Genomic DNA, 72,089 nt, shown 5'->3' with positions numbered 1-72,089 from the left:
GTGTTTTTAGGTACACACAGTGTAATATCCCATTTTTTAGTGGTGTCAAAAACAGTGGTTTTTTAGACCATAATTTTGACATGTGGAGTCATATTTTACTATTTAATTCAGGTTTATAGATTTACATTAAGGTCATACTAAATTTTTGTGAAGTAATTTTAAGGTTTAATTAGCTAATTGAATAAAAGGATTAAATTGTGAAAGGTGCAAACCTTAGTAACTAATGAATTAAATTGATTTGATAGCATAATTATAAATTGAATGGGGACTTATTAAGTAATTAGTCCATTAAATATGTAAATGGACGGTTAGTGGCCTTACAAAAATGAAAATTGCAAGATAAGGAGTGAGGGCAAATTGATAATTTAATAAATGAAATTGAAGTAAAATAATAAAACAACTTGAATCATCATCTTCCTCAAGGGGTGAGCTAAAATTAGAAGAGGAAGAATACCTTTTTATGAAGCTTAGGGTTTGGCCAAGTATTTGATGCATGCATGTGAGTAATTTTTATATCATTTCTTGTAATTTTTAAATTTTTGGGATCATTACAACTAGGTCCAGCTAACCCATAGCTTCGTTTTTGAAATTTTTAAAGATTTTAGATGTTACCATTGATGAGTTCTTGATGTTCATGATGTTATATAATAAATTTGAGCTATTAGTTGTTGATTACGAGTATTTTATAAAATGGTTTTTGTTAGTTCATAGAGGATTTTTGTGAATTTAGAATAAATGTTGGCTGAATAGCTTGAGTATTTGGCAAATCCTACTAAATTTAGAAATTTTACGTTTAGGGATTAAATTGTGAAAAATGTAAAAGTTTAAGGAAAATGTGTAATTAATGAAAAGTTAAGGGTGATATGTATTGAATTGAAAGTGAATTTAATAGATTGTATTTAATTACTATATAGATCAAAATTTGAATCAAAAGGACAATAATCGAGGAAAAGGAAAAATTGTAGAGTAGTCTATGTGTTTAAATCGAAAGTGCTTTAAAGGTAAGTTCATAGTTATTTGTTATTTATTGTATTTCGCTTGTAACTTATATGGTTATGATCTCCTTGTATGTACATGTGAGTATAATTATTAGGAATGCAAGCATCTTATATATATACATGAAATTGAGAAATGGTTATTAGCAGTGTTTCTAGGACATGAAATGAATTGTATGATATTGTAATGAGTTCTAATATGAATAAGAAAATGTTGAAGTACTTTCATTTCACCTTTGTGCCCCTGTAAACACTTTGGTGTCCCTATTTGCACATTTGTGCCCCTAAATGCACTCCGGTGCCCCTGATAGCACATTCGTGGGACTGCACTTCGCTGCCCCTAATTGCACACTCATGCTCCTGACTGCACTTCCGTGCTATAACCTCACAAAATCGGCCTAGACGTTATGACTAGATTGAGAAGGCTACATTAGCCACTGAAATGGCTAAGCTAACTTACGTTAATTCTGAAAATCTTAAATAAACTCATTTTAGACAAAACTATAGTTGTATTTTGAGTTAGCTTAAAAGCATTCATTCATTAAGTCCAGTATACTTAGGATTCATTTTCTTGTTGATAGTGTTGTTTTAGAAAAACTATTTGCTTGTCGCTTTTCCTTAAAAAAAAACTCGATGTTAAACTAATGCAGTGGGAAAATCATTTTTTTAAGTCATTTTCGAAACTTAGTTGCCTTATCGATTTCTTTTTCAAAAATGATTCCTTTGCAATGCAGCGGAAACTAGGGAACAATATAAAATTTTACTTAAGCTTGATATCATGCATTATCCGGTTATTTTGCTTGAGCAATCCATACATGCAAGAATCCCCAAAAGAAAAGTTACCAAGCCATAAACCATAAATAATTAAAAATTACAAACCAAAATCAGTAAAGACTTAATAATACTTATTAAGAAAAATAATCTGAGGTCCAAGGTGATTCTCCGAATGCCGAGTCCGGTACTAATTTCAAGGTTTACCTGAAAAGTTAAACACTATTAGGGGGTGAGCTTATGAAAAGCTAAGTGTGAGTCGAACAATTATTTAAACAAACATAAATATCGAATACAGTGAAACATATTAGCTTTAGTACAAGAAAACAGAACCATCATAGGAATTTCATATCATTACATAGCCATTATCAAATTGATGTCAAACGATGTATGAGCATAGGTCATCATTCATTCGAGTAACAATCATTAATTTTGATATCATTTAATACAACACAATACAACACATATCATAAATCAATAATATTCAAATATGTCGTGCACATGATGCAATGCAAAAAGGTTCCTACCCATACCATCCGCTACACACCATGAGTTCCCCAGAATCCGTCATCCGAACACCAAAACATTATGGGCTTAAGCCCGTTGTGGTTAAAACCACCGATAGCAATATGTAGAAAATTCTGCCAGTAAAAATGCAGAAAAGTTGCCAGTAAAAATGCGATAAATCGTCATTCCCCACGGTACTCCAGGTGCAGTGCATAGACTATAGATAATGAAGACTTAATATGCCGCTGGTACTCCATGGAACTCCTCCGTCAACCACAAAATCCCAACCCAATGCATAAGTAATATGTCACACAGTCTCATACATAATCATATCTCAATACTTTTCACATTCATTTGACATGCTCAGTATGTCCTCAATAATCTCATACTTTCAGTAAATGGAAACAGTGTTCTAAACTTTCAAATTACCATTGTGTTGGTATCAATCAATATCATTTAATTTTGACATACTTTACGATTTTTCATTGTGCATGAATAGCACCCTTTTCATTACACAATATAATAGATATCTCATTCATTTAAATCATACATAAGCTTAATATCTCAACACATTATATCATTTAGTCAAACATTCTCATATCTCATAACTCAAATATGCAATTACAAACTCAGTCAAACATTCATACTAGCAAACTAGCAATTTTGCCAACATGTCAATCTTTTAAGGCTCGAAACATACCTGGTTCAGCCACTCACAAAATAAAAAATTGGATATTAAACCAATCCAATCAGCAAGCTAATTTATCAAATATAACATGATATTTAACATTTTCAAACAATTTTATGAGTTTAGGACCCACACCTTATTTTTCGCTTCCTCGCAACTCACTAGCGAATCTTCCTATTTTCCTTAACAGTTCCTTAAATGAACCTAAACCAAAATTAAATATAAATTCAATAAATTTACTATTAAGCCAGCCCCAAAACACCCACTTATGAGTTCAAACCAATCGTTGAAATTATAACTATTTTATGAATCCAAACTAGTTAGATTCCTTGCACTGTATCAATGCGAACTGTACGTACAATTGTTCTTCGCCTTTATGGATGATTTGGGGCATTTGGTTCAGCACCTAATTAAATAATATATTGTAACATTAGTAGCTAAGAAATGATTAAATTTCTTCATTTAAGAAATTCATAACCTTTACCCAACAACTACATCAAAATAAGAAACTAGTTATCCTTAATTGCACTTACGTTTCACGATTTGTGGGATTCGATTGGTAATTGATCAAGAACGTCTCACCCTAATTAACATATGATTATAGGCTGATTAAGAGGGTTCAAGAACACGATTTAATGTTGGAAAAATATGGGCAAGACCCAAGAAACAAAATAGCCCCCTTTCTTGCACATAGGCGTATGCACCACCACCCATTAAAATCTAGAAAAATACCTTTGAAATAATTTAAAATCCCCCAAATTCCAGATCTTGAAATTTTGGTTTTTAATTGACAATATTAATGAAGAAATTGAAGAGAAAAGAGATCTTACGCAAGCTAGTTGAGAGAAACAGTAATGACACTGTCTTGGCAATGTTTGAGATTGATCTTGGGGTTCAAGATTTTAGATTTGGGGATGATTTAGATGAGGATAAATGGAAGCAAAATAATAAAAAAATATGGTACAAAATCTTGACGCAAAAATAAAAAGAAAGAGATTGTAAAATGGGAGGTGTAGGCGACGACATTAATGGAGGAAAGGAAAAAAAATAAAATCAAAGAGAATGAGAGGAGGAGATGGAAGGCTAGGGAAATAAGGAGGAGGATTAAAGGTTAATTATTTGTGAAAAATTAACATATTTACCTAGGGTTATAAGGCTTGGGTGGCACGCACATTAAAAACAAGGGATTTTTGCCAAAAATTAAATTATTTCGTAAGGGAAGGGATTCGAACTTGGGACCTTATTTAATTTCCATGCTTTATCATATTTCTTTTAACCAATATGAATTTTCCTCATTGTTGAAATAATTTTGTAATATTTATTTTAAAAACAAGGCATATCGCATACTAGGGTTTAAGGAAAAATTTGTAAAATAGTAAAAATGGTGAGAAAGAAGGGATTTGAACTTGGGTTTCAAGGAACGTTTCACTAACACTTATCCAAAAAACCAATACCTCATTTATTTCCTAAAAATGCATAGATATCTTAAAAATTAAGGCATGGCCACTCTCTCTCGATTTACAAACCTGATTTTACTAATATTCAATTTTTGGGATGTTACACGTGCCCCTAATTGCACACTCATGCTCCTGATTGCAATTTGGTGCCCCTATTTTGCATCTATGATGCCCTTGAAAATGAATTAGGCTTGAGTATGTGAACCAAGTAATGCTAAACTTGATTAAATGATATGAAGAATTACATGGAGTTGACATATTCATGTTATGATGAGTTATTGAAAACTTATAGACAAAGCAATTAAAAATTTTAGTTATCATGTTATAATATTTAAATGATTCCTTTACTAAAATCAAGTCAAGTAGAATTTACACTATGATCTTACTAAGCCGATTAAGTTTAATGATTTTACTCATGTTATTTTATAGTTAACGGTTGTTGACGGCTCAAAGGATCGACATCAAAGCTCACACTATCCATTTACTCTTGGTAGCTTATATATCTCTTTTTGGGTTGTGGCATGTATATAGGTTTTGTTGTAAGAAGGTTAACATAAGAAGTTTGGATGATATGAAAAGTTAATTTAGTATTTGTGAATATGTTATGTGATGTTGAATGGTAAACATTATTAGTATGATTAGAAGATAATAGTATGGATGGTTATGAATGTTGATTGAGTTATGTTAATGGTCAAAGTATTGGAGTACTGTTGGGTTATAATTGAGGGACCTATGAATGGTACATTGGTTAGAAGTCTAGGTTACTAATTTTGATATGTTTTAAGTGTAGAATTTTGGTTGTTTTGGTCATGGGATGGTTTGTGCTATATGTGTACCTTATTAGGAAAGTTTTGGCTTGATTTCTTATTGTTTAATGAGTCAATTTGGAAGCACACAGGCTGTCGCATGGCTGTGTGCCACACACGGTTACCCCACACAGTCGTGTGTATTCTGTTAGTTTTAGCACAAGTTTCACACGGTCTGAGACACGGGCTGTGACACAGCCGTGCGAACCAATTTAGTGAGTTACACGGGCTAGCACATGGCCTACGACACGGCTGTGTGAGCCAAGTTAGAGAGTTACATGGTCTATGACACGGGCTGGGACACACCCGTAGTCCCTACTTCAAATGCTTACACGGTCTGATCTGTGTCACACGGCCTGACCACACGGTCATGTGACCCCTTTTTTTTCAAATTTTCAATTTTATCCAAAAACTTATGTTTTGATACAATTTGATCCCAGAATACCTTCAATCAAATTTTAGGGCCTTGTAAACCTAAATTAAGGCCCATGTGAATAATTATTAAATGAATTATTATATGTTTATATTTTAAATGAATATATGATTTGAATTAAGATAATTTGATTCATCTGTTTCTATAACACTTTCATCTTTAATCCGATAATGAAGTCGGGATACAGGTGTTACACACGGCCTGTGACACGGTCTGCAACACGATCGTGTGCCCTACAATGGTTCTATGACATGATCGTGTGCTCTATTTAATTTTGTGATTTTAGGTCCTAACGGTCTCAGAGAGTTACACAGCCTGATGACACGACCTTGTGACCCTGAGTTACACGGGCATAAGTTATAACACCCTGCTCCTCACGAGATGAGTCCTGTTACATGATCGTGTAACCCGTATTTTCAGTTTTTACCCTATTTTCATATTTTGATTGAATTTAGTTATTGGTTATTTCTCAATCACTTTTAATGCTTTGTAGGCTCAAATTAAGTCTCATTTTAATTTGAATGACATGTTTATTGAATGATATTAATGATTGATTTAAAAGTAAAATTTTGAATTGAAATAATATATGTTTGTTCTATTAATTGTTGTAACTTCCTGTAACCCTAATCTAGTGATGGAGACAGGTAAGGGGTGTTACAACATATTTTATAGGATATACACATAATAGCAAGGCATATAGGTTTATGGAAATTGAGCCAAATGATTCAATTTTAATTAATACTATTATTGAATCGAGAGATGCTATTTTTGATGAAAACAAATCTAATTCTATTTCAAGACAATTACAACCACATCAATTAATTCATTCTTCAAATGAGAATGAGATTTTATTAGAGCAAATTGATAATAATGATGAATCTTGTTAAGAATTAAGAAGTAAAATGATTAAAAAGGTCAAAAATTTTAAACCAGATTTTTTTATGTTCCTTGTAGAAGGAAAAGGTGAAAGTATAGGCAATAAGATACCTTATTGTTATAATACGAAATCTGGTCCTATTACATTTGAAAAGGCAATGAAATTTCAAGACTCTACTTTTTGGAAAGAAGGAATAAATGATGAGATGAATTCAATATGAGAAATCAAACCTGAATCTTAGTTGATCTTCCATCAAGTTCAAAACCAATAGGTTGTAAATGGATCTTCAAAAAGAAAATGAAGGTTGATGAAACCATTGATAAATTTAAAGTAAGGTTGGTAGCCAAAGGTTTTACACAAAAAACAAGGTATTGATTACTTTGATACCTATGCTCCAATAGCAAGAATTTCTACAATTAGACTCTTAATATCACCTACCTCAATGTATAATTTAGTTGTTCATAAAATTGATGTTAAAACTACATTTTTAAATGGTGAATTGGAAGAGGAAGTGTACATGGAACAACCAGAATGATTTGTTGTTCCAGGATAGGAGCATAAGGTATGTAAGCTTGTTAAATCTCTATATAGACTTAAACAAGCACCAAAGCTATAACACCCCTAACCTATCTCTATATAGACTTATGGAACATTACCGAAAAATCAGAAATATTAAAACATCATAACATTCAATAACTTAAATAGATCATAAACCATTCAAACATACATCTAGTCCCTAAATCGACCGCTCGATGCCCTAGAATTAGCTTGGAAGCAATTCGAGACTAATTTGAAATAAAATGGAAAGTTTAGGAAAAAGTTGCAAAATTTGAAAACATGGGTCACATGGCTATGTAACTTTCGAACAAAGGACATACGGCTGTGTCTCAGCCCATGTCCTCACTTGTGTAACTCACTAAGTAGGGTCAAACGGCCATGACACACGCCCGTGTGCCATGTCGTGTAACTCTATGAGAAGCCCCATATGCCGTGTGTCAGGCCGTGTAACTCACTGACTTGAACCCTAAGAAAATCCTTAGAAGAAACACGACCGTGTCGCTAGGCCGTTTGAACCCAAAATTCACCTAAAATCAAGCCATTTCATACCCTAATCATGCATAAACATTCAATTCAATTGTGCACACTTTCAAGGTACCTAAACACCATCCAAGCACACATAAAGTTACCATTTCAAAGACCCTAATTCAACTAACCAATATGTCATTCAAGGGCACCACAATTTTATCCAAACAACACTTACTTAAACATGTCAATAATGTCACATTTTATGCATACAAACCTAATCCAAATAGATACTAAAACATGTCACAATAGGTCATTCTCAAGACAACATCAACATACCAAATATGACCATAATAACAAGCATATTAAAGTATCCAAAATAACATATCTTGGTAAGGCCTCAAAATGTACCAAACCAACATAGCTTTCAAAAGCTTATACATGCCAAACAACACCAACACATTCATCAAAACACCATTACAATCCACCTTATAGGTGGATGCATATACTTTTAGCGAATACTTTCGCAGATCTAGACACCATCAAACTCACACTCAAACGATATATTGGTTCCATACTACACAGACCCATACTGATAACATACTACATAGACCATTCAAATGAATTCCACATCATTTTATTTTAGAACCCATGAACTCAAAATAACCCTGACTTGAACTCAAAATAATCTTAGAAGAAGATACTACAACTCAGATATAGTGGATTCCACATAACTCAGATTCAACCTTCACATAAAACAGATGAGCTTATAATAATAATTTCTTAAGTCTCTCATAACTACGAATACACCAATTTCCAATATTTATAGGTCACCATGGTGGATACCCTTCTTAACATGTAAATACACGTCTCTTTTCATGAAAACCCTTAAGATTTATTCAACTATATCACATATTTTATTCACCCTGACCATATCAATTCCATATCTTAGCCATACTTTTTACAGAAATAATAGAATTTGTCCATAATTTACCATAAAAACTGGTATTCAAATCTTACCAGAAATACATGATAGATCATGCCACGAGAGCTAAATAGAACATGCTATAAAGGCATCATACAAAAATCTTGTGTTTACTATCCTAACGAACTTCACAGAATTTCATGTATCATGATCTACCATTTCAATTTACGCATTAGAAAAGGCTACATCATGACATGGGTCTTAACCACATGGTCTTACCCACATTCATGTATAGTGTTCTGCCGTTCTCAGTCCGTCTTACTAGACGCTACACCTTAAATGGTTCCAAATCATACCAAGCTACCATGGGCCTCTACCCCTTTCTACCTTCATAATTTTCACAAGCCTTCAAGCTATTAGCTCAAAACCTTGCCACCCATTGTTTTTCCTCTTCGCCGTCAGCCTAAATCCTGAAATTTCTTCCTTGTCGCAAGGCCCTAGTATTACCGCAGCATGACCTTTTCTAGAGCAACTCATTCATCACCGCATCCTATCATCGTAGCAAGCTTTATGCCACCACAAGTCGTCACTGCCACAAGTCAATTGCCATCGTAACACCTTGCTCATATACTTTGTCGATTTATTTATCCAATATTTTTCCAAAATATTGCTTATTTTCTAGAAAAATGTCTACATCTTGCAAAAGAACTAGATCTTCTAAGACTTCTACCCATTGTGATCTAAGATGAAGAAGTGAAAGAAAGGTTTTATTCAATATTCAAGAATAAACCTATGATGCTGGAAAGTGGTTTCAACTTGAGAAGAAATGATAAGATGGTTGTGCCTTTACCTATTCGAAAGATGATTGATGCCCTCAATTGGAATTATTTTTGTGATGCACGATCATTGCCAAAAACATAGTTAGTTCGAGAGTTCTATGTCAATTTGACTAAGCCAAATGCTACTGAATTTTTTGTTCGTAAGATAACTTCTAAATACATTAATGATTTGTTTAACCTACCGGATGTTGAAGAAGATGATTACTTTGCCATGATGGCAAATATAAATTGGGATTTCTTCAACAAGTGCTTAATGTTGTGACAAACCAGGATCCCAATGGATTATAAAGAAGTATGGTAGTCATTATTGCTGAAGGGAATACTTAAAGTCTTTAACTAAGGTATGGTTTTACTTTGTTCGATATAGTTTCATGTCTATCTCACACAGTTCCACTATCTCGATGGAGCGAATTCTTTTGTTGTATGCAATTATGACAAAATGGTCCATCAATGTTGGAAATATTATCCTTAAAGAGATCCATGATTGTGCTAGAAAGAAGATCGGAAGTGGTTACTTCCCATCCTTGTTAACTTCACTTTGATTAAGGGCCCAAGTTAAGATAAAAGCAAACTTGAAGGGTCCATATGTTCAAGGTTGCACTACAGCTCATGATCTTAAAAGGTTAGTGGAGAATGTCATGAACTAAACCCAATTGAACCAAGTGAGTCAAGAAAACCAGAAATTGATGAGTCGTCGAACAAATCTGAAACTGAAGCTAACTCAGTTATTGAAATGGAAGAGGTAGAATCAGAGGAAGAATAAGATGGGATTAAACTGATAACGGAACCGAAAACTTCTGAACCAAGAGATGAGCCAAATGCCGATGAGCCAGTTGAACCAAGTATTGATCCAGAGTTGACTAATCCAATACCCACTTCTTCAAGCGCTGTAAAGAAGTCAGAATTATTAACTAGGATGGATATGATGAAATTTATGCATAACCAACATCAGGCTTATTGGAAATATGCAAAAGTTAGAGATGATTCTATAAGAAATAGTTTTAAAAGCATATCTAACTGTTTTGTTCATAAGTTCTTAGATTATATCTTCGATTCATGGAAGGAAGATGATAAAGAAAGCGAGGACAAAGCATCAAGGAGGAAGACGAGAAGAATAAGTCAAATAAATAAAAAGGGGCGAATTCTTTTCTTTAGTTTTTATTTCTTTTTAGGTGTTTATTTTTATTTATTAGTTAGTATTTTGCTTTCGCATAATAAAATAGCAAGCATGAATAAAATAAGTTCAATGCCTCTCCATAGGAAAATAAAGTGGTGGTAATGTGAATAAGCATGTCAGGATTGGATTGTGAGAAAGACTTCTTTATGACTCACCTCTCTTTTCTTGCATCCCTACCTGGTATTCAATTTTCATTCATTACTTTGTTTTTTCAATGAAGACATTGCTTCTTTTTAAAGGGGCTAAGGCATTTCACATGAATTTTTGGTAAGGTAAATTTAGCATGAATTTTAAAGTATGTTTCAGTCTTTTTGCTTAAGTATGTTGAAATAAATGAATATTTAAAAATAATTTTTATTCATGAGTTTTTTCAAATACAAGCATGATTTTTTTTATTTTATCTAAGTTATTTGTATGTTATCTTGAGTGATGGAATGCTTGTATGATCTTAGTATTATATAGTATTTCCCATGAAAATTTGATTTCATTATAAATAGACATGTATGAAGGTTTAAGCCTTTAGAATTGACGTAGTAACTTTCTTGAGGTAAAATCCTAGGAGGTATAGGATTCTAATATGATATAGGCACACTTCTTTAGATCGTTTGAGCCTTTCAAGCCAACCTTATGAAATTTATCCCTTGAAACTTAATTTTGAGCTTAATGGTCTGTTTATTGCATAATACCTACATTATAAGCCACATTAACATCTTTTTGAATTTTATTTTATTCTATTGCTCCTATCTTGACCAAAAATTTTTTCTTGGTGATCAAAGTTTGAGGAGAATTATGAAAAGATTTACATGCTTTTCACATATTTAAAAAAAGAAGAAGAAGAAAAGAAAATGAATAAAGAGCAAAGTTTGCTCAAAGTTTGGAAAATAAATAAAAAGTTAAGCATGAGTTCGAAATAAGTTTGGGGGTGTTCCAAAGATCCAATTATATAAAGGTTGTGAGACAAAAGGATCCAAGACAAAGCTAGAGTTAAGATGTTTCAAACCTAAAAGTCACTTTTCTTTATCCCTACCTTTAGCCTAGCCCCATTACAACTTAATAAAAGACCTATTGATTAGACGATTATACCGACTACACTAGTAGAGAGGAATTACTGAGTTCAACATATGAAGACACTAATTAAACCTTGGGATTGCTATGTTTAGTTTATAAAGAAAGCATGTTGATTGGTGAATATGATGTATGACTTTGACAATGCATGCAAACAATGATTCATGTTGACATTATGATGTACTTAATATAAAGTTATAAATACTATTTTCATTTGAGCTACTTGTCAATAAAGATATTTTTAGCATGACTTAATTGATGCATGATTACGTGCAAAGATTGATGCTACTTTATCATTTTGCAAAATTGCCTTAGCAATAGTTGTGCTATGCATGAACATTACTCGGGACAGCAATGGTTTAAGTTTGGGGGTGTGTAAACTCGAAATTATATAGGGTTTTTCTATATGTTTTTACCTCATTTTACCTAATTATTATGTTTATCTCCAGTAATTATTATTGAAATAAGTGAATTTTACTTAATTAGTCATTTTAGACATGAAATAAGAAAGTATGTGAAATTATGTTTAATTACATGATTTTCAGGCATATTTTATATTAATTCATGTTAATTTATTCATGTGTATATTTTTCACTGTATAGGTAGGCTATGGAGACATGATGTAAATAAATAAAAGGTGGTCATGCACAATTTATCCATGTGGACGGCAAGACCATGCAATTTGGGCATAGGGATTGACTACTTGACCTAGTAAAGAAAGGTGATAAAAAGATGGAGATGTTTGCTAAGTTTTGGACTGAAGAATTGTCTGACTAGGGGAATTAAAAGCCCAGTTTTGGCACTTGATATTGGCTGCCCAAAAAGTGTTTTGGGGAAATTTAAATGAAGGTCCCTCAAGTTTGAAAATAATCAAATTTAGCCCAACGACTTATTTGTTGAAACCATCCACTACATAGCTATCTTTAGCTTGAAATTCAAATTCAAAATAGAAGACCTGGTCATCCCTTTTCCTTGATACATGGTCGGTCACATGAGAAAGGGAAGGAAGGTAATTTTAAACTATTTTTAGTAAACTCAAACCCTACGACTCACAAATAAATACCTTGCCATCCCTCACACATCCCTCATCCCTCATTCATCATTCCTCATTTTCTCTACATTTCTCTCACTTTAGTTCTCTCAAATCCTTCTCCCTTTTTCTCTTGCATAGCCATCCATCCCCTCTCCATCTTTAGCCTCAAAAGCTTTATCAAAAGCACTCCTTAGTTGGCTAACTTCTAAACCCTTAGCAAAAGAAGCTTTCATCATAACGAATGAGCGCATCAGTTATAATAATTCAGAAGGCTACTGAATTGAGCAGAGTAAAGCACTCAGTTAGAATAGATCCGAAAGGTTGCTGAACTGAGTCAATTAGAATAGATCCAAAAAGCTGTTGAACTGAATAAAGTTTACTCTCTCCTCTTGTTATTTATTTTAAACATGTTTGCTTTGAGTTTTATGCTTTTGACATCAACTATGAAGTTTTAAATCCTAATTGTTGGGATAATTATATTTAGTTGATGAGATTTATTTAATCCATGTTAACATGTTTTGTGCCTCAGTTGATTATATTTTCAATTAATATCACGTTGCATTTCATTCATACGTGATTGAGTACACTCAGATTAGCTGAGCGGTCCTAACCACAGGACGACTAGTAGACGCATATTTGAAAAGTGTAATGCTTAATTTAGGTCATTAAAACCGACTAAGTTAAGGTTCATAATATATTTAGTTAGCTCTATTATCTTGCATGGTTTTTAGATTTATGTAATTAAATTGTTGCAAACGTAAATGTCCCTTTGACCTTGCATAAATGCTAAGAAACCCTTAGTTTAATATGATCAGTAAAATGCATATTTAACTAAGTAAAAGATTTGAGAGGACTTAATTTGGTTTTCAAACCCATAAGAGATCGATTTGTCATGGAAATAATTCTAAACATGTTAGCATGATGAAACTAAATTGAATTAATTAATATAATTATCCGAGCTCATTTAAAGTTGATTGTTTTTTATTGCTAAAGCCCTCATCCATATGTTTAGGTAAAACTGCATTTAGATTAGAAATTGCATAGGGATCACTCCTTGCATTTAATTTAATTAAATCATCACCATCCAAATTTATTAAGTTTTTTCTATATCAAATTGTTAATTATAATTTTGAAATTGAATTGATTAATCTTATCTAGTCTCTGTGGAGACGATAACTCATATTACTTACTTATTACTTGAACGACTACTTACACTTGCATAAACACGTTACAATTCGTTACAAGCTTACAAGCATATGCCTTGAGACATAGAACCCTTGTCTCGGGAAAAGAATAACAAAATATGATCGTTGGAGCATACTATGTCGAGACACAATAGATATGTCTCAAGACATTTAGAGGTATGTCTTGAGACAAATACACGATTGCCTAGAAACATGGCTCCCTAAACCAACCCTTAGCTTTGATGTTTTCTTGTCTCGAGACAAACATGCTTTTGTCTTGAGAAAAGGTTCCCCTGAAGCACACCCTTAGCTTCGATGTTGATCAGTCTTGAGACTAATATCCTTATGTCTCAAAACATAGCCTGTTGTGTAACGACCTGAAATTTAATGGTGTCAAAAATTATGATTTTGGGACCTCATTTTTGTAAACCAAGTCTGTAAATATTAAATATCAATATTTAATTTCGTCCTCTATGGAAGAAAAACTTTAAAAATCTTTTTTTATATTTTACATCAATTACAAGTAAGTCCCTAGCCATTTTTCTTTGATTTTTATGGTTTTTTTATCGTGGGAACTTGATTTAGCTAGCCCATGTATCAATTTTCAAAACTGTTAAAGTTTTTGAAAGTTTTGATAGTTGAGAAATGGATGAATTTGGTGTGAATTTGATACAAATTAAGCTTAGATTAAGAAAAAGGATTAAATTTTAAAGCTTAATTGTTAGTTTCATACATTAGGGACCAAATTGATTAAAATGTAAAATTTTTATAAAATTTTAGTAGGAATAGAAAATAGGAGGTCCCTAATGAGTAAATGTGAAATCAAATTTCAATTCGAAGCCTTAGATTAAAAGTTATGTTTGTCCCCTGTTTAGATACTAAATTGAATACATTTAAAATTTTGATTGGCTTTGTATTTGAATGTGATTTGATATAGAATTTGATATTATGTCATTTTGTACCTTTTTTGGCAGACTTTCATGACTGGACTTGTAACATCCCACCTAGAGGAGCCTTGGTAATTGAGTACTATTCCATATATAAGAAGGATACGGAAAGAATAGAAGTGTATAAGTGTTAGAATTAGACTATCTATAAGAATTGGCGAAGTGCACCCGTGACCCCTTTGGAATTGGCAAACACTGGTTTAGCACATAGTGACCAAAGAGTAAGCCTAATAATGAAAGATTTGCCCTAGAAGCCTCTATTGGCGTGTATACTTTAGGCGAACTCTGTAATAAGAAAATGAACCCTATGATAATGAAGCTTATGTTAGCAATAAGTGCGTCTAGTAACATTGCCCTTGCGCCGGTTAAGATATAAGAAAAAGATAGTTTGGAGGTAACCAAATTGGAACTAAGATAGTTAAAAACCAAAGAAAAGTACTCGATTAGTTATTGGAATTCGTAAGATTTGGATAAGACTACCAAATGACCGATGTGACATTTGTTGAGTCTTAATAAAGTTTAGGGACGGGTTAAAGGGCTTATCAAGGAAGGTAGGAAAACTCCTTAGAGCTAAGTAAAAGCCTCAAGGATTAGGCAAGGTCGTCGTAAGGTGACGCCTGAATGGCGAACTATGAAGTCTATGAGTAAATAAGGTGTTGTTCGCCCCACTAATATTCTTATCGTATATGTGGGTACATAACCAGCACAAAGATATAGAAATACTATATGAAGTATCGTTGGGAAAAGACGCCTTGAAAAGCGTTAAGGGGACTCAAGTAAATGAGGTTACCGCCAAAGAGGCATGATGTGCCAAAGCGTGATCATTTAAGCCATCAACTACGCCTTAATGAAGGATGGGTTAAGACCCAAAAGTATGTTAGGTCAAGGTAAGTGTGCCTGCACATGTTACTTTTACAGCTTTCGTGCATCTACATGGTAAGTCACAAGGATTAAGACATTTTTCAAACATCTAACAAGACAAGGAAAAATATCTAGTTAACCATGTAAGTGGTGGGCACGATTCACTTACTTCCTAAGGAAGTATTATTTGCCTATATAAGGAATAGATGAGGGGAAAATTCCTCTCATCCTTTAGGATGAGGTTGGAATGTAGGTTAAATCCTGGGATGCCCCTATTAAGGTAAGAATCGTGACCTTGCATGTTATGTTGCTAAAGAGAAGATTTATTTAGCTTGATGAAGCAAGTATGGTGAGGTTCTGCTATGTAATTTTGATGTTCAAAGTTAAAAGGAAATGAGTTAAATGAACAGATCTTGATGAGTTTCTTGTGGTTTAACGTTTAGGGGCTGCTGATCTATTTGAGGGAAGTCCAGGTCTAACGTTGAAACAAATAAAGGTGAGGCTTCTGTGAAGATTTTGTAAGGTTTTTGTGAGTCTCTAAATTGACTCTTTCATGTTTGCATGTTCATTTCCTCGGTGCTAAAAGATTGATCTGGGAAACAAAATGAAAGCTTTGTATGTACGATAAACTTGTATGTGTGGCTTGAGGCCTAAATGACAATGTGCCTCTGCCATTAAAAGATAGTATGAAAATGATGAATATGCAAGAAAGCATGAGCTAAATGATAAGTCTCTATCTTGTTGAAAAGTATGTACATGCATGAGTATGTTTAAAGTACGGTTGTCCTTGCGTAATGAGTTTTAGTCGTATGTCTAGAAACATAAATGCATTTGCATGTTGAATTCTATTGCAATGAGTCAATCAAGCATAAGTCCACATAAAAAGTCTTCTTGCATGTGAGTTCGTTAAGACAGTAAACACAAATTTTGATATGGAAGTCCATGGCCATGGCAAAAGGACCACATAATGTAAGACCTAGTCTGGGACTATGGCATCATGTGGGGAAAAAGATAAAGGAAGGTTGGGTGAGTACCAGGCGATAATGAGCAAACCTCAAGGCATTGATTTTAGGCAAATCCCTATCATCGAAAATGAAATTTACTGAAATGTAGAAGCCTTTGTGGCTGTTCTCGGATATATGAAAGCCTTTGTGGCTATTCTCTATTACATGTGAGCCCTAGTAGTAGAACCTACTATATGTGAAAGCCTTTATGGTTGTTCTCTGTTATTCGTGAGCCTTTACGGTGATATCTGTTATATGAAGTCTTAATGGCCAAATCTATGAATGTGCCTTTTTGGCGAAGTGTGTAAAATTGGATAACCTTATGGCGAAGTCTGTTATATAAGGATGCCTTTGTTGCTATCTATTTGTATAAACACCTCTATGGCTATTTTATGTATGTGTTCGGATGCCTCAGTGGCTATCTATCTACTGTGCAATGATGCCTCTATGGTTATCTATGACAAGGGAAGAATATGCCTTTATGGTGCAGTCTGTAGAATGGTCTTCATGGTAACATTTCAAAGACAACGCCAAATTGGCAAACTCTGACTGAAAGCGCGACTAGCAAGCTTGAGATAATGGAAGACTGACGAATAATGTATCTCGCTGAAGCGATAGAAGTTTGCCTTGTCCCCTAAAATGAAAAGTGAATTAAAAAGTATGTCGTGAGCACGAGCCCACAAATAAGTCGAACAACACCAACTAAGGTAAGAATGCTCATGGAGTATTAAAGAGGGTGAGGTAAGTAAAGGATTATTATGTGAAGTGCTAATTCTAGTAAGTACTCGCCCAAGAAGTAAATGAATGTGCAACTTTTAAAGTTTAATAGGAAATAACGAATGAATGTATGGAATTGTCTCACTAAGTTCTTCTGAATATGCATCTAAATGCAGGATTGATAGAAATGATTGCACTAAGAGACAATGATAAGGCCACGCCGAGGGAGCGACGGATTGTGCTGATATGCATACAGAGAAGAGAAGAAAAGAACTATAATGAAGTCTTAATCTATGCCAAAGTTTTTATGAAAAGCCTTATGGAAAAGTCAATGCCTGCGCATAAGTATTAGTACTCCGATTTTTGTATTTAGTGAAGGTGAGACATGAGTTCATCTAGTATGTAAATGTGAAACATAAATTGTATGTAAAAATATTCTAAATAATATACACGATGTTATTCAGTATAAGGGTAAAAGAAATTTTATTAGACATTGTAAGAATAGTTACATAGGAAAGTATAAAAAGAGTCTAAATATGTTTGTCTTTAGACGTAACACCTAATACTTAGATTGGGTCAGGTGGAGGGCGTTACAAGACTAGTCCTTGGCGGACTCCCTCATTATATACGCTAGTCTCGAAAGACTTATTAGCACTTCCATGTGGTGCTGACCTTCCGCAAGCCTCGCTACTTTAGCAAATCCGTTCTCATTCCACTCTACCATTGTAGTGGGAGATTACTTCCAGTAATTCGCCCCACACACCATTCCTTACTTAGGGACTCTCCTACCCTACAAATGGAGATTTCTTTTCTATGCGTGCATGTCATCTCACTCACTCGTTTCCTCCTTACGGAGCTATCCTTCTTGCGGTGTACCCGCACTAGACTTTCCTCAAAGAGTAATATTCTTGTCAGACATTCTGTCATTTGGATAGAACCTTTAGTCTAGGAGCATATCCCTCAATTCTCCTATGAGGTACACTTCTCGCTTACAACTTTATTGAGCTCTCCCTAGTGACTCTTTATTTCAAATCCTTGCTTGCAATCCTTGGATAATTTCTCTTCTTGATCAGGCCAGCTCCTATGCAGCCTACCCTTTCCCATTTCTCATTAGGTTTTTGCCCATACCTTGTCGACTTTCATCACTTTTGGCAGATTCCTCATAGTTCGCTTACCACTATTCATACTTTCTTTTAACTCTTCCTCACCCACGAGGTTTCTCGTACTGGTCTCACTGGTCACATATCTTTCACTTGAGATCAGGGCGTACTTACTACATTTATCCCATGGTGGAATCTATGAGATGTTGTAGCCTAGCTATGGCCTTATACCCTTATTACCTCTTTTTTTTTCCTAATGAACTTATTCGTATTTATTGTTCCAGCAGACTTATCTCTATGGAGGCCATGGAGTTTTTCATCCATATTCTTACATTGATTTGCCATCTTGGCGTATTACCTCGTGATGCCATAGAGTCTTTCATCCATGGTCTTACTTATCATAAGTGGCTATTATAACATCTTTCATCTATGGTCTTACACTGTTTACCTTTTATACCATATACCTTGCTGTCATGGTGTCTTCTATCTATGGTCTTACACCCATATCATTACCATGTACCATGCCACCATCACATCTTTCATCCATGGTCTTACGCTACGTACCACATACCAAACTGTTATAGCCTCTTTCATCTATGGTTTTATGCCATATACTGTCGTCACGGTGTCGCCTCGAAGGACCAATCGATACTGCTGTCATAAATACCATTCCATAATTTCATTTCCCAAATCCTCCTCCCATCACTTCCTTGACACCACCTAACCTTGATCATCGAACACCACAGTGTTCCCTCCGCAAGGTTCGAAGCTTCACCCTAAGCAAAACTAATGGGTTCTCTCCCCATTCCCATCCTATCTTCCTCTAGCCCTTTAAGGTTTCCTACGTTCATGCAATTCATGCTCATATTATCATACTTCATGCTTATGTAACCATGGCCTACTTAAACAACATAAACCATAACAATGGGTTTCGAGTCTGGAACTCACCTGACTCATCGCTTCCATAGCTTATTCCTTCTCTAGTATGCCAAAGCTTTCATTCCCTTGACGGCAACTTACAACCAAAAAATTACTGGTTAAACTTATGTTATATCTTAAAAGCTTAAACTTTCATAACATGCAGAACCCGTAAAATAGTTCTGAAGCTCCATAGGTTCATTTCTTAAATCTTACGTTCACAAAAGAGTTAAGAACCTTATCCGCTTGTTATTTTCCCTATTTCTCCAGCTTTGTCCTTATGAAGTTTGCTCCATGCAGAACCTTCAATGACTACTCCTACTTCGAGCTACCGAAGAAGATGAAGAACGGAAGAAATGAACAAGGTTGGGAAGAAAATCATCCCTGAAAGCCATCTCTCAGCTATTTACAGCCCTTTCCGTGCTATTACCAACATAATGAGAGTCGTGCATCGCTAATCATGATGTCTCCCACTAAGGATTCCGTGGGTTCCATTCTAATCGAACTAGAATTGGATCTCAAACAAATCTGATTCGGTTTCTAACTTTCTTATTTCATTCAATAGAGGCGGCTAGTTTGCGGTCTCTTTCAATTTAGTCTCTTATTTATTCTAAATTTTGGGTTAATTGGAAACTGGGTGTTACATTGCTAATAATTATGGCTATTGAAATAGAAAATGAAGAAAACTAACATAAAACAACTTGAAATCAAGCTCATTAAATGCCAAAAATAGTCTAATTTGCCACAACGAATTGTGGCAAATCAAGTACCTCTTACCTTTCTCTTTATTTTATTTCTCATACACATTGAAGGCAATGTGGAATAAGTAAGGGAAGTGGGATAAATCATTTCTAACATTTGTTGTTGCATGTTATTGTTGTGCGTCCACGACTTTGCTGCATCTACTTTTGCACATGAATTATTGCTTTTCATTATATGATGGAACATTTCATGCCCACGACTTGGCTAGACCCCTTTTTGTTCCCTTACATGCTTTCGATTCTGCCATCTAGTCATTCTTTAAGTACTTGAAATTAGTTTGAAATTCCACTGCCTTAGTAATTTAAGCAATTGAATGTTTGATGAATGATTTCTTGTGATTCAATTATTATAATATACTATTGGAATCTGTTAAATATTGGATTTTAATTATGTGTTAAATACATGTCTCATGGAATTTGACACTTTATATACTCTCTTAGACAAATTTCTCCTTTGAATAAAAAAGAAGAAGAAAGAGAACAGAGAAAAACAAATAAAATACTCTGTTGATATCATAGGTTATGAGTAAAACCTTGAGAACTATGACTAAATCGAGTAACCGGGATGGAGTGTTTGGGTTGTCATCCCATTTCACGTCAAAAGATCAAGTGACGTTTCAAGTCACTAAGTTATTCCTCTCATCACGACAATCATGAGTAGAGTGAAATGGCAGTTTAGAGATGTATCGAATTGAGTAATTGGGATGGGGTGCCTGGATTGTCATCTCATTTCGCGTAAAAAAGTTTGACAACATCCTAAATAAAAGAAAGAAAAAAAAGTGTTAATAAAAAAGGAAAAAATTGTCTTTGCAAGTCCAGTTAAGTGTTAGTTTTCATGAGAATAATTAAATAAATTCAATGTTGTATTAAACTTGATGATTCCTACACTTATTGTTTGAATTGAGGTTTGTTGAGAAGCTATTTTAATTACATCCCTTTGCAGAAATTAAGTAAAGTTGTGGAATAAAAACTTTTTTTGAAAAATTTATGAATGACTCGAAAGATTGAGCTAAAGGTATGCTTGAAGGTAAGAAGTAGGAGGATTTGATATTATGCTTAATTGGCATATTTATTGAGCTTAATTTTGATATATTTTAAAATGAAGTGCCACTAATTTTGAGCTTATTCCTTGGTTTTTAATTAGGTATGGAGCAAAATCAGGAAAGTCAAGAAAAGTCAAAAACATCAATTGTCGAAAGATTTCTTGGGGATGTGAGCAATTTGTAGACGTATAAAATACTATTTAAATTGTTATAATTCTTATCTTAATTTTGAACTTTATTTGTGCAATAATATATTTACTAGTTTTATTAGGATTAGGCTTTACTTTTTTATCTTTTATTTTTACTAGCTATTTTTTAGACTTATCTTTAGTAATTTGATTAAATAGAGTTTTGAATTTTTATTTTTATAATAGATATGAATGAGAGAAAGCTCCATGTACTTTGGTTGGGAATCCCAAAACAAATTCAATTATTTCCATTGTTTTACTTATTACTTTCCAGGAGTAACTTAACCACCCAATCTAGCTTTAGGTCCATAATTAATCCGGGAGAGAATCGTGAGATTTGAAACCATACTTAAAAATCTCCACTTTGATGTTTAATTTTTTTAGTTTAAGAAATAGACTCAATCGTCTCACAAAGTCATTATAGCATCAAGTCAAAAAAAGTTCGTTGATTCAGTATTGTGCAACATACAGTTGAAAGAACCAATACAATCCATAATTATCGTAATCGCACTACTAAAAAATAAATTTACATGATTAATTGAGTGAGTTGTTAGATCCATCAAGAGAAATAACGATTGAATTTAAACGGCCACGCAATTGAGGTCGTTGATTCAAATCAGATTCTTCTATTTGTCAATGAATAATATGAATTCAAACATCAATTCACTTGTATTCCACTTTATAATTAATAATATGTACCAATGAATACGTAAAAAGGAAACTATAAATACTTTTGGCATTTCAGTTTGTACAATATGAGATTGGGGGCAGAGTAGCTTTTATCAGCTCCTACCACGGGACTAGATTACATTTTTCTTCCCCTCCTATCACTATAAATAATGCTGATGAGAAATGACCATATCTATGGATTAGTGGTGTCAGATTAAAATCCAACACGAATTTGTTTATTTTTTTGTTTCGAAATTTTTTTATATATTTAAAAGATTATATCTTATACTCATGTCCAAATATATATCGGACATTAAGGGGCATGGATGTTACAATGAAAGGGCACCGATTCTAAGTACTGGCGCTGGATACGGTGCCTTACTCCTGTAAAAATTGGAAGTCAGGATTCTCAGTAAGTTCAGCACTGGGTTTAACATCAGCAAAATCTTGTACTTTCATGGAATCAGTGATGTCCTCCACTAAGAAAGGAATGCTGCATTCAGACAGTATAAGCAATAATTAGGACTCTGAACCACATTAACCTCAATAAAAAAAGAAAAAAAAAGCTATAGTTTTTCAACTTTGGTTGAAGTTATCTTACCTAGAATCTTCATCCAATAAAAAGGAGCTGCTATCATTTTCGGAGTCATCTGTCATAAGAAGTTTCATGCTGGACATGACCTGGGCAAGAATGAAGAGGTTTAATTAACATATGAAAAGAGAAAAAAATGTAGAGTTGAAATTTGTGCAATTTGTTGTGGCAGACTTACATCTGCCGAAACACTTTCATTGTTGTTACCATCACTGTAAAGAGTACATAATTTATAAAATTGTTGAACACTCAGAACCTGGTGATTTAGGACACATAATAATGTAAGAAGCAGAATATAGATGTATATATTGAACAAAATTTTGAAATTCTGAAGAATTCCATATTGTTAAAGCAGTGTTATAAAGAGACTTACAGTGCAAAGGTCATTTGTAATTTCGTCATACGAAATTTTGGACTTTTCAGGCATAACCTGACAATACAATACACAAACAGTTGTTCAAATTAGAGAAACTAAAGAAAACTACATGATGGAACTGAGAGCAAGGGATGGTAGCTACCAAAATTAACAAAGATATTTGCACAAGTAGATACTTTTAATATATATATAAAGGCATAATGATAAATTTAACCCTTCACGTTTACATTTTTTGTCAATTTAGCTCTTATTCCTTTTTAGCTAAATTTTGCCATCAACTTTTCAAAAAATAATCAAATCGGTTTTATAATGTAAATGTTGATTAAAACATTAATTTTCTTAACCATGTTGGCATGGTAATCTACGTGGCAGCCCACAAATACTTAATGCTGACATAACACTATTTGTTTATATGCCATGTCAACAAACAATTTAATAATTGCAAAAATATTAAAAAATATATATAATAACTAAAAGTTAAAAAAAATCAAAATTAGCATGAAGTATATGTGGATTACCATACGGGCTGCCATGTCTAAAAAATTAACATTTTAGTCAATATTTTCATTAAAAAAATAACCATTCAACTTTTTTTTAGGTTGAGGGTCAAATTGACAAAAAATGCAAACGTTATGGGCCATATTTGTTATTATGGCTATAAAAAAATAGCATCAAATGAGAATGACATGTATAAATGCATCAAACCAAAAGAGTAGAAATAATTTAATGCAACAAAGTTCTAACTTGGAAACATGAACAACTGAAGAAACATACCAAGAATCCAACTGCTTGCCTAGTGTGCTTAAGTTCATCCCATGCTGAGCCAGCATACTGTAGTAAGAGGATTCACCAAAGACAACTATGAAACCTTAAAACTAAAAACTTTGCTTGGTAGTATGTGAAAATGACACTTTTTCAACATTCATTAGTCAGAACTAAAGAAACTACCTCTTCTTTTGCTTCAGTACACCATTTTTCCAAGGAATCTAAGCCAGACTTCACATACTCACCATTGCTAAATGTTGAACACTCTTTCTGCTGAAGAAGGCTGTATCATAACATTACATTTTGAAAATAGCACTTATTATATTATCTACAGTAATAGGAAATAAAGATGAAATAGTGATTTACCTATTAAAAATCTGTACATTCATATATGCAAAATTTTGAGTGAAAATCTTCTGAACAAGTATTGGAGGCACCTAAAATAAACCATACCACAAGCTCAGGGTTCATAAAAAAAAATATGGAAAAACTCCACTTTAATATCATCAGAATTGGAAATTACGTACAAAATTATCTTTTAATGTGCTTAGAAACTGGTTTAGGCACTCAATAATGCTCTGCCAGTGACTAGCTGGAGAAGTATCATCTTTTGATTCTTCAAAAGTCTTAGGAACCTGATATGTGAAAGCAAGTTAAAGTAAATTAATATTGAAACATCCAGTTTCAGTTTATCACAAGAAAGCACATCTAACAAGTTCAATGAAAGCAGCACAGCCAACTTATAATGTGCAAGGCACTATACAACGAGAGGAGATGGTTTCAAAAAATAAGCCTGCAGAAAGATCAAAATGCTTTCTCCTGTCTAGGTTAAAATTTGCCATTAGTCATTGTACTTATATTTGGTCATTTTCAGTTCCTATACTTTTAGAATTGTAAAATTTTAGTCTTCACCAAATGGTACAGATTAAATTGATTAAATTAAGTTTTGCTTTTTTTCAAAATTTGAAGCGACAAACATATTACACGTGTAATTTCATGTCAGCTTCTTATTTTCACATATTACTAAAAAAAAACAGTTAAGAGATTTAATTATTGACATTTGTATTAAGATTAAAATTTTGAAACTTGAGAAATATAACGACTAAAAATGATCCAGTTAGAGAATATAGACTAAATCTACAACTTTATGCATAATAGACTAATAGCAGAATTCAACTAAACAGATTTAATTGCTATCATTTGGTCAGGACTAAAATTTAAAAATTAGAAAAGTATAGACTAAAATTGATCAAATTAAAGTACAGGTACTAAATCAATAATTTAGCCAAAGTACATGGTCTAATAACAGAATTCAACCTATCAACTAACATAATTTTAAAAGTAAACAAAATAAATGCATAGCTCCTTATACCTGAATACAAGAAGAAACATGTCGTGACAATTCCTTTTTCAATTTGTCCCTAATGATTCCAAAGATCTTTTCTACATATGCTGTGAGTTGCTGCTTAAAAAGCAGAGCTGGATATTTGGCCTCAACTAGTTGCACTACACCAACCGGTAAATTGGCAGAAGATGAACGAAAACTCTGAGAAAGAACAAAATGTCACATAATTTTCCTTCAAAAGCTCTAGAATAATTAGAGCTGTAAATGATGAACAATTCATGAACAATTTGGTTTTTGTTCGTTTATTAAACTAAATAAATGAATATGAACAAGATTTTGAGGCTCGTTTATTAAACAAACCAAACACAAACAAAGCTTGTTCAGTTCATTTATGTTCATGAAGAAGCTCGTTTATGTTCGTTTAAAGCTCATTTAATAAATAATTTAAATCTTATTTATTGTTCCATTAGTATATAATAATAAATTTATTATGGTTTGTGTGCTTATTTTATATTTATTATAATTATTAATATTTATATTTGACTATTTTATGTCTAAAAAATAATATATATGTTTATTTGTTGTTTGTTTGTTTATTATTCATGAGCATTGTTCGTGAACAAGTTCAATTATATGTTCATGAACATGTTTGTTTAATGTTCACGAATATGTTCGTTTAACTTAAACAAACGAAAATGAATGCACATACTTCTAAATGAACGAACATGAAAAAAAATTTTGAAATAAACAAACAAACAAACATGAACAGAGGTCTGTTCGTTCAAGCTCAGTTCATTTACAGCCAAAAGATTAATTCAAGAAAATATCGATAATAATCATATCACAAGAGTTTTAAAAGAAGTAGGGTTCTTTCTTTTCTAGTGATATGTTAAAGAAGAGTTATAGATTTTTAAATCATGAGCACTTCATGCAAACAAATTAGGCAGAATGTTAATGAAATATCTTAATACCTGGGTCATTCTTGAAAATATTGATGTTGCAGCAGGTTTATCAGCACTTGAACCAGAGGATTTCAAACTACGTTGAAGCAAAAACAGCAATGCACAAGTGTTGGACAGCCAATAAGCCATGTGGTCATTGTTGTCCTGGTCCTGAAAAATATCACAAAGCATTGAACAAACTACAAATCTCAACTTTCTACACTAGCTTTTTTGTACTAAATATTGAGGACTATGATTTGAGATTATAGTAAACAGGAGCTTTTTGGTAATAAACAAGTCACCTCTAGTGCAGATCCAATCATTTCAATAAGACGGTCAAATACACTTGTCTTTTCTGCTTCAAATGATTTCCAGTGGAGAAGGCATTTGTATATTGTAAATGCTGCTACAGGCTTTTCTTGACTGAATCCAAGATTCTGTGACACACATTTGAGTAGAGTATCTACATTTTCCTGTGGATAGGTGATACACAATCACAATTAGCCCCTAAAAACTTCATCTGATTCATATACTAGAACGAAAAACTAGAAAAGGGAAAATCATATTATGTGAGTTAATACTTGTTGCCTTCCATTTTGTGAACTTGTTTTACTATCTTCTCTACCCAAACTTTTTTTTGATGAACCAGGACTCATTTGTGCCTATCACAAAGAACTTTCCATCTCAGGATGATAGAATCATCAAAGAACCAAGTATACAGTCACTCATTCCTTGCTTACCTGTTGATCATTTTCCAGAGGCTGCAAGATGAAGATAAAGACCAACAAGAAAAAATAAGGTGAAAATTAATCTAGGGAAAAAAGAACTCAAGAAAGAAAAGGAAAACATGTTTAAAGAAAGCTTACTGCGGATGTTGCAGCTGTCTCTGACGTTTTTGAATTAGATGCACTCAACAATGCTTGCTGTCGCAAAATCTGGTCTTCAGTTTCTATGTCCAAAATCTTCTCTTCAAGCCTGTTAAAAGATACAGACAATCTGGAATCAAAGAATGAAAAATCCTATTGACAAACATTCATACAGCGATAAAAACATCAAACATATAAACCTCTGCATTGCTGTTTTTAGCTCAATTATCTTTGACTCTGCCTCCATAGCATGCTTGCTTGTTTCTTCATATTTCTTCTCAGTTTCCTCAATTTTCTGTTCTAATGAACTTACCAGAGCCTGCAACGACATTGTGGCAAACAAGATCTCAAGAAACAGAAAGACAAACCTAAGCTCTCATTCAGAGGAACATATGTCTAACAATACCTTCAGCCGTTCATTTTCTGCTGTAAGTTTCTTTGTCAATTCGTCACTAGTAACAGGGATCCCCTGAGTCGTAGGAACTTGTTCAGAAGTGCTGCTTGCAGCTGCACTTTCCTTAAGTGGCAATTCTTTTGTTTCCTAAAACTCAAGTTGCATAAGGGAAGCCTTTAGTCAAACCTAAGGTCTTATTCAGAAGCCAAAAATGTGTATAATAATACCTTCAGCCCTTCATTCTCAGCAGCAGGTTTTTTCACCAATACATCATTAGTAACAGGAACCTCCTGAGTCACAGCAATGTTTTTTGCAGTTTGACCTTCCTTGTTTTGCATTTCTTTTGTTTCCTTCAACTCAAGTTGCGTCATCTCCAAAGCAGATTGTAACCTTGCAATTTCTTGGTTTTTGGATTCCTCAAGCTCAGCCTGCCCTAATAAATTAATCTGTTAGGAACAAGAAAAATACCAAATTGCAGTAATCCTGCTAATGGTTGTTATCCTTTATAGCATGTTTACCATGAGAAATTAAGTAGAAATGGACTAATTCTACCAAAGGTAACTTGTACATAAGCATTATTGGTAGCCTTCTAATGATACCAAGAAAATGCATCTGCTATCCTAACCTATAAGCAAACCAAGGGCACTATAATTTAGTCCGGAAAAGGGAAAACATCACCCAGACCATAAATAAAATGGAAAGCATAAGAAATTCTCCATAAACAAATTCGCATAATAGTTTATTACTAATCAGATATTCAGGCTATTTTTGAATTGACATAGAATCTTAGGACATATATGTTAAGCAATATGTAGATATGTGAATCATTGGAAGATTTGATAGCTGATTATTAGGGATTATATTTTTTTCCTTATAAGATAGTCTCTAAACATGTATATTTATGTGCTATGAAACACGGACACATAATACGAGTATAACATGATATGGACACGACGATACGATAATTTCAAAAGATGAGGATATGAGTAAGGCATGACACGACAATAAAAATATTTTTATCTATATTTTTATGTTAAAATATTTCATTTGTTTACCACCTTGTTGTTAAAATAATAATAGCATTTTTTAATTTAATTTAATCTTAATTAATTAAAATATTTGAAGTTAAAATTTTATAAATTAAATGTTATTTGTAATAGTTTCTAAAACTCAAAGTATAACTTGTGCTAAATAACCCAAATATATTATAATAAATAACTGAAGCCCATCCTAAAAAACCAAATGGGGTGTTTGGTAAAATAGAATTTTGGGTCTTTTTTAGTTGATCTAGGCACAAATAGAGGATTGGGTAATCGAACCTTCTAATTGTAGTATTCGGTAAATAGAGGTTTACAAAAACTTGTTAAGTTAAAACTTCCAAAACAAAAAAAAATGCTATGATGAACAACTTTTTTCACAACTGATTAGGAATGTGATACATAGAATGACATATTTGATCATGCTTGCTAAAAATTATTCATTTTGCCACATGCTTGCTCAAAATTATTCCATTTGCCACATGTATCTATTTTTTGAATATTTATGTACTCTTAATTTATTTTCAATTTACTTGTGTAAAATGATTTCTTATGCAACTTTATCATAATTGAAATGTGTTACTTGACAAATTTATTTAGAGTGTAACATAATTATCACTAATTTACGTACTAAGAATATGACATAATTATCACTAAGAATATAGTTTACAATTATATTGATACACTATTAATATTTATCAATTTCCACAATGTTAATATTTGCAAATAAGAAATTTAAGAAATTTGTTTATTTAAATTTTTAAAAATATTCACTAATTAATTTCCGTAATAGATGTTTTAATTCCTTGATAATTATGTTTTATTTCAATAATTTCACCCAATAAAAACTAAAGTATTACAAACAAATAAATATGTAATAATAAAATGTGTCAATCCTTTATTTGTCATTTTTACACATATCAACTTTTAGCTTTCAGGTAAATTTTGCCAAACATTTTTAAATAAACAGTTAATAGAATCAATTGGACAAATTAATTAATAGAACCAATTGGTCAAACTAACCACTGTAATCAACAATCAATTATCAGCTAATTGCTAAATATGACCAAAGCTTGAATTCAAAAAAACAACCAAAGCTCAACAACTAAAAAAAAACTCTACCAAAAAAAATTATATCACTTCATCAAAGCGATGAGTTCAATACACCAAAAATTAACGCTAGAGACACTTGTTTCTTTCTACCACCACAAGTCCTCTTCCTCCTTTTTCTCATTCATCAATCGACTACTTCTTTTCATCGCTTATTGACCGCCAACTGTCCGTGTTCGTTTGTATCCATTTTTGGACTAGTGTCTTGATCGTGCCAAGACCAAGTCCAATTTTTTTTCTTTGATGTATTTCAATATGTGTCGTACATATCCGGGCGTATCCGTGATATGTTTGTGTCAAACACCCGTACGACACCAATACGAGAGGGAAGAGTAGTGTCGGTGCTTCATAGTTTGTGTTAGAGTATGCCCAAAGAGCAATAATGAGATAGTTGTAATTACATACTCATTTTACCTTTTTATTAATATAAGACATTCCCATTATTATTTAAGTTTCTTTTTTTGTGCGTATAAATAAACTTATCAATAATAAATTTTCTTAAAAGATCGTTAATCAAATATTATTGTAAGATTGAACAATAATAATGAATTGAGACTAATGTGTAGTTGATTGATGATAAAGTATTGTCATTGAAATAGGGATGTCAAAATCAATACATGAGTGTGTTAGAGAACAACATACTAGACTGACCCGTCATGAGTATGTTTTTTGGATTATTATGAAATAGTCACAAACATTACTTATAATGATAATTATGTATATGATCCTCAAACTTGAGATCATTATTTTCCCCACATCATGAATCGTATATTTTGATACAGTCAAACGTCTACTGTAATAGATTATACTATAAAGACTAATATTGAATATACTACAATCCATGTAGTGTGATATGATTGATTAAAATAGGATTTATTCCTCCTATATCATTGGAGTAATATCTTATTCTATTTGATAGAGTGAGACTAGAAATGTATGGTAATACTCAAATAAGTTAATATGAAAAATTCCCATTTTTTTATAGTAATCTACCTAGACTATCAAGAAATATGGTATTGGATTATACAAGTGTGATGATATCATGACTTGTGTCCAATCTAGATATAAGAAAAAAAAGATATGATGCATGAAAAGTTTATCACAGAAAGGTTATGTCGAATCACGGTTTCTTGTAACTTGAGTGACAATAATGCATTGCTAGACGTCACTCATTACTTGTAACATTAGAAATGTTCTAGTATTACTACTAATATTATAAGAACCTATAGGGTCACACCTTATTATTAAAGCAAACAGAATTCACGCCAATGGAATGGGCATATACTTTCCTAAATACAACTATGGTGGATAAGTATCACATGACGGACAGAATCGTCCGGCGAACAATAGTTCCTGGTGAATAGTATTGCATGGCAGACAAAATAACCTGGCAATAGAATTACTGGGCAATGGGATTATTTGGCGGATACGATTCGCAACATCTTTTCAGAGTTAATATTTGTGAAAGTTAATATTCTTTTGGAAGGAATATAATTTAAATATCTTTCATGATTTTCTTTAAAAAGTAAAGGGAAATTATTCCGTTTTTAATACACATGATATTAATAAAAGGAATACAATCCAAGATTATGTAGAAGAGTGTAAGAAAAATCAAATTAGGTCTAGCAGCCGAAAAGTTTGTATTCTCTCTAAAAAAGTTAAAAGAGTTTTGTTGTTCGTGCTTAACTGGGTGGGCCACGTAGTGGCCGAGACACTTTGTTACGGCTAGGATTGATATCGCAAAAAGGAATCCAACCAACAACCTTCTTACTCACAGTTCTTCAATTTTGAAAAGGTATATATTCAACCCTATTTCAACCCGACTCGTTTATGGTACATGGATCGTGGTTGACAATCGTCGAAATAATTTTTTCGTGGTATCATGGCCTCTTGGCTCGATTTAGTGAGTTCACATTTTGTTATTTTAAACGAGAATCATTTGAGTATTTCATGGGTTCGTGTACATGGCCAACACAAGCAGGTGTACCATCATCTCCACAGAAATCTACAACTTTCGACGGCTGGAGGGCTTGCACGTGAGGCTCATGCACCACATAAAGGTTTGCAACTTTGCTTCACGCGTCGGCATGCCTAGGTGTGTAGAGTGTTGTCTCACCTTCGGCTTTCGTCCCCGATGTTGACTCCCTTGTCTGACCTTAGCCTAGTGATCGGTTGCTTGATCAAATGAGGTTTCATGGGTCATTTGGTTATTTTTGGGGTTTCACACTATTTTGGTTCTATTTTTTTTGCTTATTTCGAGATTAATTTGAGTTGATTAATCATCATTTGGACTAGTTTCATTATTTTTTGTTTGTGCTGTTCAAAATTTTTTGAATTACAGTTGAATTTTATCTAGAAATCTATTTGTTCTTCGTAAGTGTTAAGTTTTCTTAAGAAGAGATATGATGATTGACTCTAGATTGGCTGCGAGTAAGATGATTCCGGTTATGTCTAAAATTAGAGAGCACAAAGTCAATGGATACAATTATTTTGAATGTAGTAAGACGGTTCAGATCTACTTGAGAAGTATTGACAAGCATGATCACCTGACCAATAACCCACCCACTGATGAGACACGGAAAACATAGGTAAGAGATGATGCCAAACTATTTTTGTAGATTCGCAATTCTATTGACAGTGAAGTAATTGCTTTGATTAATCATTGCGAATTTGTTAAAAAACTAGTGGAGTATCTGGATTTTTTATGTTTCGAGAAATGAAATATCTCATATGTATGAAGTGTTCCAAGTGTTTTATCGTCTGGAGAAGCAGAATAAATCTCTGAGAGCTTACTTAATCGACTTTAAGAGAGTGTATGAAGAACCCAATGGGAACAAATGATGTTTATGAGTTTTCTCTTTGGTCATTTTCCAGAGTTTGAGGCTACCAGATCCCAAAACACACATTTTGCTCGGACTCAGTAATGTATGGTGGGTCACGGTAATAAGACATAAGGATCAACTACTCGTGACAAACATGGTGGTAGTCACAAAACAAGGTGTGGTGTGTTATTATTGTCATGAGTCTGTCTAAAGCTTCAGACTTAGGCTAGGAGAGCATAGTCACCACATTTTGCAGCAATAAGTACTATGACCATTTCACTATCTGGAAAATTTACTCCTATCACTTCTATTTTTGAGTCAGGTAACTCCACTAAGTGGCTCATTTCTTCATCATCCAATTGAATCATTGATTCTAGTGCTATAGATCACATGATGGATAATACAAATATCTTTTTAACCTACATAAAATACTTCTAAAGTTGTTCTAGCTAATGGGTCCAATTCTCATGTTCTTGGATCTAGCATCGTTATCCTACATCATCTATTTCTATCATTTATGCGTTAAACATAATCGACTTTTCTTCCAACTTATTGATTGCTAGTAAGCTTACTTGTGCCCTTAATAGTTGTCTTATTCTTTCCAAATCATTCTCTCTTTCAGGATCTTACGAAAACAGATTATTGGTAGAGGTCATGAGTTTGGAGGTATTTTATCTTCCTGATACATAATGTTGAGAGCTATTGCTTGCTCTAGTATGCAATGTCCCTTTGAGGTCATTATTGGTTAGGTCGTCCCTCAATTTCTAGAATCAATAAAAGAGTTGAGTTTCTTTTGAGTTAGTCCATTATGATGTTTAGGGTTCGTGTCCTACTACTTTAAAGTCTGAGTTTCATTATTTTTTGGACAATCATTCATGCGTAACTTGGTTATGTTTAATGAAAAATCGTTGTGATTTATTTTGGTAAAAGGACCCCTTTGATCCTTCTCAATTTTAAAATTTAACAAATTGGTCACTCTTAAAAAATTAGATCAACTAAGGATAATTAAGCACAATATTAATGTTTTTTTTGTCAATTGTACATAATTTTGTTTGGTATAATAATAAAATTAACCTTTGATGTCTACATATTTTGTCATTTTGGTCTTAATTCTACAAATTCAATAAATTCAACATTAACATTTACACATTTATACAAATGTTGCGGGATAAATTTGTTAAATTAAGACTAAATTGACAGAATGTGTAAACTTTGATGGCTAAATATATTATTATACTAATCAAAATCATGTACAATTGATGAAAACATTAATGTCATGATTAATTATCCTTAGTTGCTCACTTTTGAATTGAAAATGATTAATTGTTTTGATTTTTTTGAGAGGGACTGTAGAGGTCTTTTTACCCTTTACTTTGTATCTTTTGTGCCTCTTGTACTGAAATTAAAACTCAATTTAATGTTTTTTTTTCTTATTTTGCGAAGTGATAATATAAAATACATTTTATGCTATGCTTTCCATGTTTATGACTTAAAATGGTATTACTCATCAACCCTTTTCTGTTGCTACTCTATTCTAGAATAGAGTGGCTAAAAGAAAAAAAAAATAGACATTTTCTTGAATTGGCCAAAAGCTCTCCTTTTTTAGATAAGTGTTTTTAGATTATTATATAAGTCACAATATTTCTTATAGTGATAATTATATGTATAATCCTTAGATTTGAGATCATCAAAGTCCCAACATTGTTTCTTGGATTGGCCACACTTTGTATAGTAAGATTTGAGTTATTAAGATAGGATTTGTCCCTCTTGCATAATAGAAGTAATATCTCATATAACATCTTTGAAAACCCCGTGATCATAATGGAATAATTTGAACAATTATGAGTCAAATTTGTATGAATAAATAAATGTTAATTATAAGCGTTAGTGGAAAAGGTAATATGATACGGGAGAAAATTTAAAAGAATGATTTATTAAAAAATTAATTTGGATATAAATTAAATTGTAAAGTTTTACAAATGTTAGGTCAAAGTGAGAATTTATAGTAAAAATGATTAAATTGAATTAATAGTGAGATGTGTGAGGACATGAAAAACAATTTTACCAAGAGTTAGTAGACAATGATGATGGATTGATTTTCTTAATGGATAAGTAATAAAAATCTTATTATTTTATTTTATTTCTATTATGTTTTTATTATTATATTGGTGATATTTTAAAAGAAAGATGGAAAAGATTCATCATCTTTCTCCATCTCTTTCACGTCACCACCGTAGAGAAGAAGAAAAACATTTCATTCCTTTACAAATTGATCCTCCATCTCTATTAAAGACCCTTCCAAGCTTAAAACCATCAACTTTCTTTAGAAAACTATAACCTAGAAAGCTTAGATTTTTTAATAGAAGGAAAGTGTTCATACTTGAAGAGAGAAAATCTAGATAATGTGAAGAACTAAAGTTTTAAGTTAAGATCTTCATTATTTAGTGATAGTTTTATGTCTATTTGATTATTTGAACATGAAAATGTTGTGGATAAAGAATATAATTTTTCATATTTTATGATATTGATGTGAAATGAAGAGAAAGAGAAGGAATAAGATAGGAGTGTAGACAAGGGGAAACAAGTAGACAAAGCTTGAAGGAAGTCTAATTTAGCTAAATTTGTAAGTACGGTAGAATTCTTTCTTACCTAATTAGATTTTATTAAAATGATAATTAAAGAGCATGCTAATGTTACGAGTTAAGTACTTGTAACTTAGTAAATGTGTGAATGATTCAAGAAAATAGGAAATGTTGCGGTTATTATTGATATGATTAAATGTGTAGAAAAAAGAACTAAATTGTAAAATGTTAAAAAAGTTATGTGGCTGTGAAAATATGAAACTTAATTGTGCTTGTGATGAATATTGATTTTATAATAATGTAAAAGCTATTGTAGACAAGTTCTGAACTTGTGAGATATATGGCTTGTCATTAGGAATATCATAGCACACTTGTGAATTTAGTACTCTGGTGCTCCTGAAACTAGCACTTCGGTGCTCTTAAATTTAGCACTTACATGCTCTTGTATTTGTGATTTCATTTTGTTTATCCTTTTTGTTCACTTGAGTCTACAATGGGCGAAATTGAGTGATACATGAACAATGCATGAATGATTACAGTATGCTAAGTGAAAAAGAATGTCGACTAATCTTGTTGCTATTGTGTACTTTATTTACGACTAATTACTATGATCATGTTAAGATAGTTAATTAAACTTAGTGGTAACGTTTGAATTCTCTATTACTTATCAAGCTTTTACAAGCTTAATGTGTTGTTTTAAACGTGTAGGTAAAGATTGTTTTGAAGGCAAATTTTGAAGTGACTCTCCCCATCCTTATCTCATCATCAAGCAAGGAGTGAAGAGTATGAAGCTTAAATATTGGTAATAAGGTGGCATGTAAATAGGATTAGAACCATATGAATTTTGTTGTAAAGTAACTAATTGGTTCAATAACTATGTCACGCATGCTTAATGTCATTTTGGCACCTTGGGATAATTTTCTTTGAACGGATATACTCATGTTTTTTGTGACCATTTATCACTTATGACTAGCTCTTTTATTACATTTTCGGACTCTATTTCAATTCCTAAAACTTTTAGGGAAGCTTTGTCCCATCCTGGCTGGCGTGATGCAATGATATAAGAGATGACTGCTTTAGATGGTAATAGTACTTGAGAATTGGTGGATTTGTTTCTGGAAAGAAGGCTATTGGATGTAAATAGGTTTTGAAGTTAAAGTTAATCCTGATGCAGATTGGGCAGGATCAGAGATGGATATAAGGTCAACTACAGATTATTGTGTTTTTGTTGGAGGGAATCTAAGTTTTTGGAAAAATAAGAAGCAAAGTGTAGTATCACAGTCAAGTGTAGAATCTGAATACAAAACTCGACACAATATAAATGTGAGGTTATGTGGTTACAACAGTTATTGAATGAACTTGGCTCTCATATGTCGTTACCAGCAAAACTATAGTGTGACAGTCAAGTTGCTCTTCATATATTTTCCAATCCAGTGTTTCATGAACAAACCAAGCTTGTTAAAATCAACTGTCATTATTCATGAGAAGATTCAACAAAAATTTATATCAACAGGCTATGTCAGAAACAAGAGATCAATTAAGAGATCTTTACAAAAAGTGGATCTCGAATTGATTATATTTGTAGCAATCTGGGAATGATTAATATCTATGCTCCAACTCGAGAGGGAGTGTTAAGGAATGTGTAGTTATGTGAATCATAAGAAGATTAGATAGTTGATTATTAGGGATTAGATTTTGTTCACTTTCATTTGCTTTCCTTATAGAGTAGGCTCTAAACCTGTTTATCTATTGTACCGTTTGATGGAATGTAGAAGATAGAAAATTCATTATCTCATTCTCCTCATGTTCGATTATTCGTTTCAGTATTTTATTTTAATATATATGGAAAAGTTATAAACTCATCTACTTCTAGTAAAGTAATCAAGAAAAGACCTACCCTCAATTTTTTCTCCAACTGCAAGCTGCTTGTAAGTTCTTTAACTTGCTTTTCCAGCTTATCCTTGGCGTCTTGGAGTGCACCAGTTTCCTTGGCAGCCTGCAGACAGACAAGGTGTAATCGATTTACATAATCAATCCCCTACTATCACCTTAGAGATGAGACTAACAAAAGATCACATCAAACAAATGAATTGTTTTCCTCTGGCAGGAATGGAAGAAAACTAGGATTACAAGAGATGACATTATATTATAATACCAACTAATGCAAGCAACATAAGCGCAAAAGATAGAATTAGTATCCCATTTCTCAATAACTGCTGTTAGTAGGGGTTTGTTCTAGATATTCCTTCGTTCTATAATTAATCAAAACGAGCAAAAATTACATTAATATTCACATACAATAGCATACTTTCGGGAATATCATCATCTATCAAGAAATTTTGTTGAAAACAAGATTAGATCAATAGCTTCAGCAAATTAAAGGAAAAAAAGAAATAAAGAAATGACAAATTCACCATTCTTAGCTTCACTAATTCTCCAAATGCATTGCTTCCTCTCACGGCACATTGTATGATAAGTGCTGCTTCCTTTAACCGACGATAACGAAGGTTGGCCAATTTTCGTCGACAATGAGTCTGTAGTAGACAAGAACTAACATAGCTTCAGAATCCAAACAGAAATCATAACAAAAATTGCAGCTGGGAATTGCGATATAAAAAACATCAGCATGATTTCTTTTGTTAAATTAACCAACATCAATATTTAATGCAAGACAACTAAGATAACACAGAAAGGCTGTTTTTTTTATTGGAAATAGTTAAACCTAGAACCTCCTTTAGCGCAATCCTACTATTTACAACCTAGGGCACACCAGAGGTTGCTTTGGCTTTTTAGAACTAATAAGAGGGAATGCTAGACTTTCTTTCCCTTTTGATTTTACTTTTATAGGCAAAACCTAGGTCCAGAATGAGAATGAACTCATTATAGTTTGATCTAGAATAAAGTAAATGCAGATCTAAGTAATAAGTTCTATTCAACATACTCTCTTATTTCTGAATCCTGTTGACTGGAGATAATAAGGGGAAAATATAAGTTCCACGTGGTTGAATTCTTAGAAACATAGCGTAAAACGAGAAATAAAGAGGAAGGTAGTAGCTATTAATGTTTCCTTGTTTAAAAGAAATTTTTATCTTTACCTGAATTACAGTTGCAGCTACAGTCCGCTTCCTGGACCGAAGCTCATTACGAGCACTAAGGGCACGTAAACTTGCCTGAATGGAAATAGCTGAGAAGCGCAAATTATTGTATGCTTTCCTTTTTAGAAACCTGCGTGCATATTTTGAATTTTCAAACTAGCAGCTTCCCTCCTCATTCCCTCATACAGATGGCGTGTCATTTGTCCTGCAAGAATGTTAGAGAAAACAAAAGGAAAGGTATATAAGACTAGATATATTCATCAAACAAAAAATGACAATAGATATACATATAACAGCAGCAACTCCATCTTATGAAACAATCACGTCTGCACATATATGAAACTCTTGTTACCTCTAGAAAAGGCTTGAATTTGTGTGGCAGATGATTTTAGCAAGACAAACTTTTTGCGACACATATATGTACAGGCTCTTCTCTGTATTTTTGTAGCTGACCTTCCCAAAATCTCACCTCGCTGACCATCCAGTTCTGCCATCTGACCAGCCCTAAGAAAAACTTTTGTTTTACCAATCTGCAACAGCAGAAAATCTGTAAGTACAGAATTAAGTGGTACAAGAGCCTAATGGAAGCAAAAAATAAAATATACTAAATATCAAAACTGATGCAAGAAATGTGTAGTGTGGACATGCATGATATATAGGAACTTCTTAAGAAATAAATGGATTGACAAAAGCTGCCCCAAAGTTTAACTTTAAGAAAATTTATAAATACATCATGTACCTGATAACCAGTGAGGTTACTCTTCTCCAGAATCTTTTTGCAAGCAGCGATATCATCTTTCTTGCCACTGAATAAGTAACTCGTGAATTCTAGTAACATAATTCTAAAGAATAAAAGGTGCACCTAAACAGAAGTAATAATTTTGAACTGCAAGGGATAATCATGAAAAGCTACCTCTTATTTCGAACCTCTGGAGCCAATATGACAAACCGATCTATAAATTCATGAAACAGCTTTCGGGAGGGAAATCCGGCACAACTAATTCTAATTGCCTCCATCACTCCCTGGAATCAAACATGCATAAAAACTAATGGACTTACAGACAGGTTACTTAGGCATTGACCAAAACGTCAAAACTTACCCCACATCGAAGTTGTTGTAGTACATTATTGTTTTCAAATATTGCTGGCTTAAGAGCATTATTTGGCTTTACACAACGAACGTAGTGTGGCTCAGTGGAACTCAAAGTCTCGAGCAAAGATTGGAGTTGTAGCTGTATAAAGCACATGGTATGCATGAGATGAAAGAAAATAGAGGAAGAATATAATCTGCCTTTAACAGACGCACCAAAGCTAAAACAGACCTTGAAGCCAGAACCTATAGAAGAAAACTTTGATGATTTGGAAGATTCCTCAGGTAAAGGAGGAAACAAGCTTGAAACAAAAGAGCACTTTGAAGCAGCCAGTAAGGCTTGATGCTCTGGAACAACATAATCTTTGTTCTTATCCAGGAAAAGCTCGGTTTGGTAAGTCACCTGTAGTAGAAATTCCTTCCACTCAATATTAAGAAGATTTCACAAAAGTAGATTAGAGAATCATAACTGATTATGACTATTCTAGCGAATGATGAGACCTTATTGGATTTAATGTAACTGATTTAATTATTTATAGAACAAAAATCTGATATCGGTTTCTGTTATCTAGATTCCACATATATGGATTCCTATGCATAGTTTGAGTAGAGTTAGCTAATTGGATTCTTCTTGTTTAATCTTAACCAATTTAGACATGTGTTAGATGTCAAGTTTAACATCGATTTCAAAGTTGGAGTAAGGAGTAAGGAGTCATAAGCAGCCAAATACCCTATATATTCTCTATATATAGTGGAGAATAACATAGATATTTCCATCAGCCTTATCTTTTATCTTGCTATTTAAGTGCCTCTGTAAGGATGTCCTGGCATAAGGAGATACTTACATCGCCAGCATAATGATAAATGGTGAAGTCAGTGCGCGACAACTTAGGCTTACTGAAGCGTTTATGGTCTTTAAAAGTCTGATAAAGCTTTGAGCAAATGTCTCATGTGTTGATCTGGGGAACATGCTATGGAAATAAAAGGAGTTATAGTTACAACTTCACTGGGTGATTGAAGCAAAAGAAAATCAAACTAGCAACTCTAGGTAAAAACAAATACCATTTATTCTTAAAATAAGTTTATCGTTCATACGTATTCTAATACCTACCAAGCCTCATCAAGAAGAGCTATGATGCCACCAGGTTTCTGTAAGCAGAAAAGTGAAGATTAATAGATAAAAGTAATATTATACATTATGGAAAATTATTCTCCCTCCCTGGTTTCATGAAGGTCTCTGTAGCTTCATTTTCAATATATGCATAAATTATGAACATCAACAAACATAAAATGTCAACATAATAATTTGTTTCCAGTGTCTGTAGGATATGATCACTTAGATTCTTTCAATGTTGACATTTCATTTTTAAGAAGTTCGGAAGGGCAGTGGCTAACATTTTGAAGTGGATGGAGTATTTATTTCATACGACAATCAACATCAACAAACAAGTGAAGTCCGTTGTGAGTGCTATCGTTTTTGTCAAGATGAGTTTAGGAGGATTTGATGCATAACACAAGAAAGAGAAACCGGTAGAGACTGTTATGATCGAACACTTGGGTTTTTGTTTCAGTAAAAAAATAGTTAACATGCGGTAACATATGATCAAGCATTTAATCAGTCATCTGTTCTATCTTTGTTTGCTTACACTCGAGCTTCTTGTATATTTTTGCTCTCTAGTTTGCCAACCACGATTCTGCAATTGCCAATGATAATTAAATCTTGATATGGAATTGTTACAATTGTGTGTTTGAGATTGATAGTTCATCTCATCAAAAGGAGAATAGAACTTTGGAACTCTTCAGAGAGAGACTCTCAGGGTTTTCAGAAATGTTGCTTAAGGTTTTATTATTCCATTTGTTCTTTAAACAAGGACTAATCTTTTTCATAAAAGAGGAAACCTATTACCAAAGGAAAATAAATCAACTAAAATAAAAAGATAATCAAGAAACCTAAAGAAAGAAATAGAAGTGTTATCTAAGCTTTAATTAATGATTTTAGATTAACAATATTTCCTAAAATAGATTTGGCCCATAACAACATCATAGGATGTGTTGAAAAGATAACTCAATTAGATTGAATCATTCAAGAGAAGGCTTTAGTTGAAAAAAGAAAAACATCATAAGAAGTGTTGAAAATGATATTTCAATTTATTAGATTTAATCATTCTCGTTTTATCTTGATTTTTCTTTGTACTTATAAAGTATTTATCTTGTTATCTTATGCCCCAAGCCTATCTAAAACAGTCATCTTAAATTATGTCCTACTTTTAGTCTACCAGAAATTTCTACGTACGTATCACTTTGTACCTACATATAGCTTGGATTTAGTGTTCTTGATCTAAGAACAGTTTTTCTACCAATTTTCTTAGATGTTATCAAAGTTAATATTTATTAGTATCATATTTTTACTTCGTTTTTAACATAAAAATAGAGTGTTACATACAAGCCTTTATTGCTATAGTTCTTTCTTATTTAGACTTATTGGTTTTAAATATTCATTGTCAATCTTTTTTTACCTACAACTTATTCCATAGTGTTAGAGAAAATTCTTATAGCTGTATAAAGCTGATTTATATGGACCATATAAGGGATTTATTATTCTCTTTCCTTTCCTATTAAGCTATATATGCATCTCAAGGTATAAAACAAATATACAATTTTCACCCAAATCAGTTTCGTTCTTCTTCCTCCTTTACTAAATCTCGTTTTTCTAGTATCAAAGTCACTCGGGTCAACTTTGAGTCCATGTTTTGCTGCTTTAAAACATGAAATGTTTTCATATCACTTTTAAAATGATCGTTAATGTGCACCACCGACACAGGGAGGAGCAAACGAGTCTCCTCAGCTATTAGGGAATTTCCAACGACTAGAAGGCAAGCGCATGAAGCACATGCACCATTGAAATCTTTGCACACCATTGTCACACGATGACGCATGAGGGCATGTAGGATGTTACCTGCTCACCAGGCCTCGGCTCTAACGTCAATTCACGATTTTGACCCAAGCCCAATGGTTGGGTGTTCAATTGGAGGTGGCACTGATGGCATTTGGTGAGTTTTTGGGGTGTTGTTATTGTTCACTATAGTTCGTTATTATTCTAAAGGCTAGTTGTTCAATTTACTTGGCTTTTGTAGATTAATAAGTTTGTGCAATTTGTGTTTTTGAGGTTATTTGCTATTTCAGGGCTTTTGGAGTTAACGTGTAATTACCAAATTTACAAAGTATAGTGACTGATTTGGAAGTTATAATAAGCAAGATGATTCCGGTGATGTTTATGATTACATATCAAAAATTGAATGGGTCCAACTATTTAGACTACAGCAAAACTGTAAAAATTTATTGAAAGAGTATCGATAAAGATGACCACTTGGTCAAGAATCCACCTATTGATGATGCTAAGTAGGCCTGGTTAAGAAATGATGCACAATTGTTCTTGTAGATGTACGATTCTATCAATAGTGAGGTAATCACTTTAACTAATAATTGTGGATTTGTTAAAGAACTAATGAACTATTTGAATTTTTTGTACTCTGAGAAAGGAAATGTCTCACTGATGTAAAAAATATGCAAAGCCTTCTACTAACTAGATAAGCAAGATAGGTCACAACATGTTTTTTCAATTTCAAGAGAGCATACAAGGAGTTTAATGTTTTGCAACCATTTAGCCCAAACGTGAAAGTTAAATAGACTCATCAGGATCAAATGACTATAATGAGCTTTCTTTCTGGTCTTCTGTAAAAATTTGAGGCTGCTAAACCTTAAATCCTCTTTTGATTTAAGATCACATCTTTGCAAGATACCTTGATGGTTATTGAAAGCTCTCATTTAGTTCAAACTAATAATAGTGCCCTTGTGGCTTGTGGTAACAAAACAAAAGGATCGAGTAATCGTTACAAAGGGACCAGTAGTCGCGATCAAGAAATAGGGTGAATCATGTTCTAATATTGTTATGAGCCAAGCCATACTAAAAGTTTTGTGTAAAGCTACAAAATAAGGCTCAAAGATCGTAGTTATCAAATATTAAAACATCAAGTAACAAGACCATCCTACAATCTAAAAAAGACTCTTCTTCTATCACTGCTATTGCTGAGTCACGTGTCTCTGAAAAGTGTCTTCTTTCCTCAACTTCCAAATGGGTCATTGATTCCAGTGCTACAGATCATATGATGAGTAATTCAACTATCTTTCACACCATTAATTCTCATACAAACATTACTAAAGTTGTCTTAGCTGATAGATCAACATTTATGTATTCTTGGATCCGGCACCATTAATCCAACACATCTATTTCCATAATTTTTTTGTTAAAATTACTTGATCTTACTTTTAACCTAATATCTATCAGTAAGCTTACTTGTAACCTAAATTATTTGTTGTCATTTTTCCCTGATCATTTTCTCTTTTAAGCTCTTTAAGACAAAGCAAATTATTGGTAAAGGCCTTGGGTCTGAAAGTCTTTACGTTCTTATACAATACTGCCAAGATTAGTTGCTTATTCTAGTTTGCTGTCCCGTTTTAAGGTACACTGTCAGTTAGGCCATCCTTCCTTGCCTTGCTTAAAGAAATTGTGTCTGCGGTTTAAGAAATCTTCTTTATTAGATTGTGAGTCATTTTAGTTTGCTAGACATCTTCCTTTAATGTCCAGAGTTAATAAACAAGTAGAATCTCCCTTTGAATTGATTCATTAGACCCAGTTGCAAAGAGGAACTCTTCCAAAATTTTGTTGTCTTGTTCAACCAACCTTGAGTAGGACCTACAACAATTTAATGAAAAAAAAATGCATTTTACATCGAGACTTAGAAGAGAAGGAGAATATGGAGATTCCTCCTAGATTTGAGGATGAAAAAGCATGAGGAAAAAAGTGTAGATTAAAGAAAGCCTTGTACGGTTTGGAACAATCTTATAGAGCATGGTTTGATACATTCAGCAAAACCATGGTTTTTTTTGGCTATCGAAAAAACAATTCTAAGCATACCCTCATCATAAACATCTAACAATAAGATCACTCTTATTATTATTAATATTGATGACATACTAATGACGAGAGATGACAAAGAAGGGATGACTCAACTAAAAGAAAATTGGCTCAGGAGTTTGAAATCAAAGATATTGGGAGGCTACAAAATTTCTTGAGAATTGAATTTTCCAGATTAGAGAAAGGGATATTAATCTCTCTTAGAAATTACATATTATAGCTGCTAACAAATATTTGGTTTGATGAGGTGTAACCCTGGAGAATCACCTATTGAGAGAAATCATAAGTTGAAAGCATGGATTGGAGAGTCAGTGGAGAAAGAGAGATATTAAGGTCTAGTTGGACAACTGATTTATATCTCACACACTAAAATAGACATAGCTTATGCAATCAATATAGTAAATCATTTCATGCATGATCCTCGAGAACCTCATATACAAGCAGCCCCTCGCATTCTACGTTACCTAAAGTCTACTCTAGGAAATGGCCCTTCTTCTAAATTTGGTCATCTCCAAATAAAAAGCATTTATAAATATGGATTGGGCTAGATCTTTAAAAGCTAGGAGGTCCACATCTAGGTATTAAACATTTCAAAGGAAAACTTATCACTTAGAGAAGCAAAAAATGTAGTTGCTTGATCAAATGTTGACGTAGAGTACAGAGATATTGATGAATTTGGTCAGCATGCAGCAACACTCGATAGCAAGCAGGCCATGAAGACCAAGCTGTGCAGGAGCTGCTACAACAAGTTTTTGGTTATTTTGTAAACTTTAGTTGATGAAATGAGTCTTAGTTCATTTCTAACTAAGTTAGGCCTATGATTGATGTAATTAGCTAGAGTGTGAGCTGTAAACACAGTTTTTGTTCAAGCTTACAAGTTTAAATTTCAAGTTTCTATGTAATTAGTGGAGGTAGGTAATGTTTAGGTGATTACTTGCTGTTTTTGACAAGCTTAGTGCTTGATTTATGTACTGGCATCATGCCATTGTTTTCTTAACGAATGAATCAGATTTGTTCATCAAATTTCTCTCCATTTTTCCTTAGCTTTTCTTCTTTCTTTTGCTCGAATTCATTTGATTGCTCAGCAAGCACCGAGGCTTGTTGCACAAGACACTTGCCGAGTCTGTTATTTCTGTTACAGCACCAACAGATATTGCTCAAGGTGTTTCTGAACTCTTGTGTTTGAAGGAATTGGACTTGTCAAGGAATAAGAAAATGTCCTTGTAATGTGGCAAAAAGGCTATTATCAGTGTAGCTCAAAATCCAGTTCAACATTATTGAACAAACTATATTAGTAGTCACTTTATCAAAGAGAAATTGACCACATGCTCCTTAAACTTAGTTCATGTGACGTTTGACAAGTAGTTAGCTTACATATTCACAAAAAGGATTGAGAAAAAGGGCCTATCATATTCTGGTGTACAAGTTGGAGATGTGTGATATCTATGCACCAAATTGATGGGGAGAGTTGACAACTAACTGAATTAGGATTGCTGTGTTTAAGGATAACAACAATTCTTGACTTTCAGGGTTCTTTTTACAAATATTTAGCTTTATTATTTCCTTAGATAGATTTATTCATGGTGTATAAATACCTACGTAATTTCTCACTCAAGACATTGAAATTCATCAAACATCTCTTCTAAATTTGTTTAAAGGTTGCTACCACTATTGTTCACAAAAAAAGATCGTAGGTAGCTTTGGGAGGAATCTATTCTTACAACTATGTAACTTACAATTGGATAAATATAAAGATTTCAAGGTTTCATGCACCTCAAAGTTTCAAAAGGTTTTTCTTTTTTTTTCTTTTATCTAAGTTGTGCTCTAACCAACCATTAGAAGTGTTTATTCATAATCACAACCGAGGTAAATTAAACCTAAGAGAAATGAAGTAATTCTTTGTAGGTTAAATTTTGAAGCAAGAAGGATACAAATGTTATGACCTTATTTCCAGAAAAAATGTTTGCCACCATGGATGTCACCTTTTTTAAGTCTGTTTTAGTGAAACTCACCTTTAGGATGAGATATATTGAAGATTTGGGATACTTAGATGTTTTTGTAAATCAAAATACCATATTGATTTCTACAATGTCATATATGCAAAACCTAGTGTTTTAACTAATGAAAACCAAGGTTCAGATTTTAGAAGTCATAATAATTTGGATGCAGTGGAAAGACAAGAAGTACGAAAGAAACTCCTTGTTTACTTGTAGAGAAAATAAATTCAAAGTAATAAGGCCAATGCTTATCATAATGTCAAGAATCTAAACCGGAGGTTGATCAAAACTCTATTGGATCTCCTCGTAACCTTCATTCTGAGTCTATCCAAGCTAGTACACCTAGTTCTCCTAATCCTACTTCTAGTTATTTTTATCTTAATGTCTAATTGCTAAATGAAAGGGGATTAAAATTTGTACCAAACAACCAATGCCAAAACATGTTTCTTACAAAAATTTGTCACCGAGTGTTTATGCCGGGATGGTATTGGCCAAGTCAAAGGAGGGTATTTTCATCTCTCAACATAATTATGTGTTAGAATTACTTGAAGAAACTGATTTGATTGGGCGTAAGGCTATTGAGACTCTAATTGAACCTATCTTGAAGTTACAACCGACAAGCTTAAAGAAGTGGTGAACAAGGATTATTTTCAAAGGCTAGTTGGTAGAATGAGTTTCTCAAATACACACCCATATATAGCTTTTGCAATTAGTATGGTAAGTCAATTCATGCAATCACCAAACTAGAACACATGGATGTTGCTTATAGAATTCTAAGGTATTTAGAGGCACGCCAAGTAGAGATCTACTATTTGAAAATTGTGGTCACCTACAATTTAAAGTGGTCGCTAATTTCAATTGTTGAAACTATAACTAAAACATAATAGGAAGCACGACATGACCTTGAAATGAAACACAAAGACAACATAAATACCCTAACATGTCAAAATCTATATAACACAAATTATTAACTTATCAAAAATTATATAAATATAAAATAATTTAAACATGATTATGACATTAATATACATATTGCTAGGTCTAGTATTATAGATAAAGATATTTCAAGAAAACTTAAAATTCTCTAATCATTTACCCAAGAAATTATACTATGATAATAAAACAACAATTTGAGAGGCACTAACCAAAAGGACAACGTAATGAAAATATTGAACCATTATAAGATTTGATATTTTAATTTATCTTTCTACTTATCATGTATTTATCTTATTATCTTACAATCTTAGTCTATCTAGAATATCTATACCATAATTATCTCCTAGTTTTAGTCTATCTAGAACTTGTACAAACTTATCGCGTTGTAACCATATATAGTTAATTGATATAGTAGTACGAATATATTTCCTACTACTTTTCTTATAGGATGTATGCTAAAGTTAAAACCACAAGGGTCTAGGTATAGTTAGCCTTAAAATTTTCTTTAATATATGAAATAAACATTCAAGGACTCAAAGAGTGAACCTAGGACACTGGAATTAAGAGTGCAGTATTCTACCAAGAGACTACTCCTAAATTTTTCGTGATTTTTAAAAGAAATTTCCTAAAACACAATTGTGATCAATATCAAACAAACATAAAATCAAGATCATAGCTTCTAAATGAAACACCATCATCGAAGTTCTATATAATCTTAGAGTCAGCAAACAACATAACATTATTTGTAGTTCTTCATATTTCTTAAAATTGTTTTTATAACCAAACAAATTTCACAAAACCTAGCGAATCCTACCCTGTAAAAAAAAAGAGTTAAAACCAACTATTAGTATCATAAAAAAAAATTAGTAAAATGTGACTAATGATAGCCAAGCTATCTTTGTCAGATATTCCACTTGGCTTGGCAAATGGAGTTTAAATTCTGTATATTATCAAGTAAGCAAAGATCAATATCTAAATCCAAAAATTTATTCCGCAAGATTTTTAATAATTCATGACAAAAGCATAAACTTCTTCCACACAAACACAAATATAAAATATTAGAGCAGAATTTAGATTTCTGGTGAAAAATTAAATTCAAATGGAAGAAGTGATGACATACCTTCTCAATGAGATCAAGAATATCTTGATTATCAACAAATTCTATATAACTCCAATCAATTGCTTCTCTTTCATATTCCTCCTGTTCCATCTTAAAGACATGCTGGCAAATGACAACATTAGCCATGTTAAGCATGGCTTTGAAAGCTTAAAAGCTAAAAATATCCTCAAGACACTAGCACCAATCTAGTGCATAAACCTGATTAAAATGTTGTTGTAGCTTTTCATTTGTCAAATTGATGCAGAATTGCTCAAAACTGTATGGGATGAAAATTTCAAAAATCATGTAAGTGCTAATAGTGCCAAACTACGGAATATGGTAAGTAGTTGTGCACATTGTAAAACTTGAAAACAGACAAAACATGTAGAGAGAATTGAGCTTTAAAATACATGAAACGCCGCCATCTGTCAAAGAAGAAAAACTAAAAGGTAGTTGCCACACTAGCCAAGACAAGCAAAGTAAATTAGAAATAGAGGCCCGCATAATGTTGAAGGAATCTCTACAGTTCATAGCCTTGAAACCTTGAATTCCCCTAATTAGACATCCCAATCATGAAAATGATACAGGGATGTCATGAAAGTTATTGATTTCTGTAAATGACGAAAACAAAGCATACCGGTTAAGCACCTGTTTGTCTTGAAACTCTCAAATCCATAAATATCAAGAACACCAATCAAGAATTTTGATTCTTTATCCTGACCAATAGCAACATTTATCTTCTCCACAAGCCTGGGCAACCAGAGTGCCAAAATGTTAAGAGAAAAACTGTTAGATAAGATGTATTTGGCCTGTGATCTTGTGTCTCTCCAGAATGAATCTCTATGGTAGATTGAAAGTTACCAGTCAAATAATTTTGAATAGACAATTTTGGCAAGAGCATCTCTACTGAGGGCTGCAGCATTTGGATCTAGTGCTTTAGTAATGGTTTCATCACGAGTCACAAAGACACGTTTACATAAGGATTCTTCAAGAGACTTCTCATCACACCTAAACAATAAAGGCATATTAGAGGTTTTCCATTCACATCTACACACAAGAACGACATGATGGATGTTTAAGGATAACAGTAGTAATGACAAATTACATGAAAAGTTCTGCAGCAGTTTTTAGATGGAATCGAGATTTATCATTCTTAGGTTCAGAAGCATCTGTTTCTTGTCCCTTAGAAAACTCTACATTTCCTAAATGTAAAATTGCAGCCACAACTCGAAATATTGCATCCTGAAATAGACACTCAAAAAAATATTTAAAAAGAACCAAGTTAAATAACTTCAACTAAACTAATGACCAAGATGCGTTACCTGTTCTTCCTCACTAATCCCAACAACATCCATAGCTCTCCTAGTTGCAATGTACTCTTCAGAATCATTTAGAGCATCCAACTCAATACAATTTGACTGGTTTAAGTAATGAAAAGTTCTAGGATTTCCCAGTTTGTACTTCTCAACATCCTGTTAACATGTATTAGGAATAAAACCAAAAAAGATTTAGATTCTTCTTGGGTAACAAGAAACTAGTAAATATAGGAAAAAATGATGACCTGCTGTTAAAACAATGGAGTTTACACTTTAATCACAAGAGCCCAAATAGTGCTGTTCTCATACTGCATTAATCATATTTGTAAATCTAGAACACAAAGCTCTAGTCATGGGTTCTATTGCATATTTTGACACGGAAAGAAATTTTCTGATAAAATAACCACAATTTGATAACCCAGCACACAGAGCTTGAAGTGCTGCAAGCTATGCTAGTAGGGACCTGATTTCAGCAACTTTGATATCATCCCTACACTTCTACACCACATTTCAGTAGAAAAGAGTAATCAACTCCAATTATTGTGGCATCATTTGTTTTAAGGAAAACTATATCTGAAAAAGCATAAGCTATAACAGGACTTTGACATCTTTGTTCTTTTTACTAGTATTATAAAATAAACCTGAATTGCTCGGTGAAGGTAAATGCAGAAAGCTCAGAGGAGACACCATTACCTCCTTTCGTGCAGAACAAAGCATATAAAAGCAATGATAATTTCTCTCTGGATCAGACACTTGGCAAACACGAGATCGTTCTAGCAAATAAGTTCTTATTGCAGCTCCAGAAATTCTACCCCTTTGATCAAATTGAATTTCCACGAACTTGCCAAAGCGACTGCAATTCCATCATGTTCAATCAGGGGGCTTTCATCATATAAAGCAAGACACTTAAAATAAAAATCCTCAAGGAATGAGGAATAAACCTATGTCTCAGTATAGATTTCCAACCTTGAATTATTGTTTCTGACAGTCTTCGCATTGCCAAATGCTTCTAGAACAGGATTAGACTACAAATGTAAGAAGCAAAAACAAATTAGGAAGTTTTTTTTCTTTTATTCAAGCAACCTCATTTTCCATGAAAAGAAGTAAGGAGACCTTAATAAAAAATGCAACATCAAATTCATCAATTTCACATACTGCAAAACTGAAAAAGTTAAGTAGTCTGAGCTACCTCCAAGACCTTCTGCTCCACAGACCGTTCCTCTGCATTGCTAACTCTCCCTCCCATATAGGCTAGATAGCGCATAAGCATCTTTGTACTCTCTGTTTTACCAGCTCCACTTTCACCACTTACCAAAATTGCTTGGCTAATTCCCTCATTAATCATCTGTCTGTTCACAACATTTACTAAATCAATGATGTACATCAAGAAAGCAGAATAATTTTATGACTGATAAGAGAAAGCATAAAAATAGACTACCTATAGGCAGAATCTGCAACCGCAAATGGATGTGGGCTCAGCTCACCCAAGGCTGCCCCTTTGTACTTTTGCATCACCTGAATGTCGTATAAATGTGGCAGTCTTTTAAAAGGATTTACGGCAATCAATATACCTCCTGTATAGGTCTGGAACAAATACCAGAATGTTTAGCTGCACACAACAATACATTCCTCTAGAAAACCTAAAACAACCATATAGCAAATTAAAGAAACATATTGACACAGCCAACATAAACCATACTCGAAGGGCTGCAAAACTGAAACATGGTATCGGATTTTTCCACTACCGTAACATCATAATAAATTAAGCAATATGAGAAATATGCTAGAACAAGCAATAAGAAAGGGATGCAAATCAGCTGGTAATACTTACATATATTTCATTAGCATCATATCGACATTTTAAGTTCTGCAAAACCCCTGGCTCATGCAAATATGCTAGCTTTGTCATATCATCAACACCACATTCAGGAAATTCAGGATCCTTTGGATAGGAATTAGATGTCTTGGCCACAACCTACACAACAAGAAAGGAAGCAAAGGCCACGAACCTTTCAAACTCCATTTTCATGTACTCAGACAAAGAGAAAATAACGGAAAGTATTGTTGTGAACCAGCAAATATGGAGAAGGAAATTTAGCGTTTGAATAGATGACAAGAGTAGTTAGATGAAGTGATCATAATCTAAACAACATATGTTTTACCACTTTAAGATCAACATACTACACATATAAGTTGAAGAAGAAGTTTTAAACCAGCAGTTCTGAAAACACGACTTCCAGAAGGAAGTCAGAAAGAAAAGTAACTTCGTTAGCTTCCCTTGCATCAGATAGCTGTTTTTTTTTTTTTTTAATTTATGATTATCTGAGATGATTCTTGGATACTAAATATATGGAAAAAATTGCAATTCAACCTTCAGTTATTTTTTTACCAGATTATAGGATTAGTCTGACTATGGTGATATTTTTGATTATCTGATTATATGAAAAAATATTGGATCATACCGCCATCATATTACCACTTAGCGACTATAGCTGGTCTTCTCTAAAAGATAAAACATATCTATGATTAGTCTGACTATGGTGATATTTTTAATTAAGGGAAAGCTTCTTTTCTTTCTATATTTCATTTTAATTTTTCATGGAATGAACAGTTGATTATCTACAAAGCCAACATGAACAGGTAATATAACAAGACTTATGGAATGAACTTCGTAGTGCACATTTTAGCACCACTAATACATTGTCAGTATATACTTTTTGTTGTGTTGTGTCTCTTTTGCTTAAGAAAAACATCCATATTATCCTCCTCTGTATTATGTACATTGGGAACATTTCAGTTTCTTATAATTTGCTCATATTTTAAAATAAAAACTAGCCAAAACCATTTACCTTTTTGGTTCTTAAACTATACCAATAAAATGGGGGAGGGGAGCAAATCACAAAATACTGAGAACAAGCACTCACCGTCTTAGCTGTACACTTTACTTTAATCTCTTCCCCATTAATTTCTATCACTTCCCCATCTAACCAAGCATCATCTGGATCCTCCACCCAAACGTGGGAACCAATCATAATACTGGATGGAGCAGCCTGTGAGTCCATGTCATGTTTATTAGCATACCAATTTTTTTTTAAAAAAAAAGAGTATAGAACATAAAATTAAGTCGTAGTTACGCAAGTACATCAAAAATAGTTTTTATGCATCTCACATTTAATCCTTTTAAGATTGCATTTGGGAACTTGGATTTCAAATTTTAGATAGGATTTTTTTTAAAAAAAGTGTAAAATAAGTGATACCACACCATACAATTGTAGCATTCATGATTTTTTTTCTCAAATCCATGAATTTTGCAGATGTAATAATGAATTTGGAATTCCTAAGGAATTTATGAATTCAACAAATTCATGCTATTGATATTTTCCAAATATATATGATATTGAAACCCTACTAATTTTTTCATGATGTAAGCATTTCATTCTTATAATTTATAGAACAAATGAAATCCAAATTTTATGCTCCTAACACGACATAAAACAATTTTCTAGCATCGATCAATTTGAATTTCCATCTTGGAAATCAGAAATTCAAGTCACAAAAATCACTATCTCAACAAAAGAACAGGGATAAGGCTGTGAACATCTAACCCTCTCTGAGCTGCCATTAGTTTTAGTAATCTAGCTACGTCCTAAAGGTTAGTATATGATGTCCACACGACACAGGGTTATCTTATTGATAAAGTCGTGTTCCGTTGAGGTCCACATATGAGTTTGATATTCATCACAACACTAAAAGGTGGGATCCAAATGTGGTTTATATAGATGAAGGGTCCAAACCAAGAACCTAACCCAAGGTTTTCAGTTCAAGTGGAGTTCGACAAGCATGTATGGGTTCCTTTGGTGTGCTCCACAAGAGCACATTAAGCAAATTAGAGCAAAGCTACTTGTCAGTTATTATAACAATGTCAAGGTTATACCATTCAAAAAAAAAAAAAAACAAGAGAAGAAAACAATATCAAGATTACTCGCTATCCATTAAGAATATTGCGGACCAAGAAATGCAGCTCTAGTCCTAGAAACTGGAATATTAATTGAACGCAATCAATCATATCTTCAAAAGACTTACTTTTAATGAACTATTGACAAAATAGCATAAAATATAATTTAAATTCACATTTCTAAATAAATAAATAAACTATATATATTGAAGAAAAAAAGTATTTTTTCTTTTAAAAAACTTAAATTTTGATTATTTCATTGGATTGGGAATGCCTATTGATTCACGAAAACAGATTCCAAAATCAACAAAATAGGCATACATACATTTTAACTATCAAGCAAATTTAGGAAAGAGACAAGTAAACTTGAAAATAAAAGAAAATCGCATGGGAAACAAATCCAGACCATTGTTTCTGATTTGATTCAGATCCAAGGCAGAGGTAATAAACACTAGATCCTTCTTCCAAAAGCGAAGCGAATTGCCATTCAAAAAGCTTTTACCTCCAAATATCTGCCTCTAATTAAATCATGACTTTCACATTCCTTGCCCTCCCATCTCTCTCTCTCTCCTTATTAACCCTACCAAATCTATCTTTTCCTTCTCTCTATCACTACAGATAATTTGTTACCGAATTGCCCCCTTCTTTATTTTGTTTAATTTATCTCGTTTTCTATAGGAAATGAAGGGACGAGGAAGATGTCACATTGAAGGAACGGCCCATTACAGAAAAAATAAATGCTATACAATGGCAGACCGTTAAGCGCCTTCTTTTCACCAACGTAGCGAATCCGAATATCAAACATAGCCAAACACTCATTCGTCTCTGGACCTGTTATTTTTCTTTCTAGTTTTTTCGCTGGACGTTATTTTCTCGTCTTCTTTTCTACCTCCATGAAATGGAAAACGTAGCGTTCTTTTATCTTTTTTGGTTTCCACAAGCTGATCGTCGTAGAGGCTTGAACTCAAAATAAATAATGCGAAATTCCTAATTTGTCCTTAATTTTGGAGTATAATTGCTGAGTCTTATTATTTAAGTCATTATTAAAAGGTTTAATTCAAACTCTCAGTCCCTGTAATCTTTGTATATTTAAATTTTAGTTTGTATACTTTTAATCTAAATAATTTATTTATTTACTTTTCTAATTTAATAATTGAAGTCTAATTGATAGCATAATTCAAAAACTTCCATTAAACTAGATTATATGACAGTAAATTTGTTCACATGACTAGAATTACACATGTGAAAAACCGAATAAGCAATTAAAATATTTGGGATTTTAAGTTTTTCAATTCTGAATTTGAGACTATAACATTAATTTAGTTCTATTTCAAAAAAGGTAATGAAAGTCAATATATATTGTTGTATGGCTTTAGTTGGCCATGAGTAAAACTTTTTTTAAAATGCACATAATTTAATAAAAGTCTATTGACAATGTTATTTATTGTACTACAATTTTACAATTTTAAAATTTTGAAATTTTAAAATTTTAAAATAAAGAGATTAAATTCACAATCTTAAAAAAAATACCGAGATTGAGGGCAGTATTATGCTTTATTAAAACGTTGCAATTTTGGTTTTATGACGGCTTTGAATAGAATTCTAATATGATGCTAATTATTTCGAAATGTTGGGAACCATAGCTTTTTTTAATACCAACAAGAAACAACTAATAACAAAGGTGATTCTTTCGCCCAACTATATTTTTACTTGCAAGATCTTTCTTCTTCTTCTTTTTTTTTTTACGATAAAAATATAAAATGCTATAGCCTCTAGTGTAACTTTTGTTAGTCCCCAAAACGATATATCCTCAAATTGGGATTAGATAAAAATATATATAATGTATCATTCCATACTCAATTCGACCATCAGGTTCGAGCGACAGGATGTCACATTTGTTATTAGAGCAATTACAATTTCAATTACCATTTAAATAATCAATTTACATAATAATAGGTTCATTACATATTAGCACATGTTATATAATTGCTTTCGAAGTTAAATCGAGCTTATGAAAGCTTTTTTGAAAACTCGAGATCAAACGAGGATCAAAATATAAAATATTCAAAACTATCAAGTTGGCGTCACGACAATGGGGTACCATGTCGCGACCTTGAACAAACAGTGAGTATCGCCCTGATATTGGAGAGTCTGTGGTCACGATGCCACTCACTGTCAATTCCTCATAATGACGTTGAGAACATGTCATTGCAACTTCACTTACTATTTTGACAAAATTCATTAAACAACTTAAATTTCGACCAACCAACACCTAAACTTCATCGAATATACCAATTAACAATTTGACACCAATAAACAGCTAAGTTACAAGCATTACAATATTTCATCCATGATACCAAATTACCAAGACACTATCTTTTATTACTTATATGATCATGTACACTAATTAACCATTTAAACATTATATAATAATCTTGATAACTTAAGTAGTTCATATCCTTAAGTTCAAATTGACATAAACTAACCAAATCCTTCCAATTAACCATTCAAGATACAAAACCAACTCAAACCTTAGGTACATGCCATTTATCGAAAATAAAAGGTGTTATAAAACACTGCTGAGTCAAGGGTTTTAGATTGGATGCTGAATCACTTCTTGAAACTTCGAGATCCACCTATACCTACACACAGAATAAACAAACCGTACATTTAGCAATAAAGCTCAGTGGTACTTTCATGATTCAAGTCATAGAAACAAAACGATTACAAGATAAGTGTAAACTATTGTAATATCATATTTCAACCATGTCATGTCAAGTGTTTCAATTCATACAATGCCACAATTTGCAATCTAATACATACATATCATGTTAACATTCTATCACCAATAATGCATATATTTCCATTTAAATTCTCAACAATTAACCATATCAATATGTCATTCCTGTATCGAATCTATTGATTCATTTTGTTTCATATCGACCCTTAGGGCTTGTCTAAACTAGCTTACATAGTCTTTCACATGTTATCTTTAATTGCATTTCATAGATAAGCTTTTTTAATATCAATTCATATTATCAATTCAATTCAAGCATCATTTATCCAAATTATACTTTATATTCCCTATTAACCTGACTCGAAAACGAATGTATACAATAAATCTAACACCAAAAATATCGTAAGTATTCCAAGGATCGTACCTAAGGAAGGATGGAAAAAATAATGAAAATACTTTTTACAATACTAAGTCTAAGTAGTAATAGTTAATTTCAATATTACGATGGATCATAAAATAGTTTAAGAGGATTAAAAATAAATAACTAACAAAAATAAAGAAATAAGGAAAGATAAATAAATTAATTAAACTAATAAACCAATCAAGAAAATTAACTCGCTTCAGGGTTTGCAACTAACTTCAGATTGGGGCTCTAGAGTAGATTAGTCATTGCTTCATACAATTATTACCTCCGGGCTCTAATTAACTTAGTCAATTGGTTGATACTCACTTATGTTATGACATCACTTTCTCAACCAGGATAAATTATGATTTACTCGATTCGACTTCCTTTTTCAATCTCGTCTACCTTATGATAACTGATTAGAGTTGTCAAGCCTAACCGTTTAAGAACACGTAATTTATACCAACCAATCTATCTCGAGAAATCCAAAATCCTCCGTTAATCACATCCTCATCCACTCATTAATCTCCCCTAAGGGATTTAGCCATTCATGTTATTCATAATCTTGTTGGGAAATGTGTCTATATTGTAGTAAACATGTAACTGTTTTCTATTTATTTGAACAATGAATAAATAAATAAATTTAATTTCACATTTCATTATTATGTCTTTTGTATTTCTGTCTTTTCTTTTTTGCATGCATAGTGAAATTGTAACAATTAGCTCATTGATTGTCTAAGTTCAAACTGAAGATAAGTGGCATTGTAAGAATGTTTACATTGCAAGAAAGACAATTTACTTTAGTAGATAATCTAAATAAGTCTACGATCTAGTAAAAGAATCAAAGTGAGAATTTGATTCAAATATTGAGAAGGATTATTATGTCGTCTACAATTCCAATTGGGGAGATGGCTAGTCTTGGCTATCAGAGCAGTTGACTCCACGAGTAAAAACATAGATGTATTCATTGGTAGAATGATACATTGGATTGGACCCATGATTAATTAATTCACTTGTGACGTTCATGGTGTGATTTACCTAAATCATGAGTTAGTCACTGACCATGCGTATGCTACTCATGTGCTTTGATATAAGTGGAGGCTTATGCTGTAAAGATGATTGAGCTCATAGCTGGTATGTTGGGTTCATGACTTGTGTATGGCATGGATTTAATAGGAATAGTGGAATTTATAACACAATTAAAGAGTTAATGATATCCTTTCATTGGCATTATGTGGATTGATAAATATGGAACGTTGCCACAAGTTGCTAGTTCTCAAATGAGTAATTTATCACAGTCATTTGTTGACAGTGATCATATTAATAATTAAGAAGACATAATGGTGAAAATAAGATAAAATAGGATTGTATTGAGTGAACGTATTTAACTCAAAAGAATCAAGGATATCATATGAGGGTAACACACACATGACGAGGTCAATGGACAAAATAGTTGGATGAATTATTTTCGTAAAGAGTATACAATAAGGAGTTTCCAATCATGGTACTTCTTGTTGACTGACTCCATGATTAAGTAATTGTGAATTATCGGAACGATGCTTATGGACATAATTACAATTACTAGAGCCTAATTCTATATGTCTGATTTGTCACTTCGCTAGCTCAACAAAAGCTCAATCGGCCTGCATTTGAATCAGAAGAAAATTCTACGACTTTGGAAATAATTTAATTGAGTCAATTTATTCAATGTGGAATTAAATTAGGTGGTTGCGAGAATTGTTCAACTAGAGAATTTGATTAAAGAATTTTCTTGAAAAATTAATTTGGAAAATCTAAGTGATTTTTGGGAAAATTAATTTTGATAAAGTAAAATTAAATTAATCAAATTAATTAAAATTAATATAATATTTTTGAAAATTAATTTTCAAGTCAGACAATTGGCCCAATGTGTAATTAAACTTAAAAATTGGACCTGTGATCATAAATTGGGCTTAAAAGCCCAAAACTAAGACTAATACCCAAAAATTGATTGAATTGCGCTTGGTATATAAAACCGAGCCAATGGTCTAATTGGTGGCTAGACTGGACTAATTGGGTTGTCGCTGACCTAGACCGAACGAGTAGTAGCCGAACTGGCTCGGGGTGTCATAAGGGTGTCGCACCTACATCACCAGACACGACAATTGTAACTCCCTGAATTTTTGAACTGTTGTTTGTTATTTGTGTTAATGGTTATGAATCTATTTCAGCCGCTAAGTTTTATGTTTGTGTGTTTGGGATCTAGGGTTCGAATCCAACTTTTGAAGAATTTTGCTACTTTGTTTTAACTTAACCCTTAACCTTGCAATTGTGGCTCAAGTTTAATTCTGTGTAAGTTTGTGTCAAGAATGAGCTTGCTGGTTCACTGGTTAAGGCTCTGTAGTCTCTTTGGTCATATGTTTGAGTCTTTGCGTGAACAAAGGAGGAATATATTTTTAGTATCACTCTGTTAAGTAAAGTTATAATTTTTAAAATTGATTACTTATTTCTTTCCCTCTTTAGTTTTCTTTCCACGTTTTTTTCTCCTTCTTTTTCTTTCCTCTTTTATTTTTGTCATTTGTGGTTCTTCTTGTTGTTCGTTTTGAGTTCTTTTCGTTAAAACTCATTGTGGTTTTGTCGAGGAGGTAGTGTGTGTCGTAGTATTTCGATTAGAAGGTTAAATGGGTAAGTTTTATTGTTGAATTTTGTTAATGTTCGTTCACTTTGTTGGAATTGTGATTTTAATTTAATTTACTTGAATTGGTTGTTTAAGTGCTCGATTGGTCTTCCTTTAGGTAAAGGTCTCAAGGCTAACAATTTCCCAACACTTTAAGTCTGTGAATTTTTACGTTATGAATGTAAGTGTTGATATTTTCATTTTTGAAGTTTGCGTCAAAACTTTTCGACATAACTTGGTTTGGAGCGCTAATTCTAGCGAATGATTAAAGAATAATGGTTTATTTGGTCTTTAGGTTGTTGTTTTTAAGTTTTGGGTTCTTCCCGATTGTTTCTCCTCGAAATCGTGTTAGGTGTGTAACGAAAAACCCAAACTTTTGCAATTTGAGAATGTTAGAAAACATGGTTGTCGATGTCACACGACCGTGTGCCCCACTATTTTGAATTTAAAGTCATATGAGCTAGAGCACGAGTGTGTTTCCAGGCCGTGTAACTCACTGTTTTGAATTCAGCATCACACGGGCATGTGTCCTGGCTGTGTAACTTACTGTATGTGAATTAAGGTCACACGGGCCAGAGACATGGGCACGTGTCCAGGCCGTGTAACTCACTATTTTAGGAATTTGAGTTACATGACTGCATGATAGGCCGTGTGTGTTAATGATCTAGGCCACGCGGGTGTGTGCTAGGCTTTGTGGACCACACGAGCCAGTAACCCAGGCTGTGTGAATCTACATAGACGTGTGGGCTAAAATTTCAGAGTTTTCCTGAGGGCCGTAATTGTCATTCAAATCAAACGTAGGCCTAACGTAAGGTCCGTATAATCTGAATTAGATTATGAGATTTTTATCTGACGATCTGTTACTAAATAATCTGTTATTTTTTTATACATATAGTTAACATGAAATTTGATAAATGACTGTGATAGCTGTTGAAACCATTTTTTGATAAAACAAAAAATTTAGTTGTCGACTTAAAAACAAAAATTGGAGTCGCCACCAATCTTTTATTGAGGTGTGATCGGTTCACCTTGAAAACAATTTTAGGTCTATGAATTTTGAGAAAATAGGTTCGGAAGTTGGTTACGTACGAAGAAGGGTTAGCACCTTCGTAACGCCCAAAATTGGTACCGGATTGATTTGTTTAATGTCTTAGTGTCAAAAGTTTGAAAAGATTTTAAAATGCGATCCTTGTATTTAAAAACTTGTATAAATCAAATTACATGTTAAAACCCTTTCATTTAGGGGAAATAAAATGTCACACCCAATGCGTTAGGGCATGATATTTTATATCCTCAAGAATGAGCTTGTCCAAAAAACTCAAGCGATGAAATTTAAAAGAATATTCAATTGTTTAAGTTAGACGAAGAAATCGATATCCAATACGTTAGGGTACAATTTCTCAGAATCCCAAACATTGAATATTGCCTTTATTATTTTTTTTAGGAAAATCTTCATCTTGAGAAAACAATGTCATACCCAATGCGTTAGGACACAACATGTTGAATTCTCGAAAATGATCTTTTATTTACGAATTTGTGTGATTTTATCGAAAAATAAATATTTGGCTATCTAAATTCATCGAAAAGAATTGAAGCCCAGTAAGTTAGGGCACAATCCTTCCCGAGAATCTTTGGGTACCTAATATTTTGAAAATTTATAAAAAAAGCAATTTCAACTTAATAAAATCTAATCTTTTACACAATGTATTGTGATTGAATGTTTATGAATCGAAATATGCATTTATATATATACACATATGTATAAAAAATATGAAATATATAAAAAATACATGAATGTGTGCGCAAATATATTTTATAGTAATATACATAAAAGTATAAACGTATATATATTTATCATAAAAAAGGTATGCGTATATAAACATATTTTGAAACTATAAGATATGTAAAACACATTTAATGTCAAACGTACACACATGTGTATTGAGATATATGTATATGTATTTACAAAACAAAAAAATGTATAAGTATGATATGTATATGTATATATTAAAACATATGTGTATTGAGAATATGTATATGTATATATTAAAATACCTATATATATAAGTATAATATGTATATAAAAAATGACATATGCAAAAACAACAAATATATATATTTATAATAATTTAAAATAATAAAAAAAGTGTACGTATATACATATTATAAGAATGTCTGCATGTATTTAGGATTATAAAATATGAAAATATATGCGCATATGTATATGTATTATAAAATGTACATGTATATTTTAAAATTATAAAACACAAAACAAACAAAAACAAATGTATGTACGTATATGAAATATAAATTGTATATGCATATATTATAAGAAGTATGCACAAATACATGGTCATAATAATAATATGAAAAAATAATAATACAATAATAATGATACAATATAACATTATTAATAATATTAAAATACTTAAATTTTTAAAGAAAAACCTAAAATGACAGGTTAAGGATTAAATTGAACATAAACGGAGTTTAGGGCCGAATTTAAAAATACAAAGTACAAAAAGGACTAAATCAGAACGCGCGTGAAAGGAAGAGGACCGAAGAGGGAAATATTCCCTAGCTGAACAAACGGCGTTGTTCCAGAAAGGATTAAATTGAAATAAAAAATGAACTAAAGGTGTAAATTTAAAAAACAAGAAAAACCTAATTGCGAATAATTAAAAAAATAGAGGGGCTAAAAGCGTAATTTACCCCTTCACGTAAAAACACGCAGATCCCCTGGAACAGGTCGGGTCACGCACGGGTCAGAGTTAAACGACTTTGTTTTTGGGCCACAGAAACTGGCCCTAAACGACGCCGTTTGAAGCCTATTATGAAACCAAAAATTTTTCTGAAAAATTCATTTCTATTCCTTCATTACAAAAAAAAAAAAACAGACGAACCCTCTGCTAGGTTTTCTTGAAAACCAAACCCTAAGCCACTGCTCTCCAAAAGGGTCACCCTTCAGCTTCCGTCGTCGCCTCAGTCTCCGATTGCGACGGAGAGGACAACACCAGGTAAGCCATGTCTTTTAACTGCTTCTTTTTTTTATACAATTAAAAATAAAAAAGAGAAAAATACAGAAAAATACAGAAGAAGAACAGAAGAAAAAGGGAAAAACACATTCTTTCCGATTTTGATTTTCTTTTCGAATTGATTTTTTTTGTTTCTTTTCAATATGCGTAACCCACTCTCTCAATTTCTTGTTTTCTCTTAATCTGTGTAATCCTCACTCTCTACTTACAATCGACTTTTTATACCGAAAATAAATAATAATAAATACAAAAATCCTATATCCTATTTGTTGTGTTGTGGTTTGTAGTTTGTTTGCAGGAAGAACATGGGTGGTGTGGGGAAGATGTGCATGGTGTTGAGGCGGTTGCTGCGACGTTGAGGAAGGGGAGAAGACTGCTAGCCACTTAGGGTTTCTGTGTTTGTTTTCTTGTGTTTTAGGCTAGTGAGTTAATGTTTGGGCCACATGCATGAAAAAATAGACTGTTTATTATTTTATTTATTCAAATGGGCTCGGGCAATAATTGGGTATTACAGCTACCCCTCTTTGCTCGTTGTCGTGTAACGGGAACGGAACAAAGACTTTAAAATAGCCAATTTTGCCCGGTCGTGTTGGAACTTGCCACCCTTCTTCTTTAAGTAGACTCTTTCCATCCTACTGCGTATTCAGAGGTATAGGAATTGGTGCTTCGATCAACTCCACTGCAACGTCAGGGAGATAGGACTTGTACCTTGTAGCTTCTCAAAAGAACAAAATTTGATATCTTTAGTCTGCTCCACTGCAACTTCAAGGAGATAAGACTTGTAGCTTCAACTTATTCTACTGGAACTTTGGAGATAAGTCTAATATGATCTGCTCTACTGCAACTTCATAGGATTGGTTTCTTCTGTCCGCTCCACTGCAATTTCAGGGAGATAAGACTGGATGCGATCTATTCTACTGCAACTTCAGAGAGATAAGATCTGTGGTTTTAATCTGCTCCACTTCAACTTCAGGGAGATAGGATTATTGGCCTCAATCTGCTCTGCTGCATCTTCAGGGAGATAAGATTCACCATCTTCAATCTGTTTAACTACAATGTCGGGGAAACAAGATTCGCCGTCGTAGCTTCAATCTGGTCCTCTGCACCGCCAGGGAAGTAAGATTTGCTATTGTAGCTTCAATCTACTTAACTTCAATGTCGGGGAAAAAAGATTCGCCGTCGTAGCTTCAATCTGTTCCATTACACCACCAGGGAAGTAAGATTCGCCGTTGTGGCTCCAATCTATTTAACTGCAATGTCAGGGAAACAAGATTCGCCGTCGTAGCTTTAATCTGTTCCACTACACCGCCAGGGAAGTAAGATTCGCCGTTGTGGGTTCAATCTATTTAACTGCAATGTCGGGGAAACAAGATTCGTCGTCGCAGCTTCAATCTGTTCCACCACACTGCCAGGGATGTAAGGGAAGTAAGATTCACCATTGTGGGTTCAATCTATTTAACTGCAATGTCGGGGAAACAAGATTCGCCGCCATAGCTTCAATCTGTTCCACTACACTGCCAGGGAAGTAAGATTCACCGTTGTGGCTTCAATCTATTTAACTGTAATGTCGGGGAAACAAGATCTGCCGTCGTAGGTTTAATCTATTCCACTACATCTCTAGGGAAGTAAGATTCATCGTTATGGCTTCAATCTATTTAAATGCAATGTTGGGGAAACATGATCCGCCGTCGTAGCTTCAATCTGTCCCACTACATTGCCAGGGAAGTAAGATTCGCCGTTGTGGCTTCAATCTATTCCACTGTAATGCCAAAGAGATAGGATTCGCTGCCCATAGCTTTAATCCGCTCCACTTCAGCTAATCGAAGTCTTAACGCCAAGGAGATAAGATTCGCTATCGTTAGCTTTAATTTGCTCTGCTGCAACGCTGGGGACACAAGAATCGCTATCTTTAGCTTTAATTTGCAACGTCAAGGCGATAAGACTGGTGTCTTCGATCTGCTTTGCTGCCAGTATAAGAAGGCAAGATCTGTAATTTCCAACCTACTCCACTGCTGCTTAGGAAGACAAGGCTGGGGTCTCACCAGTTTGTTCTATAGGGAACATGACCTGTTTAATTTAATTTATGAACCTAATTATCCCTAGTGATTAGGATGTCATGATCAGAATGAATCAAATGCTCCTAACTAGACGTGTATGAATGACATTTGAATGAATGTAGAATATTATTTTTTTCGAGAATGATATTTTATCACTGACGTGCTAAAACGCCTTCTTGCTTGGCTGGCATCTCCAAAGAAACACTTGATCAGATTTCCCCCACTGTAAACCTCAAAGTTCAATCTACTGGGATGCAAAATTTGTACCATCTTTCTCCCGTTGTAACCCAAGGGTAGAAAAATCTAGCCTTTTCTCAATCCTCTCCTATCGCAATTGAAGGATACATAATGTGAAGCTCTTTGATCTTTTATACCAATCTCAAGGTGTCATACCAAATGCCTATGCACGAATGAAGGATTCTTTTCTCCAAGGAAACCTCTTTTTATTACTTGGTGATTATTGCTTGCTTGTTCATCTAAACCTTGCCACCAACCTGTCATCTTGTCATTTTGTCCAATCAATGTTTTTGACAACAAAATCCAAAAAGAAAGTCTTAATTTAGACTCTTCCTTATCAGATTTCCAACTTTTAAACTTGGTGCGTTCTAAACAATAGTCTTGTTTCAGGTTACCGTATTATTTAGAGACTTCTAGAGTAATATGCAAAACTTCCTTTGTGAAATTTTTATTGGTCCATTAATCATTATTCCAATGCAACATGCTTGCAACAGATCATAAGAATGATAAAAATAGAATTGATTTGGGAGCATGGCTCGAAATGAATAAATTATCAAGGATAATAAAAATAAAAGAGGAATGGATTGGGAACATGTATCTTGAAAAAGAATAAAGTATTCCAAGAACAACAAATTCAATATAAATAGTATGAAGACTAGGTGCTCCAGATATCGCATCTTGAATTTCTTTGTACAAACTTTCTGAAGACCATTCTGAGTTTGACATGTGTTTAGGAGATCTACAGTACTCTATCGATGCCCCAAGATGTCGCATACCCTTTCCTGCTTATTCAGGCATATCAAGACCACCGCAAGCCCCATTCTGATCAAAATCTGAGCTACTCTGATCACTTCCTGCCCTATTCTGATCAAAATTTGAGTCACCCTTTTCGGGTTTTCAACTCAAATCCCCTTTGGTCTAAGGCGCCATTTGCGGGTTTTCACATTAGCCTTTCCAATTTTACTTTTTCCATTTTTCATTTTTCATTTTTCATTTTTTCATTTTTTTCATTTCATTTTTTTACGACTCAAAGTGCCCTTTGCGGGTTTTTACCTTGGTCCTCTCCTTCCTTAAGCAAAGTATTTCTTGACTGAATCTGAGTTTATAAGACTAGGCAAGTTTTTACTATCCATCTCACTCAAGATTAATGCTCCTCCAAAAAAGGCCTTTTTTACAATGTAAATTCCTTCTTAATTTGACATCCATTTTCCTCTAAAATCCTTCTGAAGATGAAGAATCTTTTCAACACTAGGTTCCCCTCGCGAAATTCTCGAGGACGAACCTTTTTGTTGTAGGCTCGCATCGTCTGTTTCTAGTACATCTGACCGTGATGAATAACTTTTAGCCTTTTTCCTTTTATCAGATTCGACTGATCATATCGAGATTGAGTCTATTATGCTTCATCGAACTTCAGCTCAGACAATACCTGGAGAGAAAGAATTTTGACTTTAAATGGAAAGAACCGTGATAAACTAAGGAGAAAGGCATTGCCCCGGTAAAGTTTTTTTCTCATTTTTTTTTGAGATATTTTGTTGATTAGATCTGAACTCGTAGGATTAGGCAAGTCCTTGTCATCCCTTTCGATCAGAATTAATGTTATTCCAAATAAGGTCTTCCACATAAAATCTTCCACTTTCATTTTGTATGCGAAAGATCTTCTTTGGTATCAGGTTTCTTTCATAGAGCCTGTTGGGGCAACATTTAACTATAACGAAAAAAATTTGGATCTTCCTCTTCAATTAGGATGAAATCCAATAAAAATACGGAGAAATGGAAACTTGACTTCAACGGGCAAAACTATGATGAGCCAAAGAAGAAGGCATTACCCCGGTAAAGAATTCTAACTGCACCGTTCATGATGTTAATCTTGAACATACTGCAAATTTTTAACGTTGTGCTGTTGCTCAGATTACAATATCAGTGCTTAACCCGGACTTGTCCTGGTATGACCATGCGAATACATTTTTGAACCCTTAAGGTAACTCAACAAGGTCCTGCTTTGTTTCTCCGGTTATGCACGTTCCCTTAAGGTCACAATCTCCATTGTCTACTCAGGAGGTAAAATTTGTTTCTCTTCCTGTTCTACCATCCTCAACAAGTCTGGAGATAGGCCACAATCTATGTCATTTTCAAAGTCATGAGATCCCTCTAAACACATGTCTCGCTCTAAAGGAGATTCTAAATCTATAGCAGTGTCACTCATGACATTGATATCTAGGGACCTATTATAGGTACAAAGGAATATATAAAGAATGTATGAATTTATGAATAGTTATTTGTACAGTATGATTATGAATGAATGAATGAATGATTTGGAAAAAAATCCAAAAGAATGAAAGAATCTAGAATTATTCGTAAAGAATGAAAATATTGGCTCAAAATAATCACAAAGATGTATTTCATTAAAACAATGACATTCAGACATGAGCCTATTTCACAAAGGGATTCTTATTACCTCCAGGCTAAAAGTAACAAGTGTGTTTTGAACATTGCTCTAAATAAGCCCTAAATACTACAGAGATTTCTTCTGCAGTTTGATTGCTTAAAACACTCCCAGGTTTATAAAGGTGGATATCTAACAATGTCCCTTTTCAATTGTGTGTTCATATATGGCACTGATGTGAACGCCTCCCAACACTTCTCCATACATCGCATTCACCCCTTTATCAATATGATTGGGTAACGGGATTTCTACACTAGAGGACTCATCGAATTTGACGATGCCCATATAGATGAGTCTTTCAACTATCTTTTTGAATGCGGTGCAGTTTTCTATCGAGTGCCCCGCGATTCCTGCATGGTATTCACAATGGACACTTGCGCTATACCATTTAGGAAATGGAGGCAACATTGGTTTCAGGTTGAAAGGGGATACCACATGTGCATCAAATAGACTTTGATATAGCTATATATATAAGTATAATATGTATATAAAAAAATGACATATGCAAAAAAAAGAACAAACATATATATTTATAATAATTTAAAATAATAAAAAAGTGTACGTATATACATATTATAAGAATGTCTGCATGTATTTAGAATTATAAAATATGAAAATATATGCGCATATGTATATGTATTATAAAATGTACATATATATTTTAAAATTATAAAACACAAAACAAACAAAAACAAATGTATGTACGTATATGAAATATAAATTGTATATGCATATATTGTAACACCCCGAACCCGAGACCGACACCGGAGTCGAACACGAGGTGTTAACAGACTTTAAACCCCTTATAAAAAAATATTTCCCAGACACTGCCAATCTGTGTACTAGTCGCTTTAAAAATCATATCTTGAGTTTCACAACTCGAAAATAAGTTTCGTGATTTTTCCCTAAAACTAGACTCATATTACCATCTACATATTTTTTTCTAGAATTTTTGGTGAGGCCAATTAGTACAGTTTATTAGTCAAAGTCTCCCATGTTACAGGGATCGACTACACTGACCTTTGCGCAATACGACTTGGATATCTCCCTGCACAGAGCTTCAATACTGATGCCGTTTGTTTCTATAGAAACTAGACTCAGAGAGGAATCTATACATATATGACATGACTTCTAATTATCTCTGTTTAATTTATAATGAATTTCCAAAGTCGGAATAGGGAATCCAGAAACCGTTCTGGCCCTGTCTCACGAGAACCTGAATATCTCTTAACATACTGTCTGTATGATTGTTTCGTTACTTTCCTATGAAAATAGATTCATCAAGGTTCGTTTACATAATTTATTCACTATTTAATTCCATTCCTACAATTTTTAGTGATTTTCCAAATCTACATCACTGCTGCTGTCAGCATCTGCCTTTAAGGTAGACTTTACCTATTTCATGGTTTCCATTATTCAACTAGCCCTTTTTGCATAAATAGCGCAATTTATGAAAGTGATTAACCATTCCCATGGCCAATCCTTGTCAAGCATATCTACACCAAATGATTATAACATTATACTCAAACACATATAAGCCATTTTCGCATGGCTATCCAAAATTTTACAAGTCCAAAGGGTCCACGACCCACAACAAACGGGTAGTCCTATATATGCCATTTCGAAGTTCAACCAAAATTGTACCAAAAGGGGGGGCTTTGATAGTGTGGGCGACTTTGACTTCAAGATCCCAAGTCCGATAGCTGGAGAACCAATCTATAAAACAGAGGAGCAATGAAACGGAGTAAGCAATTTATGCTTAGTAAGTTTTGAGCAAGGAATTCCAGCACAACAAAAGTATAGCATTCATATAGCTAAACGGATAATTTCATATGCACAAATTTTCGATATCATACTTGCTTCACATTACCAACCCTTATGTACATACACAAAAGATCAACTCAGCCAAAGGCCGGTAGCTCGTTTATCAACTGAGCGAATACTTATTTGTAAGGGCTCAACTAAATTCAAGCACATACGAAACATACCTCAATGTTGGGATGTTTCTAGAGCATTAACTGAAATTTTTACAGCAAGATCATTCATTCCCAAATCACGTACCTTCGGAATTTAACCGGATATAGCTCCTCGTTCAAATGCCTTCGGGACATAGCCCGGTTATAGTAATTCGCACAAATGCCTTCGGGACTTAACCCGGATTTAGTAACTCGCACAAATGCCTTCGGATCTTAGTCCGGATTTAGTATCTCGCACAAATGCCTTCGGATCTTAGTCCGGATTTAGTATCTTGCACAAATGCCTTCGGATCTTAGTCCGGATACGGTCACTTAGCACAAAGCCTTCGGGACTTAGCCCGGATATCATTCAAATAACCATGCACATTTAACCATAAATCATGGCACATTCGTATTTCATTTTCGTTAGCAAAACTCAAACACAAGACACTTATAATTCTTGCAATTTCGGCTCAATAGCCACACACAAAGAGCATGATTTTGATTTGCTTAAAACATGATCTAATCAAATCTTAATTTAAGCTCTCTTACTCAAGAACTTACCTCGGATGTTGTCGAACGATTCCGATGGCTATTCGACCACTTTTTCCTTCCCTTTATCGGATTTAGTTCCCCTTTGCTCTTGAGCTTAATTAAACAAATAAATTGATTTAATCATTTGAGCATCGAAAAGAGGAACACAAGGCACTTAGCCCATATTTATACATTAGACATTAAAGTCACATATGTACGGAATCATGAATCAAACTCAACATTAGCTAATTTTCCCCCTTGGCCGAATTTTCTAAGCCAAGACAAAAGCATCAATATGCTTGCCTCCAACCGAATACATGCAACACCAAATCTTCTTCCTATGGCCAAATATGCATGTCTATGTTGGGGCCGATTATATGCTTAATACTTCCTACAAGTATGGTTACTTGTATTGATTATAAATATCATCTTGTTTCAAGTTCAAAACTTGGCTAATACACACATATATACACTAGTAAAGCATCCTCTCCCTTTCCATCAATTTAACACATGCATTGCTCATTAACATACAAAAGTTATATTCGGCCTTAGCACACAACTTGCTAGCCGATTCTTATCCATCTAGCAACCAATGCACATATGTGCTCACTCAAAAATGCTAAAAAGGAGATTCAAGAATCATCAATCCACCATCACATGCATCATTAACAAGCTTCATATTTAGCATGCAATGGCATTAACACAAAATCCACCTAGGCCGAATCTTAACTCATCTTCATGCCTCATCACCACAACATCAAACATCAACCAAGAATGATGCATCCATGGCCGAGTGTCATTTCCATCACATAGCAAGATTTAGACCATGGGCTAGGTAGAACTCAAGCTAACAACTAAAACATGCATGCATCTCATGGAACATCATCAAACATACCTTAGCCTAGCTACCTGCATGGCCGAACCTCTTCAACCTTTCTTCTTCCTTCCTCCTTAAAATTTTTGGCCAAGGATGAACCAAAGGATGAGCACTTTTTTTCTTTGTTTTTCTTTCTAGTTTCGGCAAAATGGGGGGGGGGAGAAACAACCACACACTTTTTTTGTTTTCATCACATTCCCTTTCATTATTTAATTTCCATGCTCATTATTTTATTTTTTTCCACCCATGATGCACCAACAAGACATGTCTATGACATGTCTTGCCCATCACACTTGGTCTACCATGCTTGTCATGGCCGACCACTACTAATAGGGGGGCGAATTTGACATGCAAGTCCCCCCTTTTTATTTCATGCACTAATAGGTCCTTATGCTTTGACCTATCACATTTCAAAATTTTCTCACATAAGTCCTATTGACTAAATTCACATGCAATCGACTAAATCGAAGCTTGAAATTTTCACACATTCATAATTACATATTCTAGACAATAAATATCACATTCAAACATTTCGGTGACTCGGTTTAGCGGTCCCGAAACCACTTCCCGACTAGGGTCAATTTTGGGCTGTCACATATATTATAAGAAGTATGCACAAATACATGGTTATAATAATATTAAAAAAATAATAATACAATAATAATGATACAATATAACAGTATTAAAAATATTAAAATACTTAAATTTTTAAAGAAAAACCTAAAATGACAGGTTAAGGATTAAATTGAACATAAACGGAGTTTAGGGGCCGAATTTAAAAATACAAAGTACAAAAAGGACTAAATCAGAACGCGCGTGAAAGGAAGAGGACCGAAGAGGGAAATATTCCCTAGCTGAACAAACGGCATCGTTCCAGAAAGGATTAAATTGAAATCGAAAATGAACTAAAGGGGTAAATCTAAAAAACAAGAAAAACCTAATTGCGAATAATTAAAAAAATAGAGGGGCTAAAAGCGCAACTTACCCCTCTACATAAAAGCACGTGGATCCTCTAGAAAGGGTCGGGTCACGTGCCGGTCAGAGTTAAACGACGTCGTTTTAGGGCCGCAGAAACTGGCCTTAAACGACGCCATTTGAAGCCTATTATAAAACAGATTTTTTTTGAAAAATTCATTTCTTTTCCTTCATTAGAGAAAAAGAAAAAAAACAGACGAACCCTCTACTAGGTTTTCTTTAAAACCAAACCCTAGGCCGACACTATCCAACAGGGTCACCCTTCAGCTTCCGTCGTCGCCTCAGTCTCCGATTGCGACGGAGAGGACAACACTAGGTAAGCCACGTCTATTAACTGCTTATTTTTTTATAAAATTAAAAATAAAAAATAAAAAAAGAAAAATACAGAAGAAGAACAGAGGAAAAAGGGAAAAACACCTTCTTTCCGATTTTGATTTTCTTTTCGAATTTATTTATTTTTGTTTCTTTTCAATATGCGTAACCCTATTCTCTCAATTTCTTATTTTCTCTTAATCTGTTTAACCCCCTCTCGGTTTACAATGAACTTTTTATACCGAAAATAAATAATAATAAATACAAAAATCCTATATCCTGTTTGTTGTGCTATGGTTCGTGGTTTGTTTGCAGGAAGAACGTGCGTGGTGCGGGGAAGATGTGCGTGGCGTTGAGGCTGTTGCTGCGGCACTGAGGAAGGGGAGAAGGCTGCTAGCCACTTAGGGTTTCTGTTTGGGCCATTTGGGTTACATTTGGGCCATTTGGGCCACTTGGTGTTTTAGGCTAGTGAGTTAATGTTTGGGCCATTTGGGTTACATTTGGATTTGGATGTAATTGGGCCACATACATGAAAAAAATAGACTATTTATTGTTTTATTTATTCAAATGGGCACGAGCAATAATTG

The 72,089-nt window shown here is 33.4% G+C and overlaps 1 pseudogene; it reads right to left on the bottom strand.

The window, feature by feature from the left end:
- Positions 1–21,967: 21,967 nt before the first annotated feature.
- Positions 21,968–54,202, bottom strand: LOC107915017 (myosin-6-like; annotated as a pseudogene).
- Between the last annotated feature and the right edge of the window lie 17,887 nt (positions 54,203–72,089).

The sequence above is a fragment of the Gossypium hirsutum genome, chromosome D10, assembly GCF_007990345.1.
Source record: "Gossypium hirsutum isolate 1008001.06 chromosome D10, Gossypium_hirsutum_v2.1, whole genome shotgun sequence".
Lineage (NCBI taxonomy): Eukaryota > Viridiplantae > Streptophyta > Magnoliopsida > Malvales > Malvaceae > Gossypium > Gossypium hirsutum.
This window is presented reverse-complemented; position numbering and strand designations above follow the sequence as displayed.